Consider the following 57,500-nt stretch of genomic DNA (forward strand, 5'->3'; position numbering starts at 1 on the left):
GGCGCTCCCCGCTGCAGACGGCGAGCAGGGGCCGAACACTTTCTGCCCTGTTAGAGCTCTGAGAGTCTATGTGGAATGATCTAAACTGTTTGGGCAGTCTGAACAACTGCCAGAAGGGTCTGCGGGTCACTAAGCAAAGACTGTCTCGCTGGATTGTTGATGCAATAGCTCTGGCTTATGCATCAGAAGGACTGGAATGCCCTATTGGTGTGAGAGCCCACTCCACAAGGGGAATGACCTCCTCATGGGCGTGGTCCAGCAGCATATCTATCAGTGAGATCTCTGCGGCCGTCGGCTGGTCATCGCCATCCACTTTTGCCAGATTCTAGAACTTAGACATCACCGCTCTGCAGGCGTGGATTCTATCTAGGCTTCAGCAGAAAGGGAAGAATGATTTTTCCCAAACATAACACTTGTTTCCTTATCTCGGGGAACTGAGGTTAAATTTTTATGGAATAAAAAAAGAAAATTTCAACTATTAACTACACAATTCTGACTTTCCTTTTCAGAATTCTGACACATTTTCCAAATTGTGAGATGTAAAGCAGTTGGGGGTTCAGTGTCTTGCTCAAGGGCACCTCAGTCATGGTATTGCCGGCCCGAGACTCGAACCCACAACCCTAGTTAAACTGTCTAACCACTAGGCCACGACTTCCCCTAAGTACCATTGTCAGAAGTTGGATACATTAATAAATTTGATACTTGAAGCATACTGTTCCACTCAGATACTTCCTAAATGTATCCTTGTAACTTCCTGAATCAGTCTGCTGAACTGAACCCTAACTCTGTTGATTTAAACATGAATCTGCTGTAATGGGTTTGTGACCTGCTGCTCTGTGAAGGGTTTTCCTCTCTGCATCCTGATTCTCTTCATCAGATCACCGGAATCACAGTATTCCATTAGGATGTAGAAGTTATTCCTGTCTGGATATCACAAACAAACACAACATATCATTCACACGAATCTGCAGCTGACACAGTATGAAGACCGAAAACTGCTCAAATACATCAACTGACCGTAAAATGATTTATAAAACGCCACAATATTTGGATGTTTCATTTTGGACAGCAGAGTCACTTCCTTTCTGGAGGCGTCCTTATCCCGAGAAGACAACTGTGGGACATGTGACAGAGAGAGAGAGAGAGAGAGAGAGAGAGAGAGAGAGAGAGAGAGAGAGAGAGAGCGCAACATAAAGCTCTTGGTGTTCATAGATGATGGTTCTGCTGTCTCCCTCAGAAGACTCTACAGCAGCACCTAGTTCTGTCAGACCTGGGCTCTGACCATTAATCCTAATGAAACTACAGTACTAACATTCCAGAAAAGACCCAGAGCTCAGAGAAAGAGACTTCACCCTTGGTATGACCAAAAATTTTAAATGCCACAAACTACACATACCTCAGGCTGAAGATAAGTGCAACTACTAAACTAAATTTGTCTGTGAATGAACCGAAAGAGAAAGCGAGAAGGGCCTTTTATGCCATCAAGAAATCTATTCAAATTGAAATACCAATGAGAATCTGGCTCAAAATATTCCAATCAGTCACTGAACCTATTGCATTATACGGCAGTGAAGTGTGGGGTCCTGAACTGAATCACCAATTTGAAAAGAGGGACAAAAATCCGTTGAAGCCCTGCAGGCTGAGTTCTGTAAGAGCATCCTCAGAGTTCAGAGGAACACTACGAGCAATGCATGCAGGGCAGAATTAGGCCAATATCCTCTACTAATGCACATTCAGAAACGAGCCATCACATTCTGGAAACACCTAAAAATTAGTGACCCCAGCTATAATCATTTTAAAGCCCTTAAAAACCATGAAGTGGACCCTGGAAAAAGTCCCGATTCAGATGATCCTGAAGATGCAGAAGCAAACTAACATGACTAATAACATCCAGCATCAGGACTCTGAAATATCCATCCACACAATTCAGCCCAAACTAATTATAAAAGCACAGAAAGAAAATGATCTAACTTACTGGACTATAGAGACGGACAAATACCCGCAGCACTGAGCGCATCTGTCCTTACTGTGATCACAGACACACTTCCTCACCAGCTGAGAAGAACACATCAGAGAGACAGTCTATCCCAGATTTGAAACACTTTACCCTCACTTCAAAACGTTAAACAAGAAAACAAAACTTCAATATTTATAAGGTGAAACAACATTGTATCTTACTAGCGACACGATACATTGATGCCTGTCACAAAAAGAGGGAGGAGCCAACAATTCAGTGACGTGCCTACACACACTACAACAGACACACACCATGCACACAATCTCTCTCTCTCACACACACACCACACTGAATTCTAAATTGTTCGTAAATGTTATTTGTTCTAGTTTTTAAATGTATATACATGCATGTTTCTGCTGCATACACATCTGTTCTAGATTCAGTGTAAACACTATGCTTTGGCAGTACATTGTAACAACTCATGCCAACTTCTACTGAAATGTTGTTCAATCATCAAACTACATCTGAACAACTGAAGCATAAACTAATTAAGATTATTATTAAAATACAAAACAAATATCAACAAAACGGAGTTATGGGAAATAACTAAAACTCATTTAAATCTCAAATATAACGGATTTAAAAAAGGGTTTTCTCTAATTTAAATTTAACCTCCTGATCTACAACACAAAGAACAAGGTGAGAAACTATTAGGCCTATTATTTATGTAATAATTTCAGTTTAAATGACACACAATATTAAATTGATGTAATGATCGAGATTATTATGCCAACTGAACTTTTAATTAAATCAGTGAATTAGAATCTTGAATATTAATATCAACATTTTAATTCAGAATCAGTCTATTCTTCTGTTTGAATTGAAGGTTAGCTGTCAGCTGCCTCGTGCTGGAGCAGTCTCACCTGTGTCACTCACAGACTGCAGAAAACACGTCTCACCTGTCTCAGGTTGATCTCCTTGATGACGTAGAGCTGCGCGTGTCCGTGTCGCTGTTTGACCAGCAGCGCGCGCCCGAACGCGCCCTGACCGACCTGCCGAAGCACCTCAAACTGATCCATCACGATGAAGATGATGAATATGAAGACGGTAAGGAGGAGGATGAAGATGAGGATGATCTTCTGCGAGACGGTCAGGACGCGTGTGAACACGACCGGCGCGTCACTATAGCAACGCGTCAACAGCGTCATCTGACGCCGTCACGCAGAGGAATGCGCGTTCACGAACACGACTGAAAAAATTCAGAAGTTTGCTCTACTAGTGTGAGGAGGAACCGTGGATGAAATGGATTTCGGAAAGAAGAAGAAAACGTATACAGTATATGCACGAGGCACGGTGCACGGCCGCATATTTTAACCTTTGTGCAACGCTGTTTAAGACTTTCTTATTTAATAACAAATAAATAAAGATTTTATGATTTATGATTAAGATTCATGATTATTCATATAAAATTATTCGTTAAATTATTTAATTTTTATGGATTTAAATATGCGCGGCAAATGTCATTCAAACAGAAAAAACTAGAGCTGCGCGCGAACATGATCCTGGACACTTGACTCACGAAATTATATCAGCTGGTTAAAATTAAGAAAATAACACAAACATAAAAACATCTGGATATATATATATACACACACAAAACAAACTAAAATATTTGGTCAATAAAATAACATTTTTTTTTATTTTTTCGAAATAAAATAATGGCGTTTTTTAAGAATGAAAAGTAATCTGATTTTGGAGTTTGACAGTAAACACATTGTATTCATGCTTGGAGCGACCCATATAAACGAGCAAAAATACTTTACATGTCTTGAATTGAAATAATAATGTCTCAACATTAAACATCGACCGTCCCTCTTTATTCACTTGTTTCTGGAGGTTTATCATTCAAATGCAATAGGGTAGTGTAAAATACTTCGCTAATGTGATAAAATAGCAGTGTGAGAACGAGCCCCATCTGCGTGACTGGAATATAAACCCGATTACTGTCTTCTGATAGCTAGAGAAGCATTGATCATCAGAACCCAAACACTCGTAGTTTCTGAGCTCACTGAAGCCCTTCTCTTGGGCTCGCTGTAATGTCTGCGGTTCGTCTCAAGGTGGCGTGCTAACATCACATCTGCAAACATCTGTTCAAACTCAACATACATGTTACTAGGTAAACAACTTAAAATGAAGTTCTACGAGTTGATTGTGTTAACTCGAGTCTTGTCAATTTTAATTCCGTAACTCGTAACATGATGATGTGTGTCTGACTGGAGGAGTGTGTTCACTTCTGTCATTCCTGCTGAACACACTGGATGGCACTGCACACACACACACACACACACACACACACACACACACACACACACTAATGTGATCTACAGCAGCAGTGGGGCTGAATGAGGGCACTTGATGATGTCCATATGGTTCTGGAGGTCACTGTTGGCCGTCCCCTTATTAGTGCACTTATATAAAGATATAGGGGTGATTTCAGAGAGAGAAATCAAGACATACGTGTGGAGTGAAAACAGATAAGAGCAAAAGCGTTTAAACAAACACACGAGGACAGTTCAACCTCTTTAACTTGATGGAAAATTTATATTTTATTTATAAACCTCATACTTTCCCCCCTTATTTCAGTTAATGTCATAAAACTAGCGTGTTTAACCAGTTATAGTGTTGACAGTATCGTGTAAACATGGCTGATGACGAGAAAAGAGGAATAGGTGAACCGATTCAATTGAGTGAGTCATTTAGGCGCTCCGATTGATTGAGAACTCGTGACTGCGATCATTCAGTTCAAGCGATTCAATAGCAAAAACCAGATCAGAAGAGCCATTCGCTCTTGAGCGTACCGCCACCTCAATGTGCGCCCAGAACGTGCTTTTAGCGTACCGGTACGCTCATTTGGACATCTGTTTTAATAGAGGTTTTAATCCTTTGCCTGCTCAGAGCGCCCTTCACAATGCACGCTTCCTAATTCTTCCTAGTTCGGAGTATCATTTGAACCAGTTTGAGGATCGCGAATCATTTGAGTCAGAATTGGGGATCGGAGCGGGATCGCGGGTTCGCGAATCATTTGAGTCAGTTTGGGAGTTCGGGCGGGTTCGCGAATCATTTGAGTCAGTTCGGGAGTTCGGGCGGGTTCGCGAATCATTTGAGTCATTTTGGGGATCGCAAATCATTTGAATCAGTTCGGTAGTTCGGAGCGGCTTCGCGGATCATTTGAGTCAGTTCGGGAGTTCAAACGTGCTTTTATCTTACCGGTACGCTTTATCTTACCGGTGCGACCCAGCTAACAAAAAAAAGGTCCCCAGGACGCCCCCTAAATGGCCTCTGTGAATGTCCCCAACACCTCAGCGTGTAGGGTCCTCTTGACGTTGAGCGGACATTCACGGGGACGTTCACAGGACGTGCAGTGGACGTTCGGGACGTTTAGGGGACTTTTGCTGTGTGTGTGTGTGTGTGTTTTGGTGGATGGTGTGTCCGCGTGTCTCTGGTTGTCAGCTGTGGTTAGTCGATGGCATTTCTTCCCATTGTCTTCTAACCTAAAAAAAAAAAAAAACTATATTGTGTGGCTATATTACTTTTTTATTAGAGGTCCAGGTAGTATAGCAGTCTTAAATGCAATACCTAAAATAATTTATTTCCTAAATAACTTTTCTTGTTGGCTTACCAACAGTTTATACAATACAAGTTTATTTATATAGCACAAATAAACAGTTTAATACCTAAATGAAAATAATTAATTTATTTGTCTTACCTGTGTTATTTTTCACTTTCTTTTCTTCATGTTTTCCTTGGCATTCACTCTATAACATTCTAGTAGAGCTCCTGGGATGCAAACATATTTTCTTCATTCATGTATAAACCTAATTGTAGCTGTGTTCAATTATATTATTGAAAGGCATCATGATTTTGATGTTTAAATGCTGAAAACAGACTCCTGATTTAATGACATTTTATTTTTCCAGAAATGAAAATTATTAATTTAACATTAACTTTATTTTACAATGTATTCAAATCTATATAGTAAAACAATTATTATAATAATATCAATCTGCAAATCAACAGTTTTTTTTTTTTTTTTTTTTTTTTGCAATCTGTTATTATTACAGTTTTTTTTTTTCTTTTTTTAGGATTTTGTTTTAGGCAAAAATACCTTTAAAATACAATGTGAGTTTATATTAGTTTGATTTTGTCAACTATCTTCGTGTGAGTTGTAAGGTGTCAGGTCCAGTGTTGGGAAGGTTACTTTGGAAATGTTATAGGTTACAAATTACAAATTACCTTATTTAAAATGTAATATGTAGTGTCACTGTTTCAAATGACTTTGAGTAATGTAACTGATTACATTTGATTACTTTTTGATTACTTTTCTAATCAAATTGTGATTATTTTGAATCATTTAAAGCAGGCAGGGTTAATGATACAGTGGTACTCAACACTGATTACTCTCAGATTTCAGAATCCTTCTTCGAGATAGGACTTTAGCAGCACTTTCTACTTTGCAATCTTTTTTTAGGTTAAATACAGATTTAAAATCATAAGATAGAGTTTAATAGCTATGATACTATTTTTGAAATCAAATCTTTGCATAGCTATGACAGGAAACATTGGCATCTAACAATGCCTTGGAAAAAAGGCAATTAATCTAAAAATAAAAATAAATAAATAAATCAATCAATAAATCAATAATAATTTACATAAACCAAAATAGGAAATAAAACAGTTATGGAATAAGCTTGTGTAATATTCTGTGTCTTCAACTCCAGTTTGTCTCATATTTTAAATATATATGTGTGAAAATATTAAAATGTAACTCCCTTTGTAATCATTAACAATATCATAATTAGCTGTAATTTAATTACAGTTTACATTACATTAACAGATTACAGCTACATTTATTTTGCGATTAAATACGTAATTTAGTTACATGTAACTAGTTACTTCCCAACACTGGTCAGGTCTGATGATAAAAGATAAAGCACTGAATTTTTCAAGTGTTGGAATGGAAATGGCAGATGAGGGACGAAACAGGGATGTTCACAAACTGCCTCAGACAAATGTCCTCCGAACGTCCGCGAACATTATAAAGCGGAAGTACTGCGGACCTAAGCGGACGTCCAGGGGACGTCCCCTATTTGCCTATTTGTCAGTTTGGGGATCGCGAATCATTTGAATCAGTTCGTGAGTTCGGAGCGGGTTCGCGAATCATTTGAGTCATTTCGGGAGTTCTGAGCGGGTTCGCGAATCATTTGAATCAGTTCGGGAGTTCGGAGCGGGATCGCGAATCATTTGAATCAGTTCGGGAGTTTGAAGTAATGCAGTAGCTCTTTCTAATGGTTTTTTTTTTCAAAATCCTTTTGCATATTTTATTAACGTTCAGTAGTTCTTTCTGGCTCAAGCAAATCCACAAACTAATAAAAGGATTTATTATTATGGTTGCCTGTTGACTGCTGTATATAAAACCTCTTCAGTATAGTTGTTGTTACCTCAGGGGATGAGGAGTCATCAAAAAAAAACAAAAAAAAAAAAACGAAAAAACAAAATTGGCTATAATAGAGTAGCAGCACCTCTTTTGGGCCACTTAAAGCACTGGTTGAACCATTGCGTCGCAAAATGATTCGCCAGAATCGGACAGTGAATCGCGAATCACTCGACTCAGATCGGGGCTTCGAGATGCAGTTTTGACTGCTCTAGTGTGAACCGTACTTTATATAGTTTCCATATACTTGACTACATCAACTCTCAATAAAGAAAAGAGAGATTTAGAGCCAAATTTTTGTTCATGTGATATTTAGCTAGCAGGAAACACTACTAAAGTTTTTTTTACTTTTAATTTAAATCAAGTCAGTTATTTTCCTATATTCTCTTTTGAGTAACATTAGTAAAACAATCCAAAGAAAACCTCTTTAAAACAAAGTCAAAATTAGATCAGATCATGAAATAAATCCGACCAAAGGTTATCTGTGTGCTTCATAGCAAACAAGTGAAACTCATTTCATTGTTTTATATTATAATTATGTGTAAGCTTTGAGTGAAATCTGGATGAACTCCTGAATCATATTTAAGGAGAAATTGTGTGATTTATACCTCAATGACTTGACGTCAGATATTAGATCCTCAGTAATTCATCATTCACATCCAGACTCATCTCTTCTTATTACTAATTATTAATTAGTTGTATAAACGTCTATAATAGTAAACAGAAGACAGCAGATTATTTTAGGTTTTTAATTTACTCTAATATCAAAAGAAGAAGAAGAAAAATCTACGATGATGTTTTCAAGACTTTACCAAAGAGGAGAAGATATTGAGGATATAGTTATGTTGATTAGAAGAAAATCTCCCATCAGTAATGCAAGATAAATTATATTAGATGATCCATGGTTATCAGTGACTAAAACCTTTAAACATTTAATTACTTTAAAAATAAAATACTTTTAGTAATTTTGTCAGCTAGTTGCCACGGCAACATTTCTAATTTTCATTCACTACAATACTTAAAATTAAACAAACAAAAAAATTAAAACTATATAGACAAAAACACATCTATATCTATACAGTATATATAAATTATAAAATTCTATTCAAATATTAAAATAAACTATAATGGTATATAAATAATACTGAAACACTAAAATTAGCAAAATAAATATTTTAATAATGAGAAAATGAGAAGCTTTGCTATATTTACAATGAAAGCATCATGTTCTGGTGCTGAGCATGTGTTTATATGATGAGATCGGTCCGAGCTGTAACATCAGTGTTTTCATACAGAACAGAACACAACACACACACACACACACACACACACACCGTGAGGAAGAGAACATCAGTGCTGCTGAATAAACAGAAGCTCGACTGCGAGAGAGATTTCTTGAGGCGACCTCGTCCTCGCCGTCTCTCTCCAGATGATGATTTAATTAGACGTTAATAATCTGGCTGGCACAGGGCCGACTCACACCCTTACATATGAAGATAAAGCCATCCGTTATAGATCCCCGCAGCTCAATACGAGCTCCAGCGGCTGAGGGATCGCTCTTCTGCTGAATTACTGTGATCTTACTGGTGGAGGAAACACCCAGAAGAATGGAGATGAACCGTGGGGCGTTTGGACGGATGAGGGGAACGGCAGGTTAATGCAGCAGACAAACGAGCCAATAAGAGCAGAATTGAGACGAACGACACGTCCATCGCCGGAGATCAGAGGAAGCTCCTCGCTGAAAAATAAAGCGTGATGGATGACAGAGACCGGACGCATTCACACATGAGGAAGCTGAAGGACGTCACTGCTTCATAAAGCAGATCATTTGGTGTAAACATTTATTGGTTCTCAAACTGAAATAAAAATGGATTTGCACCAGTAAACACTGAACAGCCTTTCAGACCTGCACACACATCTCTAAAAGAAAAAATAGATTTATATTATATATATATGAGTTTGTATAAATGTGCAAACTGTTCTTTTTATCGTTTTTTCTCTTTTTATTTTTCCCAGTAGGAATATAATATTAGAAGACCCCCAAAAAACAAGAACTGACTTGATGTGAGTGAACGTATTAAAAACATGAGACAAAGACATTAACAAAAACAACCAAATGCTGTCGCTATTCCCACAGTTCACTGAGGAAACAGAATCCACTGAATTATAAATTATTCACAAAAAGCAGGTTGTGTTTGTCGTGAGACAGAGAAGCGTGTTTGTGTGTGTTGCTTCGACCGTCACACGGAGGAGAACGAGACCCAATACACACGTGAGACCCACCGGAGAAAGTGTTGAACACCAGATCATTCAAATAAAAAACTAACGAACCAATAAACAGAGATTCAGAAATCAAGAAGAGCACAGTTCTGGCTGTATGTTGAGATGATCCAGTCATCGGTCAGTGGTTCTGCCGCGGGTCAGGAGAGTGTGTGACTGGACGGGTGTCACTGCAGGAGACACACACACACACACACACACACACCATCACTGATCATATGGGACACTTCAAGATGCAGGAACAGTGGATCTGGAGGAGCAGAGATAGCTGTATGGAAACCTACACTGAGATCTGAAGACAGCGCTCTCCTCGGAGTCCTCCTGCCTCGACCCACGGGCCGGACCCCCGTCGGAGCCTACACACACACACACACACACACACACGCAGACACACACACACAGAGACACACACACACACAGACACACACACACACACACACACACACACACACATTAATGGCTAATAATGGCATTATGAATTAGCATGTTAATGTGATCTGGAATGTGATTGGTGGGCTCACCTGACTGGACACCATGGGCGGGGCTTGAAGTAAGGGGGGGTGGATCTGAAGCGTGTGTCCCAGCAGAGGGCAGCGCAGGTCACCTGACACAACAACACATCCTCAAGATGACCTCAACACCCTAATCAACACCAGACAGGACCAGAGCACTCACCTTGTGCTGACACCAAGGATCTGGAGAAGTGAGGCATGATGGGAACAGTGTTGAGACTGGGACGGATGTTCATTACGTTGCTGAGGTGTGTCTGTGTGTGAGACTGAGTCGGTGAGGACGAGCTTCCCAGCTGAGGACTGCTCTGTGAACAAACCGTCAAACACCTCGATGAAGCTTCAGGTCATCACAGATCAGGAGGAGTGTTTCTTCATCAGGTTTGTAGAAATGCAGCACTGCATCAGTGTCTCATCAATGGATGCTCTGCAGTGAATGGGTGCCGTCAGAATGAGAGTGTATAATCATAATAACACTTCCTCCAGTGAAGACGTGCATCTGCTGTTGTCTCTCACAGATTAGTTTAGATCTGTTTAAACGCTGCTTGATCTGTGCAGATTTCTCTCCTGATTCAGACCAGAACACGTCTTCACTGGAGGAAGTGTTATTCTGGATTATAGACTCTATGTGTTTGAGTTAAAATCATCTTAATGCTGGATGTGTTTCAGGTTTTGTCTTCTCCAGATGTTCACTGATGGACTGGAGTGCTGTGGATTATTGTGATGTTTTTATCAGACTCTCATTCTGACGGCACCCATTCACTGCAGAGCATCCATTGATGACACACTGATGCAGTGCTACATTTCTACAAACCTGATGAAGAAACAAACACAAAACACATTTTCAGCTAATGTTAATTTTATGTGAACTATTCCTCTAACATTAAAGTATTCGTCCGACTCTATTCGTCAGAAAGAATAATGTCAGACACATCTAGGATTCCCTGAGGCTGAGTACATCATGGGCTAATTTGTATTTTTGGGTGAACTATCTCTAAGTGAGCACACTGAAACTGTTTTACACTGAAATGGAGAAATGAAGGTGGTCTGGAGAGTTCTCACTGGTGACGGCTCCAGACCGCAGACATCGCTGGGCTTCTGTGAGCGAGAGTGACTGGAGCTGTAGCATCTGTTGTGTTTCCACTGCAGCGCTGGATGAGACGGAGGTAACGCCAGGTGCATCATCACCATGGAGCCTGCGGCCGGGGGCGGAGCTCCTGCACACGCACACACACACGCACGCATGCACGCACACACACACACACACACACACACACACACACAAAAACAAGAGAGAATATAAAGACTGATGTGTGTAGACACAGATATGATTTAACTGAATCCAGCACTGAATCAAGGACGTTCTTTCTCTCGCAGCTTAATCCTCCGATCAAATTAAACCACAAGACGCTGGAGAAGGGGAACAGAATCTAATTTGAGTATTTGAGGAGCCCTTCTAGCCTCCTCTTTTAATTAGTTATGAAAGACGAGCGATCAGTGAGAAGCCATTCACATTAATGGAGGACACATCAGCTGCAGATGAGAAGGACAGGAGCCGTGAAGGCCTTCTTTAAGAGAAGAACAAAGCAGCCAGGAATCACTTTTTAATTACCAGCCGTGTCTGTTCAGTAATGAGATCGCTGGGAGCAGAGAGTGTCATTTCAATTAGCACCGATCTGCCTCGCAGGAAACCACACCAGCCTGAAGGTCACTACATCCCGACACACACACGGAGCGGAGATCAGAACGAGGAACATGTGTGTGTGTGTGTCAGGAAGGCTTCGATCACACACACCGATCCTCAGCGAGCTCTGATGACAGACACTAGAAGACTGACCGTGCTGCCGAAACTACCATTACACACCAGCACTGAACTACTATACACAACTAAAACTACAAATAAATCCATACAAAAAACATCTTCGTTACTTTAATTTCAGATAGTTTCTCATTTTAATTTAGCTTGACAATGTAATAAAACGAACACTGAAATATAAATTAATCAAAACAATAGACAGAAGTACTAAAACAAACATGCTAATGAAAACGTTAAAATATGAATAAACACTATAAAATAACCCTGGATTGATCTGAATAATGTTGTCTTCTGCAGAGCTGCTTTAGAGGAGTGTTTGAGTGATATTTCCCATCATGCATCTGTCAGAAGAGCGTCTGGTCTGTACCTGAGCAGTGTTGCGAGCCGGAGGGGGGCGAGGTGCGGTGGTAGGACATCTGCTGCGCTCCTGGAGGAGACAGGAGCCCCACGGAGGAGCTGAACACACACACACACACACACACACACCAGATCTTCAGGATTCACTCTGCTTTATGATGAACAATTTGGCCAAACTTTTGTGATTATATATCAATATGGCTAAAAAAATAATACTTATTAATATTATTAGTAATGATAAAAATCAATACTACTACTACTAAAAAATTATAATGAAAGCTTGCAAATCAAATCAGTGCTGGGGTTTGCTCTTCTGTGTGTGTGTGTGTGTGTGTGTGTGTGTGTATATAGCTGAGTGTTTTTTATGTATAGGTGTGTCTGTGTGTATGCGCGTGTGTGTGTGTGTGTATGAGTGTTTGTGTGTGTGTGCGTGTGTGTGTGTGTGTGTGTGTGTGTGTGTGTGTGTGTGTACCTGCCGGTGTTCTGCTGGTTGGGAGGAAGGATGCTGTAATACACCTGGACGGGCTGCTGATACGTCTGCTGAGGCACAGACGCCTGACACACACACACACACACACACATCACACAGAGGTTAAACTGCTGTAGATCCCTCACACCTTCCTCTGCTGGATGCGGCGCTCACCTGATAAGCTGGCGCTGGAGGATACTGGACCATCATGCCTTGCAGCTGATGCCCCACACTGCTGTGCTGGGTCTGGGTCTGGATCATGTTCTGGTGGCTCTGCTGCTGGCTTGGCATCACAGTCTGGTACCCTGAGGAACACACACACAGATACACACAGAGACATGAAAACAACACGTCAAACTAAACCCAATGAAGCCTTTACTGTCAATCAACAAGAAGCCGTTTACCCTCATTACACATTACACACAGTTTTCACTGAGAGTTTAACTGGGTGGATGCTCTAAGACCCTCACTTACATTTTTTTATTACATCTTACATTTTTATATTTTATTCCAATAGGGTCAATATTCTGTTAATTCTCACATTATATGTTCCTATAAGTTTCATACAATGATATATTCCAACAAAATTTCCAATCAACACTGAAAAAAATATAAATATATTTTGCAAAATAGTTTTTAGGGTTTTTTTTTTGGTTCATGTATAATTTCAAAAATTTTAAGACCTACATTTATTCACATTGTTTCTACAAAAAAGGGTGTAAATGCAGTTATAACATGGTAACATTCAAAACTTTGACAATGTCTACACATTAACTCACAGAGAACTTGCTGATCAGATACAATGTGGTTTTATTTGAAAAATATACCGATCTGAGGCACATTTGCAGATTCATCTGATCACTTAGAGCGAATTAAACCCTTCCTGAACGCTTTAGATCACTGCTGATCTGAGTAAAGCAGCGGTGTTAAACCTGCCTCTCGTCATCTGAACACACACGCTTCTGGAAGGACAGCAGCTCATGTGATGGGTGCGATGTCTGCGTGTCAGTGTAAGAACAGCTGCTCATCTCCACACAGGTGCAGGCAGGCCGTTATGAGCAGAGGGATCTACATCGGGGTCAAGGTTATAGAGACGCTCTCCACGGAGGAGCTGCTCTGTGGGAGGTCTCCATCTCTGCTGGCTTCGGGCCAAAGGGACAGCAATCAATTTAACCCAGATGAGCACAGAAGTGGGACAAAGGAAGCGGACGGCCCGCGGCGAAGAGACGGGGAAGGCACGCTATTTTTAACTCCGTTCTCTCACCTCCACTGAGGAGCAGAGCATGATGGGAATGTCATATTATCAGTCCAGCTGAGCGAGCAGAGAACAGGAGAAAGTGCTTTACACCGGAGTCAGGATCATCTGAAGGGTTTCACTGTTGGGCAAATATCTACACACCGCTTTATTCCAACATGTTCCTTTAAGATGAAAATAAAATGTAGAAATACACGTTTTTCACATAGGTTTTTACATATTTTAATTAGAAATGAGCTCTCATTACATTAAACCCAGCAGAGATGGGATCTCATCTGAAGTGTGTAAATCTCTAACTGCTAATATCAAATGGTTGTGAGACTTCGTTTTCATGAAGCTGTTTCACACAGATTTGTTGGAGATGAATGATGTGATTGTGATTTTTGAGTGAAAGACAAGCAGCTTTTATTTACCATATTATACAAACAGACATTACCACATGATTATTTAATAAATGAAACATTTTTAGATAAGTCTCTGTTTACTGATATTTATTTGATCAAAAATACAGTAAAAAATAATATTCGAAAAATTTTTTACTGTGATACTCTACAATTCAAAAGTTTGGCAGTATATATAAATAAAAAATTATATATAAACTTTTATTCATAAAGGACGCATTAAATTGATCAAAAGTGACAGTAAAGACGATTATAATGTAACAAAAGATTTATATTTCAGATAAATGTTGTTATTTTGAACTTTCTGTTCATCTGTGAATCCTGAAAAATAAAATGCATCACAGTCTCCACAGAAATATTGAGCAGCACAACTGTGTTCATCATTGATAATAATCAGAAATGTTTCTTGAGCAGTAAATCATCATATTATTCTGATTTCTGAAGATCATGAGACACTGAAGACTGGAGGAATGATGCTGAAAATACAGCGGAGCATCACAGAAATACATTACACTTTAACACAGATTCACACAGACAACAGCTAATTTACTTAAGAATAATATTTCACTGTTTTTAAAATGATTTTGATCAAATAAATGCAGCTTTGCTGAGCAGAAGAGACTTTTTTAAAAACAAGTACTTAAGACAGCACAATCTGGCAGTAACTGACCCAGAAAGAGAAAAGAGTTCAACATATAATTCAAATGGCAGTCATTGAAGGCTTAATGTCGTGTGACTCACAGCCGGACTGGAGCGCAGCGTGATCCTGCAGACGAGTGTTGAGGGAGGAGTGAGGGGCTGGAAAAGAGACCGGTTCACTGTGAGAATCGTAGGGTGTCTCAGACAGTGCCTCGGCCCCGCATCCAGCCGCTCTGAGCACAAACACCAGCGTCTGCCCTCAGCATCGTCTTCACTTGGAGATATTCACTGCTTCATGAAAAGCTTCTTCAATTCAATGCAGTCAAACATCTGTCACTGCGCGCAGGTCGCAGAAGGGAACAATACGGCCAAAACAAAACCTGCATTGTGTGTTAAAGAGCCAAACGCCTGCGTCGCTGTAATGAGCTCCGAGCTGGGATCTCCTGTCCCTGCGGTGCTGCCTCATTTCCTGAACAATCACTCGTGTGTGTGTGTGTGTGTGTGTGAGTGTGCAGCACAGGAGAAAACAACCAAACGACAAATGCACAGGACTGTGGAAACTTTTTTTAAATTTAATGAATCTGCTATATTTTATTTTTAGTAAATTTTATGGTACTGAATTATATTTATGTAATAGCTATGATCCATTTATTACCCTTTACGTTTTTCTGTACAAATTGTACATATTACATTTCTAACTTAAACTTTGGTAAATCTTGAATGCTTTGGAGCGCAGACTTGAGTTCGGTCTCTTTCTAAAGAAGACACTTGACAGATTATTGCTGAAGTGAAAAAGGTTTATAATGAAAATGCACAAAAATTCAATTACATTTTTTATATGATTATATTATTTTCCAAAACATGCTTTACTCAAACTCAAAGAAAATCAAAACCGTGTTCCGAATTTGAAAATGATTTCATAAAAATAAAAATAACGGGCTTTCAGTGAGACTTGATTTGGCTTCAGTACCAAACGTTTACACTCGGTGAAATTAATTTTTTTTTCAGGACCATTTAACCTTTTTTGAGTCAGGTCCATAACTTTGTGTGTGTGTGTGTTTGTGTTCAAAACCTTACAATAATTGAAGTACATTTTTAAGCCAAAACCAAAACCTTTTCGGTCAGTGTAATGTATAACATTACACTGACTGATTATCATTTCTCTGGTGTGTGTGGTGTTTTCTCTGGTGTGTGTGTGTGGTTTCTCTAGTGTGTGTGTGTGTGGTTTCTCTGGTGTGTGTGTGTGTGTGTGTGGTTTCTCTGGTGTGTGTGGTGTTTTCGCTGGTGTGTGTGGTGTTTTCTCTGGTGTGTGTGTGTGTGATTTCTCTGGTGTGTGTGTGTGGTTTCTCTGGTGTGTGTGGTGTTTTCTCCGAAGTGTGTGGCGTTTTCTCTGAAGTGTGTGGTGTTTTCTGTGGTGTTTTCTCTGGTGTTTTCTCTGGTGTGTGTGGTGTTCTCTCTGGTGTGTGGTGTTTCCTCTGGTTTTTCTCTGGTGTTTGTGTCGTTTTCTGTGTTGTTTTCCCTGGTGTGTGTGGTGTTTTCTCTGGTGTGTGGTGTTTCTCTGGTGTGTGGTGTTTCTCTGAAGTGTGTGGTGTTTTCAGTGGTTTTCTCTGGTGTGTGGTGTTTTCTGTGGTGTTTCTCTTGTGTGTGTGGTGTTCTCTCTGGTGTGTGGTGTTTCCTCTGGTTTTTCTCTGGTGTGTGGTGTTTTCTGTGGTGTTTCTCTTGTGTGTGTGGTGTTCTCTCTGGTGTGTGGTGTTTCCTCTGGTGTTTCTCTGGTGTGTGGTGTTTCTCTGAAGTGTGTGGTGTTTTCAGTGGTGTTTCTCTTGTGTGTGTGGTGTTCTCTCTGGTGTGTGGTGTTTTCTCTGGAGTTTCTTCTGGCGTGTGTGTGGTGTTTTCTGTGGTGTTTTCTCTGGTGTGTGTGTGTGGTGTTTTCTGTGGTTTTTTTCTCTGGTGTGTGTGGTGTTTTCTGTGGTGTTTTCTCTGGTGTGTGTGGTTTTCTTTGGTGTGTGTGGTGTTTTCTGTGGTGTTTTCTCTGGTGTGTGTGGTGTTGTCTCTGGTGTGTGGTGTTTTCTCTGGTGTGTGTGGTGTTTTCTCTGAAGTTTGTGGTGTTTTCTCTGAAGTTTGTGGTGTTTTTTGTGGTGTTTTCTCTGAAGTGTGTGGTGTTTTCTGTGCTGTTTTCTCTGGTGTGTGTGGTGTTTTCTCTGGTGTGTGTGTGGTGTTCTCTGGTGTGTGGTGTTTTCTCTGGTGTTTTCTCTGATGTGTGTTGTGTTTTCTCTGAAGTTTGTGGTGTTTTCTCTGAAGTGTGTGGTGTTTTCTCTGGAGTGTGTGGTGTTTTCTGTGCCGTTTTCTCTGGTGTGTGTGTGGTGTTTTCTCTGGTGTTTTCTCTGGTGTGTGTGGTGTTTTCTGTGGTGTTTTCTCTGGTGTGTGTGTGGTGTTTTCTGTGGTGTTTTCTCTGGTGTGTGTGTGGTGTTTTCTCTGGAGTTTTCTCTGGTGTGTGTGTGGTGTTCTCTGGTGTGTGTGGTGTTTTCTCTGGTGTTTTCTCTGGTGTGTGTGGTGTTTTCTGTGGTGTTTTCTCTGGTGTGTGTGGTGTTTTCTCTGGAGTTTTCTCTGGTGTGTGTGTGTGGTGTTCTCTGGTGTGTGTGGTGTTTTCTCTGGTGTTTTCTCTGGTGTGTGTGGTGTTTTCTCTGGTGTGTGTGGTGTTTCTCTGGTGTGTGTGGTGTTTCTCTGGTGTGTGGTGTTTTCTGTGGTGTTGTCTCTGGTGTGTGGTGTTTTCTGTGGTGTTTTCTCTGGTGTGTGTGTGTGGTGTTTTCTGTGGTACTTTCTCTGGTGTGTGTGGTGTTTTCTCTGGTGTGTGTGGTGTTTTCTGTGGTGTTTTCTCTGGTGTGTGTGGTGTTTTCTCTGGTGTTTCTCTGGTGTGTGTGGTTTTTTCTGTGGTACTTTCTCTGGTGTGTGTGGTGTTTTCTCTGGTGTGTGTGTGTGGTGTTTTCTGTGGTACTTTCTCTGGTGTGTGTGGTGTTTTCTCTGGTGTGTGTGGTGTTTTCTGTGCTGTTTTCTCTGGTGTGTGTGGTGTTTTCTCTGGTGTGTGTGTGGTGTTCTCTGGTGTGTGGTGTTTTCTCTGGTGTTTTCTCTGATGTGTGTTGTGTTTTCTCTGAAGTTTGTGGTGTTTTCTCTGAAGTGTGTGGTGTTTTCTCTGGAGTGTGTGGTGTTTTCTGTGCCGTTTTCTCTGGTGTGTGTGTGGTGTTTTCTCTGGTGTTTTCTCTGGTGTGTGTGGTGTTTTCTCTGGTGTGTGTGGTGTTTTTTGTGGTGTTTTCTCTGAAGTGTGTGGTGTTTTCTGTGCTGTTTTCTCTGGTGTTTTCTCTGGTGTGTGTGGTGTTTTCTGTGGTGTTTTCTCTGGTGTGTGTGGCGTTTTCTCTGGTGTGTGGCGTTTTCTGTGGCGTTTTCTCTGGTGAGTGTGGTGTTTTCTGTGGTGCTTTCTCTGGTGTTTCTCTGGTGAATGTGCAGGTGATGTACCTGGCGGCTGCGTGGCTGCAGGAGGCATCTGACTCTGACCGCTGTACACCACTGAACCCACGGGCCGATACTGCTGTCCAGACACCGGGAACTGTCCGGGTGAACAGTAACACGCCGGCATCTGTGAGGAGAACAACACATAGTGAACTCCAGTGAAGCACCTCCATGTGATGGGCTACAGTCACGGAACTCAACACAGCTGAGAGCCAGGGCACATAGCAAGAGTTGACTGCTTTCAGTCTGAATAACGGCACAGCTCAGAGCCCTGAACACACACCATCACTAACAGTACTCAGTCATCACATTCAGGAACACACGTGCCAGACACATTGAGGAAAACCTTACAATTAGATTGATGTTTGTTACTTAGGAACTACTTTGCCGCCGTGGAATAAAAAACAACAACTTTTGATCAATTCTGACTTTTTTGCCTTAGAACTGCTAGTAGTACACTCACAATTTTGAGAAGATGAGTCAAATTTACCTGTTTTATATTTTTATTCGGTGGCTGAAATAAACCGCCATCAATTTCTGAACAGACATTTACAAGATTTTAAGGTGCAGTGTAATGAAATTGTATAAATAAAGATCTGTAAAAATGTTACTTGCATTTTTACATTTTTAAGTGTGTATAAAATGACACTTAGGGCTGCACAATTAATCAAATTTCTAATTGCATTTACAATTAGGGATTCCACAATTACGTTATCGTTCAAAGCGGCAATTAATCGTTCCAAGTCCATTCATGTTTATATCTGCACGCTTAAGATGCGTTTTTTTCTTTCTACATGTTATCTTAAGGGTTTTTCCCATTATTTTAATTTTAGTTTTAGTATAACATTATAATACCATTAATATTTTTATATATTTATAATTTAAAGAAACAAATCCGATGTATATTTGAGGCTTGTACTATAGAAGAGCACTAAAGTTTTTTCAGTTCGAGTGTTTTCAGCTTGTTTATTTTCATATAAAAATATGCATCAAACAATGGTATAAACATCATTCAATGTAAATTGTGATAATCGTAATTAATACTCGCAATTACAATTTCAAGGTAATAATTCATAATTTTTGTCATAATTGTGCAGTTCTAATAACACTATATATCAGATAATAAACAACTCAATATGAATTGATCTGTTGCTTTACTGCTGATATGGAGTTTGTTTCATAATTCATGAAATTTTTTACATTAACTCTGTTATAGTTCTGTTAAATAGTGTGAAGCTGCTTTGAATCAGTCTGTTCTACACACACTCGTGCTCTTCGTGCCCTCTTGAACACTTAGATCAAGCATGTCGTGTAAACAGACAAGTGTTCGAATGCAAGTGTTTTGGGACAGACCCCTGTGTGTGAACACTGTGGTGATGTGATTATGGAGCTGTGATGAGTGCTGTGTCTCACACCTGCTGCTGCTGCTGCTGGCTGACGGTGGACACGGCTGGCGAGGACATCACGTATCCCGTCTGATGCGGAGGTGGATAAACGACAGCATGAGCGTCACGGCCGTCACCCGAGGCCTGCTGGACCAGCATCATGTGACCGAACTGAGCGCTCAGACTGTCCTGCTGAGAGAAGAGTCACACTGAAGCGCTCCGAATACTCAAACAGAGAGGACTACAGTCTGTGTGGATTACAGTAGGAATGGGAAGAGACGAGGCTCTTTTTTATTCATTGAATATTAATTCCAGCATCTGCTCCTGCATTAATTATTCAAAGCATCTCCCACTCCTTTAATTAGTCATTAAGAGCTGTTTACTGGCTGAGGGAGGTCAAGAAAAAGAGGTTATCAGAGCACAAGATGTGCATCCTAGTGAGTCCTGACGGGTTTGAACAAGCTTCCTAAAATACTCAACCTACAGTGTCCCTGCAGTGTACTTATTTATTCCAATTTCCATGCCAGAATCTATGGGTATTTTCATGGTAAGGTCAAACAGTAGTAATGAAAAAAAAAAAAAAAAAAAAAAACTGACAACCAACTCACATTAATATAAAAAAAAAATAATAAAAAAAAATTCAAAAGGTTATCAATTAGTAAATTATAAAAATGTAAAAAAATATTACACACACACACACACACATACATACATACATATATATATATATATATATATATATTTAATTTGTTTAGCTGTATGTCATGTGACCAGCAGTGTTTGGAATAACGGCGTTTAAAAGAACGGCGTTTGGGTAACGACGTAATTTTTTCAGTAACGCGGTAATCTAACTAATTACTTTTCCCGTCGTTACAACTCCTTTAACGTTACTGAACGTTAAATGCGGTGCGTTACTATGCATTGATTTAATAAACTATGCAATCCTAACGCAACGCACCCCAGGCTCACACAGCGAGTGAGCAGGTGGGTTAATGACGAGATAAGCGGTTGTGATTGGCTAAGGCAGAGTCATGTGTTTCATGGTAGCCAATCAGAGCCAGTGTTTTTACACACATGCTGGCGCACGCGGCAGCGCCAGCGGCGCCAAACACACACACACACACACACACACACACACGCAACAGCTACAGAGAGATTCGCAGCAGAGATGGTGAGTCAGGAGCAATCCGATGAAAAGTTGGCATTTTCAAGGTGAAGATATAAGCACTACTTCAAATTCATTGTGGTCAAAGGCAAGAACGTGCATGTGTACATGTAATGTGTGACGCGCATCTACAAAGCTAGTGGCCAAAACACTTTTCTTACAAAGATAATACTTGAAGTGCAGGATAAAACTCTTGATGTCTGCTGACGTGCAATAAATATTGAAAGTTATGTACCTGTCTGTTCTACTCATTTCAACTGACTTGTGAAAACTGCAAAAAAAAAGAAAGAAAAAAAGTACACATTCTCTGACATGTAGCAACTTTTTTTTTTTTTTTTACAGTAACACAAATAGTTACTTTGCCTGGTAACGAGTTACTTTTATTATGGAGTAATTCAGTTACTAACTCAGTTAGTAACCAAATGTGTTATTGGAAAAATGACGAAACTACTTTAGCTGAAAGAGGTTCGGCTGACAATAAAGGAACCTCTGCTGTATGAGACACGGGCGGCAGGATTGAGCAGGGGATTGTGGGATTGACCACGCTGAAGAGTGAACCATGAGCGAGTCCAGACGATGAGAAACTCTCGACTACTCAAATGAGATGAACACGGTAAAGCACACAGATCCTCAGCAGAAACACAACAGAGCAAGGAGACAGGAAGTGAACAGAGAGAAACAGGAAGTAGCAGAGAGAGCGGTAGGTACCAGAGTGAAGGGCTGGACCGGTGGGTAAGACTGTGGCGGTGGCTGGACAGACCAGAGAGGCTGAAGACACACCGCAGGAAGGACATGTATTAGTTCCAGATGTACAGGATGGAAAAAGGTGGAGTTAGTTTACAGCACAATATCAACTCAAATAATTTCCCATCATCCTCTACTGTCGTCAGAAGAACATGTCTAATTAATTCAGAATAACACGAGTGATTCATCAGGACATGCATCAAACACTCCCATAATGCATCAGACCAGTGACATCAGAGCCACTAAACTCACCTGAGCCATGACGTGATTGGTGTGCTGAGCGGCTGGAGGCGGAGCTACAGATGATTGACACCTGGAGGCCTGTGAGGTCACGCTGGGACTGTAGACGACAGCACTGCCGTCAGGGTTCAGGAACGGCTGACCTGAGATCAGATTTTAATTTAATTTAACGTCTATTTTAATACATGGAACCTGACAAAACCACTAACAATTTACTGAATCGAGAAACACTTAAAGTCTAATAGTTATCGCCCAGTTCTTTATATAAAGTTGAGTAATGACTATAATGTTATTCACATACAGTACACTAATGTTAAGTCATATATTCTGTATATTAGGATTGTAACAGCACATGAATTCAAAGCAAACATTTCAACAACAAACGATTTTATAATTACATTTAGAAGTTAATGAAAAAACTGCCTTAGGTGCATTATATTTTATTATTTATTTGAGTCTTGATTACTATATATAAAATTAAACTTAACAGCTTGGCGTCTGTTGTTAATTGTAATCTTTATTATTATAGTAATGTGCAAGTAATTATAATTATATCGTTTACAGCATTAGCGGAGACATATGTTTTTATCCTTAAAAAAATGTTAATGATAATTAAATTTTATTAAAATACAAAGCCACAATCTGTTCAGGAAACCTTTGTTTAATAAAAAAAAGCAATTTTATTTATAATCGTCTGAGGTATATTATCTATATTACAGCTATAAGATATATTATCCCAGCTCTAATCCACTAAATGCTCCCAGAAAGCATGAATATATTAGAGTAATATAAACATGAACATTATGATTTTCTCTAACAGTGGTCTAACTGAGGTCAAATCTGAGAGGAAGTCTAAATATAAACCTGTAAATGATGACAAATGGAGCACATTTGGTCTTACACACTCCCTCATTGAGCTCTAAGGCCTCGATAGAAGACAGAAATGTCCCATTTGCAAACTCCTCAAAAGAGGTCAATAAGCAATTACAGAGCCGTGCTGTCTGCAGTAAACGCATTAGGAGCCGTCCTCGCAGCCGCATGCATATGTACACACAGCTCTCCAATGAGACGCAGTACTTCACACGTCTGTCTAACTGCAGACACATCACCAGAGGCTTCATCATGAGTTTCCCAGCAGCACACTGGGGACGCAGTCAAATCAACACAGCACACGGTCACCACTAAACCGTTAAACACGATTACTAATCAAATATATAATCATGACTACTGTTATTTTACATTCATCAGAATTACTGCACTCTCAGACAAAGCACAAATCAAGAGAAGCAGTTAAAATGAAAGACAAATCAATATGCCCTTGATCTTTTAACATTTAAGAGGCAATTTTACTATTAAAACAGCCTATATGTTTTAGAACTCAAAACTTTCTTGTTAGTCTAAAAACTGCTTACCTTGAAGCCAAACTGCTAAAACGACAGCTTGTATAATGTGATGCTCTATGACTAATAGTGTGGCTAAACTCCGCCTCTGCAGAAGATGATCAATGGCTGTTTACATCACTGTACGTTTAGCCCCGCCCACCGCTTCTACAGCGCTGCGCGTTTAGCCCCGCCCCTACAGCGCTGCACGTTTAGCCCCACCCACCGATTCTACAGCGCTGCCGGATTTGCCCCGCCCCCGATTCTACAGCGCTGCCAGATTAGCCCCGCCCCCGATTCTACAGAGCTGCGCGTTAAGCCCCGCCCCCGATTCTACAGCGCTGCGCGTTTAGCCCCGCCTACCGATTCTACAGCACTGCCCGTTTAGCCCCGCCCCCGATTCTACAGTAGTGTAAATAACGAGAGGCAAACCCTGAAACCGAACAATAAAGCTGCTCCTAAGACAACAAAACGCTATTTAGTGCTGATGATGGGGTCAAATAGGACAGAAAATAGCCTATTACTTCTAAATTATGTTTTTTTAATGTAAAAATACTGATAACATAAAAAGTGTACATCAGCGAACAGTACAAAATAAGTAAAAGCTGTGGTGAAATAAAGTACTGTAACACCCCATCATACAGCTTGAGTGATCATGAAGTGTCTGTTAAGATCAGGGTTAGTGGAGGACATGAAGTCATGCATGTGAGAGCCTTTCCCAACCTGTGTGTGTGTTGACCAGGAGACTTCCGGCCGGTATCCCTGCAGCTTCCAGCGGAAGCAGATAGTAGCTAGCGCTAGCCGTGGATGCTGGCGGCTCATAGGAGACACGGCTGCTAGCGCTGACAGAGGAGAAGGCCGGAGGCTGCCTTAGAGCCGCGGCAGCTGGAGGAGGCTGGGGTCGAGAGAGCGACCCTGTGGACGATCCTACACTACTACAAGAGTCCGAACCTAGAGAGGAACAAGCACATTAACACACAGACCGAGCGCATAATGGAGATTCACTGGGGTTATTAAAACACTCCAGAATGTGGAAGGTCAGACCAATTTCAACAAGATGCTCAATTCAATTTCATTTCTAATTACCTCCGGGACCAAAGCAGTGGAAGAACAGAATAACTGTATGAGCTGAGAATGACATGGTAATAAAATTTTTATAAGTCTCTCGCTTCATTTCGCAATTTATGTGTTTCTCTCAAATATGGAATGTTTCTTCTCTCTTTGAAATGAAAAACACTAAATGAGTTTACGTGAAAATTTATGTGATCATATCAAAGAAGTCTCTTCTGCTCACACGAGCTGAATTTGATCAAAAATACAGTAAAAAGATACAAAATTGTATCTGTTAAAGTGTAATTTTTGAATTCAAGTATTTTTTTGTTACTGATCCTAAAATGGTCAAAAAAAATAATTAATGATTTTTCAGAATATTATAGTTGTTACTGTATTTTGATGTTTTTAATGCACCCCAGCTGAATAAAATCTAAACTTTGAGGGGTAGTGTATAAACGATCTCCAATGAATTCAGAGGACTGAACAAATAGCGTTCACAAAAGAGTGTGGATTCAGAGCGTGCAGTGAGACACAGATGGTCAGAACGGAAGAGCAGAGGAAGAGCCAGCATCATCAGATGATCCTCACCGGTGTTGGAGAGGCGTCCCGTGCTCTTGCTGCTGCTGGAGCTGTCTCCACGGCTCAGGACCGGGACGCCGCTGAAGCTGCTGAAGCTGCTGGCTTTGGTCACGCTGGGCTTCAGGCTGAGGTTAGAGCTGTCTGAATCAGTGCTGCTCCACGGCCGCGGCTCTGAACACTGACCATCGTTCTCCGAGCTGCTCTGGAGGCTGTTCCCTGACCGACTGTCCTTCAGCCTGCACGAGGAACATCCGACAGCTTTAGAGGAACAGATTCATTCACCTGCAACTCATCAGACACCAGGGACGCTCACAATCACCTGAAGATCTGCCGTCTCTGCTGGATGCTGTTACACACCTCGTCCTCCTGAATCCTGGAACACATGTCATTTATTACATTTATGTATCTGGCAGATGCTTTCATCCACTTTATCAAATTCAAGGTGCAAATTTAATTAGTTCATGAGTTCCCTAGGAATCAAACCCATGACCTGTTGGAGCTACAGGAATTGTTGTTGGTCACCTTTTTACTCCCATAATATTCCCTGTAAACTTAAACTTGACTGGATTTCCTCTGTGTTTTATTTTTTGTGCATTTGGCAGAAGCTTCTATCCAAAGCAACTTTCATTGCATTCAAGTTGGACATATTATCAGTTCATGCATTCACTGGGAATTGAACCCACAACCTTGGTGTTACTAACATGAGGATCTGCACCAGTTCAGTTCATGAAAACAACCCTCACTAAATATTTATGCATTTAGCAGAAACTTTTATACAAAGCGACTTTTTCAGTTCATGCATTCCCTGAGATTCGAACCTATGACCTTGGCGTTGCTGACACCATGCTTTGCTGTTTGAACTGAACTGATTGGAGCTGAATAGTAACATTATTGTCTTTTTAGAGCTAGAATCTGATTCTGTTATTTTCCTGTTTATATCTGTGAAGCTGCTTTGAAACGATCAGCATTGTATAAAGTGCAATAAAAAAATATATGACTTGACTTCTCACACTCACCTTTTATCCAGCGGGAAGGTGTCTAAACCCTGTAAAGAGACGCAGTGTTATTAATGTTCATGTCAGAAGCCTCAAGCACATGATCATGTCTCTGTGCCGTATCTCACATCAGAGAAGATCCTCTCTCTGGCTCTCTGATACTCCTCCTCTCGCTCCTCGATGGACTTGCTCCTCCTGTCCTCCTTCAGCTTCATGCGCATCTGAAACAGCAGGATCACATCACATCATTGGTTCCTCTGTGAGCTAATGGCTGGTTTGATCTCGCTTCATTAGCAGATCTCCTCCTACCACACTGTCGTCTCTGTCTGTGCTGGAGTTGTCCCTTTTTAAGATGAAGCGCTTCTGGAGTTCATCCATCTTGACGTCTTTGATGTGTTCTGAAAACTTCTGATCTGGTCTGCACAGGAACGGAGAGAGAAATGAAAGTGAGAGACGCTGCAGGAGAAGTTCAGAGCCATCACACAAACACCATCCCTTGAGCCGACCCAGATCCCTCATAATTACACTTCTCCTGCAGAACTCATTTCAGACGGATCAGATGCCAAACGTTTAGTTCCCTGTGGTCTCACGCTAACGCTAATACAGAGGACACTCACATCCGTGTACTGCTGGTTCTGTTGATGATCACACATTTGCCGGTCTGGTCCACGTTGTGTTCTAAGCCGAAGTAAGCAGCGACTCGGTGCAGGAGCATCCGGTGATAGGAGGTCATGGGCGGAAACTTCCTCCTCTGACTCCTGAACAAACCAAAAACACATCAGTGGCACACCGTTTAAATGTGTTAATAATCATTAAACTCTTAGATTTATGCATTCAGTTGATTAGACATGCCTTTGAGGATTGAAATTTAAACAAACCATTAAAACTGAATACAGAAATATCAACATGGGGGGGGGGGGGTGAAGTTTGGAAAAATAAAATGGAATTCAGGAAAAAAAATCTTTAATATGGCCTTAATATGTCATTTTTGTTTATCTTTTAATAAATTGTATTAGTTTCATTATTTAAATTACTTAGACATATCTTTTAAAAGCGATGACAGTTAAAATTTTAACCAATCATTAAAACCAAATCTGGAAATATTAACATCGAATTTGGGGGAGGGGGGGGTATTTTGTTTTTGTTAAACCTTTAATAAATTGCTAAGTTTAATTATTTCAATTACTTTCATGTATTTTTGATTGCTAGAATAAAATTTTAGTTAAATTAAATTGTAATCCAGAAAAAATAAAACAGACAAAAATAAAATTTGGAAAAAAGTAAAATGTATTTGATGAGGATGAGACAGAGCTGCGCTGAAGGACGTACTCATTATTACTGATGAAGTCGAGGATGTCCTGCTCCAGCTGCAGCAGCATCACTCTGTCCCTGAAGATGAACGTTAGCAGTTAGCATCGCTTCACAGAATCATAATAATTCTAAACAGTAATCATTACAGACTAACAGTACTACTGTAATCAGGAATGTCCACACGGGATACATGTCCACCTCTGGAGGTCAAGTGAGATGAGGGTTTGGATGTGGTCAAGCATGTGTTACCTGGGAATGTTCTTCAGCGTGTTCACCAGGAACCCGTGCAGGTCGATCCCCGTGGAGTCCTTGTATTCCTGACTGGAATCTGCACAGACAGGACGACACACGTGTGCTTTCTTCCCTCTCGAGCATTCACATACAACTCGGCTCAGCTCAACCAGAACTAACTCAAACCAAACCCAACCCAACTCAAACCAGCTCAACCCAACTAAACCCAACCAAACCCAACCCAAGCCAACCCAATTCAACTTGTCTCAACCCAATTAAAACCAACTCAACTCATCCCAACCAAACCTAACTCAACTCCACTTAAACCAGTCCACACCTAAACTCAACTTAAACCAATTTACCTAAACTCAACCCAGCCCAGCAGATCTTCTCACCTCTGGACAGCATCTTGCGTGGTGTTTTCTCCATCTTGTTGGCACTTCTGTCTGCATCATCCTCGTCTGCAGCAAGAGGCAATTCTTCTTTGTCAAACGTCTGCGAGACTTTAATATGATCTCCATCCTGTGGTTACAAACAAACACAACACTAATGGAGCTTGACAGCAACAGCACACTTCAACTATAGTATTTTTTAAAGTTAGAAACAGAGAAAAATTACGCTTTCATTTTAAATATGGATCACGATTTGCTTGAATGAACCTTCAATCTTCCTGAGACAAAATAATCTGTCTTTATTCTGTGATTAACTGTGACTGTGTCCAAAAACTCTTCCACACTCGAAGCTAAAACACTGTGTAATATGGCATAAACAACAAAACTCAGAAGACAACTTCTGTGTACTTTCACATCACTGGATTCATCATGCCGTTCAACTGACCTTAAATAACTATATAATATTACGATCTTACTGTGAGGTGAAATAAATATTAGTCAGAGCAGTAGACTGAGACGACATCATCTGCTGACTGTACTCATGATATTCCTCTGAACACGTCACGGAGATCTAGAGCACGTTTACCTGCTGATCCTGAGGCAGTTGTGTGGTAATCGTGGAAGGACAGGGATCTTCACAAATGGCCAGGCTCCGAACTAACTTTACCTTTGTGTTCGACTGGAGAAGAGCATGAGGGAAGTTACACAGAGTCTCTGACTGTCACAAGCACAGGTTTATGAGCGCATGGCAAACACAGGGATGAAAGAACAAAAACCCCATGCAGACGTAACAAACACGGGTCCTGGATCACAAAACGGACAGATCGAACAGATGCCGGCAGATCGAACAAGTGTGTGTTATCCTAAACTAAAAAAAGAGCAGCATGCAGAACTGAAGTACATCATGATGACGCAGAAGTGCTGATAACACGAGCCTCCCGCTGCAAAGAACTCTGGGAGGAGACGGAGCAAACACTGAACAGCTCATGCCATGTACCTTGGGTCTTTTAGCACCTGGTCCAGGTGTCTGCCGCTGCACGGAGAGCAATGAGACAAAAGAAAGCATGTCAGTCTCACAGAAGACCATGTTTCTGAAGCACAAACTGCAGAGAGCTCAGCTCTACATGAGAGAGAAGACCAGGATACTGTACATCTGAACAGATCATTAAACCTCACGAGTGAACCGGCTGATCCTCTCCTCCACGGACTGGGTTTACATGAAGAGAAAACCGAGTTTTGCTGCTAAATTCAAGGGAAGGAATATAAAAAAAATTCATTTGACACTAACCCAGCCCTGTGATTTATGAAAACCTTTCAGTCAAGTATCCTTGACACCGATTAGATTAATAAAGCAGGAGTGTCAATCAGAGCATTATTAGATTTACATCTTCCTTCATTAGACGAGAGAACAGAGCGTCACGATCTTCAGATGTTTCTGCAGCATACACAAGATGTTTCTGCTCATATAATAGAAGTATGATCCCTGAGGATGAAAACCCAGCACAGAATCACTCGGAATGATCCTGAAAATCTATTACAAATCATACTTCAAAAACTGAGAAAGCTATTTATAACTAAATGATTCTTAAATTGAAAAAAAAAAACTACTTAAAATACACACACACACACACACACACACACACACACACACACACACACACACACAGGATTCAGTGCATCATTTGTTGGCGTGTCTTCGGTCTCAGTCTCAACAGGCAGAAGTGACCGACTGATAATAAGCACAGGGGATCTTTCACTGAATAACGGCGGATGGTTATTCAGCTTTAATTGTCTATTGAACATCCTGTATTCCCCGAGAGGCTGAATCTGGCACAAGGCCACGATGCTGGAGGAGTGTGTAACACACAGACAGATGGCTGTGAAGCTCCTCGCCACACACACACACACACACACACACACACACACACCCGCGACGGAGGAAACATCTCCGTATCAGACAGAAGCAGAGGAACGGGTCAAATCGAGACGCAGCAGTGTAACCTCCAGCATCTGAGCGTCACGTCCGTGTCCACCACACCACACAACACACACACACACACACACACACGATTGATTGGCTGTGTTAAAGCAGAACGATCACGGAGGATTTGCTCTGCTGACCCTTGCTCTCTGGACACACAAAGGCTCAATCGCTTCTGAAGGACCGAAAGAAGTACAGCGATCAATCCCTGCACTGCAGCGCTCCGAGTGGCCTGTAGGGGGTTCACGATCAATTAAACACAGATCAATAATCACACAGCTCAACTGCTGCTGTTAGATATTTTCATAAATATTTATGTGTGTTTATTTATTAAAGATGGCCACCGAACAGCAGTATGTGCTCCATGGGAAATAATATTATTAGTAGAGCGGTCACACTATTAATATTTTAATCAAATTAAATACATTGGCTGAGAAATTGCCCTTCAAAAGATCCTTTAAAGTCATTACTGTGTTATATTTTTTTTTGTGATTAACTAAAGTCATTACTGTGTTATATGAGAATTTATGTTTTTTGTTTCTTAAATTTGATTTTTTTTAATGCAATAAATATGCAACTAAAAGCGCCAGTAGGTGGCAGCGAGTCACTGTCTTAAAGAGCCAGTCGTTGAATCATTCATTCAACCAATTAGTTCAAACTGATGATTCATTCAGAAACAAAGCTGTAATGGATCTTCATGAATGAGTCACTGATTCACTCAATTAGTTCAAAACTGGGGATTCATTCAGTAACCAATGACTCAAAACCATTTTTGTATGTGAAAATGATCAAAATTGACGATATCGTGTGACACAACATGAGCTTCTGGTTTATTGAACTGTTGTATAGCAGAATCTCATTTGCAGTCGTGCAGATCTCGGGGAAAAACAGCTCTCTTGCTGGTGTGATGTCACTAAACTATTTTTTGACAGCTTTGAGCTGTTGTTCTGTAGGCTTCGATCTGAAATGGAGAAAGAAGGATCATTACCTGCGCCTCAGTCCGGTCAGCGCTGCAGTTCTCCTCGTGCGGCTGGCTCTGTGACGTGTGGAGCTGGCCTTCATCTGCGCTCGAGCCGTTCATAGTCTCAGAATCAGACATCCTCATCAGACACAGCTACCTGGAGCGTCGACCCGGAGCCTGGAAGCTGCGACACATCACCATTATTAGTGACTGAGACATCAAAACATTCAGCCACTAATAGTGACAATAAACACCTGATTCAGCTGCATCATTGAACATGTAAATCTCTCTCACACTTCAAACACACAGCTATTAGAGCTGCTGCACATCCTCCTCTGTCAAAACGCTCGAAAATAGCAGAAACTTATATAAAACTGCATGACGTCTTGCGTGACGCGGTCGAGTTCTCTCGGGATACGCTATACATGACACCGCTGCCCAAAACAATTAACCTCCAACAATTATGAGTCAAGAGTCTCACGCAAGAATCTGAAGAGGAGCCGAATGAGCTAATGAGAATTACACCGATCTCAGACTTTCATTAACACGTCAGAGCAGAGAGAGATTCGCACCTTCCTCTCGTCACCAGCCTCTCACTGCAGACACATCTCTGACATCTGTTAGCCAGGACACTTCTTAAATATTATTTAGTTGTATGTTCTGAGGATTTGCGTTGAAGCAACACTGTGCACCTGTGCAATAATAATATTTATTTTCATTCGAGACAAGACACAAGTGAAAAATAAATGAATAATTACTAAATTTCTCAGAACATTCCCAGTTGATTACATAAAAAAAAATTGCAATGTTTTTTCAAATAGTTTTTTTTTTTTTTTTGAAAGGTTACATCTAAACATAAATCAGAAAATCAGAAAATACTGGTCAACAGACTGAAAAATATATATTTCAGGCTGTTTTTAGGAGTAACGTTGTATAAATCCGTGTGAATGAAATATGAACAAATCTTAAAAATGTAAAGAGGAATAAAAACTGTGAGAAAAAACTCTAAAGATATAGATTGGAATATAAATCTGAAGATGCAAAGAAATACAGAGCAATAAGATAATACTTAAAAGTATTTTAGATGTTTTTTCTACATATACATATACATATACATATATATATGAAAAAATAAAAATAAAAAATAAAACACGCTGGTGTCTCGCCTCCGTCCAGTATTTTTAGTGATTTTCTCATGAAAGTAAAATTCTAAACACACATGAATGTTTCTTTACTCCGCCTGATAAGCAACAGCTCAAATATTAGCATCTAAATTAGTGTCATTTTGTGCAGGATGAGGATCAGCACTGTTTTCATGAAGAGGTGTTCATCAGTTCATCAGTTACCCGGTGTTCTGCTGAAGACCGAACCCTGGTCGCTTCAGTGGCTCTGTGCAGCGTGTGGTCGCATGAGCCCATGTCCCCTTCAGTGGCCCTGGAGCCCGATCAATGCAGCGCGGGCCGCCGACACACTCATGTCCCTCAGGAGCCTGTGGACACAGACACACACACACGTCACACACTCCTCAGGAGCCTGCGGACACAGAGACACACGTCACACACTCGTGTCCCTCAGGAGCCTGCGGACACAGAGACACACGTGGACACAGGGACACACACGTCACACAATCGTGTCCCTCAGGAGCCTGCGGACACAGAGACACACGTGGACACAGGGACACACACGTCACACAATCGTGTCCCTCAGGAGCCTGCGGACACAGGGACACACACACGTCACACACTCGTCTCCCTCAGGAGCCTGCGGACACAGAGACACACACGTCACACACTCGTGTCCCTCAGGAGCCTGCGGACACAGAGACACACGTGGACACAGGGACACACACGTCACACAATCGTGTCCCTCAGGAGCCTGCGGACACAGAGACACACGTCACACACTCGTGTCCCTCAGGAGCCTGTGGACACAGAGACACGCGTCACACACTCGTGTCCCTCAGGAGCCTGTGGACACAGAGACACGCGTCACACACTCGTGTCCCTCAGGAGCCTGCGGACACAGAGACACACGTCACACACTCGTGTCCCTCAGGAGCCTGCGGACACAGAGACACACGTGGACACAGGGACACACACGTCACACAATCGTGTCCCTCAGGAGCCTGCGGACACAGAGACACACGTCACACACTCGTGTCCCTCAGGAGCCTGTGGACACAGAGACACGCGTCACACACTCGTGTCCCTCAGGAGCCTGCGGACACAGAGACACACGTGGACACAGGGACACACACGTCACACAATCGTGTCCCTCAGGAGCCTGCGGACACAGAGACACGCGTCACACACTCGTGTCCCTCAGGAGCCTGTGGACACAGAGACACACACGTCACACACTCGTGTCCCTCAGGAGCCTGTGGACACAGAGACACGCGTCACACACTCGTGTCCCTCAGGAGCCTGTGGACACAGAGACACACACGTCACACACTCGTGTCCCTCAGGAGCCTGTGGACACAGAGACACGCGTCACACACGCGTGTCCCTCAGGAGCCTGCGGACACAGAGACACACGTCACACACTCGTGTCCCTCAGGAGCCTGCGGACACAGAGACACACGTGGACACAGGGACACACACGTCACACACTCGTCTCCCTCAGGAGCCTGCGGACACAGAGACACACGTCACACACTCGTGTCCCTCAGGAGCCTGCGGACACAGAGACACACACGTCACACACTCGTGTCCCTCAGGAGCCTGTGGACACAGACACACACGTCACACACTCGTGTCCCTCAGGAGCCTGCGGACACAGAGACACACGTCACACACTCGTGTCCCTCAGGAGCCTGCGGACACACAGACACACGTCACACACTCATGTCCCTCAGTAACCTGCGGACACAGAGACACACACGTCACACACTCGTGTCCCTCAGTAACCTGCGGACACAGAGACACACACGTCACACACTCGTGTCCCTCAGGAGCCTGTGGACACAGACACACACGTCACACACTCGTGTCCCTCAGGAGCCTGCGGACACAGAGACACACGTCACACACTCGTGTCCCTCAGGAGCCTGCGGACACACAGACACACGTCACACACTCATGTCCCTCAGTAACCTGCGGACACAGAGACACACACGTCACACACTCGTGTCCCTCAGTAACCTGCGGACACAGAGACACACACGTCACACACTCGTCTCCCTCAGGAGCCTGCGGACACACAGACACATGTCACACACTCATCTCCCTCAGGAGCCTGCGGACACACAGACACACGTCACACACTCGTGTCCCTCAGGAGCCTGCGGACACACAGACACATGTCACACACTCGTGTCCCTCAGGAGCCTGCGGACACCGAGACACACACTCGTCTCCCTCAGGAGCCTGCGGACACACAGACACACGTCACACACTCGTGTCCCTCAGGAGCCTGCGGACACACAGACACATGTCACACACTCGTGTCCCTCAGGAGCCTGCGGACACCAAGACACACACTCGTCTCCCTCAGGAGCCTGCGGACACAGGGACACACACGTCACACACTCGTCTCCCTCAGGAGCCTGCGGACACAGAGACACACGTCCACACTCGTGTCCCTCAGGAGCCTGCGGACACAGGGACACACACGTCACACACTCTTGTCCCTCAGGAGCCTGCGGACACAGAGACACACACGTCACACACTCGTGTCCCTCAGGAGCCTGTGGACACAGGGACACACACGTCACACACTCGTCTCCCTCAGGAGCCTGCGGACACCGAGACACACACTCGTCTCCCTCAGGAGCCTGCGGACACAGAGACACACGTCCACACTCGTGTCCCTCAGGAGCCTGCGGACACACAGACACATGTCACACACTCGTGTCCCTCAGGAGCCTGCGGACACCAAGACACACACTCGTCTCCCTCAGGAGCCTGCGGACACAGGGACACACACGTCACACACTCGTCTCCCTCAGGAGCCTGCGGACACAGAGACACACGTCCACACTCGTGTCCCTCAGGAGCCTGCGGACACAGGGACACACACGTCACACACTCTTGTCCCTCAGGAGCCTGCGGACACAGAGACACACACGTCACACACTCGTGTCCCTCAGGAGCCTGTGGACACAGGGACACACACGTCACACACTCGTCTCCCTCAGGAGCCTGCGGACACACAGACACATGTCACACACTCGTGTCCCTCAGGAGCCTGCGGACACCGAGACACACACTCGTCTCCCTCAGGAGCCTGCGGACACAGAGACACACGTCCACACTCGTGTCCCTCAGGAGCCTGCGGACACAGGGACACACACGTCACACACTCGTGTCCCCCAGGAGCCTGCGGACACAGGGACAAACACACATCACACAATCGTGTCCCCCAGGAGCCTGCGGACACAGAGACACACACGTCACACACTCTTGTCCCTCAGGAGCCTGCGGACACAGAGACACACACGTCACACACTCGTGTCCCTCAGGAGCCTGCGGACACAGGGACACACACGTCACACACTCGTGTCCCCCAGGAGCCTGCGGACACAGGGACACACACACGTCACACACTCGTGTCCCCCAGGAGCCTGCGGACACAGAGACACACACGTCACACACTCTTGTCCCTCAGGAGCCTGCGGACACAGGGACAGACACGACACACACTCGTGTCCCTCAGGAGCCTGCGGACACAGGGACACACACGTCACACACTCGTGTCCCCCAGGAGCCTGCGGACACAGGGACACACACACGTCACACACTCGTGTCCCCCAGGAGCCTGCGGACACAGAGACACACACGTCACACACTCATGTCCCTCAGGAGCCTGCGGACACAGAGACACACACGTCACACACTCATGTCCCTCAGGAGCCTGCGGACACAGAGACACACGTCACACACTCTTGTCCCTCAGGAGCCTGCGGACACAGAGACACACACGTCACACACTCATGTCCCTCAGGAGCCTGCGGACACAGAGACACACACGTCACACACTCGTGTCCCTCAGGAGCCTGCGGACACAGAGACACACGTCACACACTCATGTCCCTCAGGAGCCTGCGGACACAGGGACACACACGTCACACACTCTTGTCCCTCAGGAGCCTGCGGACACAGGGACACACACGTCACACACTCGTGTCCCCCAGGAGCCTGCGGACACAGGGACACACACACGTCACACACTCGTGTCCCCCAGGAGCCTGCGGACACAGAGACACACACGTCACACACTCTTGTCCCTCAGGAGCCTGCGGACACAGAGACACACACGTCACACACTCATGTCCCTCAGGAGCCTGCGGACACAGAGACACACGTCACACACTCATGTCCCTCAGGAGCCTGCGGACACAGAGACACACACGTCACACACTCGTGTCCCTCAGGAGCCTGCGGACACACAGACACATGTCACACACTCGTGTCCCTCAGGAGCCTGCGGACACAGAGACACACACTCGTCTCCCTCAGGAGCCTGCGGACACACAGACACACGTCACACACTCGTGTCCCTTAGGAGCCTGCGGACACACAGACACACGTCACACACTCGTGTCCCTCAGGAGCCTGCGGACACAGGGACACACACACGTCACACACTCGTGTCCCTCAGGAGCCTGCGGACACAGAGACACACACACATCACACACTCGTGTCCCTCAAGGTCACGGTCATCAGGGGCTTGTTACGGAGAACGAGAGCTGAAATTATAGATCAGCTTTGAGACAAAAGAGTTTTATTCTTGACCTGTTGAGAAGCCACGCGGCGTGTGATGAAAGTTTGTGTGAACGGAGCGCAGCGAAGCACATTCATCAGAGAACGCTCGCTGCATTATTAAGAGACTGATGGCCGCGGCTGATTGATATTCATGAGATCTGTAGCCCCGGGGTGTGTGTGTGGTCATCGGTCTCACACACACACACACACACGCTGCACAAGGTAGCTGTTGAATCTTGGCGTGTGGGATTGATGCTGCGCTCACAAACATCCTCCGAATCAATCCTGCAAACCCTTTTCTCTCTCCAGCAGCATTCAGAGAGAAACAGCTTGCTCTGATGTGAGCCGGACGTCCAGTCCTGCAGAGATGGAGTCTCGACGGGGGACAGAGAGGATCTGGAGACACCATACGCTCACAGAGACAGCCCCTTCAGACCAGCACAGATAATACAACACACATCAGAACTGTTCATCTGATGTCAATATCATCTCTTAGAGCGGAGTCAATTTGATTTGTCTCATACACAATCTGTGTTCTATAAAGGACCACAGAAATCAATCCTGCCAGCATCTGAAAACCTCAGTGTGTGTTTGTTTTCCTGTAAAGCGTCTGTTTGGTGTTTGAGATCCACATTCAGCGCTAATAGACCGAAGCGAGACCAAAGCGCGGTCTGAATGAGACGTCGAGAGCTTCATGGTCGAGCGCGCAGGGAACTGCTGACTGCAGGACTGAGAGAATGAAAACACAGTTTGATGGCACTATCAGTCTGAACTTACAGCCCTCACATCTGAATGAGACGGAGGTATTGATCGAGTCAGACTCAGCGCAGACAAATAAGACGTTTGTGAATCAGGACAAGAAGCTGCCAACTTTGTTTAAACAGCAGCACTGCAATCATTTATGCATTTATCTAAAGAGGAACAATCACATTTGATATCAGAAGAGTAATCGGTGTTCTTTGATTGCATGTAACATCAGCATTTATTCCTTCATAACCGTCTAGATTAACACAAGCCTCATCTGTGCCACAACAGAGTCATTATTTCTGTCAATTATGCTCAGATGATTGACAGATGCCTAAAATAAAATACAGTACAAAAATGTTTTTATTATTATATACATAAATTTAGCAGCGAGTCTTGTTTTTAAATTTTATTCTTATTTTATTGTGTCAAAAACAGACATTTAACTGAAAGTAACAATCGTGCAAAACGAAAACATTTCTGAATCTGATTTCTCCAGCGATTACACGGACACTTCATAAGACACTCGAGTGATCAGACGCCACGCAAAACACGCCGAACAGACCTCCACACACACACACACACACACACACACACACACACACACACACACACACACTCACACTCGACACACTTCAGTGAAACACAACAACACAGCAATCATCAGCAGATCGAGTGCATCTCAAACAGTACTCGTCTCCTAAAGTACATGATGAATCACAGCAGAAGTGACCCACGATGACCCACACACACACACACACACACACACTCATCTCTCCGTTCACCCAGAACACACTGCGTCCAGCGAGGCTCGAGTGTCAGAGCGCTGCCGGTGCTCGGTGTTACCTGTCCACACTCACCTGACGCATGACAGCGGTCATTATTTCCATCGGTCAGAGGGTTAGTTCCCATAGTACCAGAGGCTCTCTCTCCCTAAAGCACCCCTCCACTCCTCTCTTCTCCTCTCTTCTCTTCTCCTCTCTTCTCTTCTCCTCTCTTCTCTTCTGTGTCTCGGTCTGCAGCGAGCGCTCCTCGTCTGCTCCTAAACACCGGAGCCCATGTCTGAGCCTCAGAGACCGCAGCGAATCAGCATCTGGCTGGCGTGATGTCAGCGGCGCTCAGCCAATCAGAACACAGCTCTCTCTTCATCAGCCACACAGCCCAGCCGAGGACTGGAGGAGATGTGTGTGTTACCTTCACCCCAAACACACACCGCAGCGCAGAGACGGCACACACCAGAGACACTGTAGAGCGCTTTTCACTCAATTCTTCTAATAGCTACGACGTTTAAGACTCGCTTCCATTTCCATGAAATTCAATCATTTCCAAACGGACAGTCCTTGACAAATAAACATGAAACTAAACGGGGCACATGGAGGTGAATATGGAGCTGTTTTAAAACACTCCTAACACAATGTTGATTCAATTCAGTTCAATAATATTAATGTTCATTAATTATGAAACAAACTCAATTTCAAGCTGAAGACATTATTCAGCTCAGTTCAGTGCAGATTTGATCATCCTCCGAAATGCAGTTAAATTGAGATTACTGAATATTGATTGTCGAACAAACAGAATAAACCAGTGACAGCAGACGGTTCTGTATAACAGAAGCACATTTATACTGCAGAATAAAACTGATTATAGCCTTAATAACTGGTAGTGAGGTGATTTAAATAATTGATGCACATGCGATGTAAAAAACAGTCCCTGAAACAGTCCATCATCATCTGAATAACTGTAATTTACATATGAATAAAGAAAGATTCTCATTTAGTTGTGTTCTCCTCTTTACACCTCCACCGCTCTGGAATAACTGCACCGCAGGAAATCCACACCCCATGAACCATTTATTTTAACCGTGTGTGTGTGTGTGTGTGTGTGAACTATTGCTCAGAGAGATGATGAAGGTTTGGTCCCCGACAGACGGACACCACACTAATATCTGTTAATCTCTGAAGCTCCGTCCGAACACCATCACATCAGTAATGCAGGGACTGAGACGAGTAATAACACAGGAGCACATAATATCCTAATAATGAGAAGATGATGAGAAACATCACGAGAGCGGCTTTATTGAGGAGCGTGAGCAAACAGCCAAGAGTCTCATATTAAAACGGCCTGTATAAAGGAAATAAAGGAGACTTGGACTTGAAAATAGATTCTGGATCTGACAGGTGGAGGAACATCTTTGCTAATATAACGCCAAATGAGTCAAAGTCTGGCTGAAGTCCATGAATCATGGGAAAACTGAAGCACTCATCTCTCAAAGGAACCCAGACTTCACTATCTAATGATATTGTGCTCTCACACACTGTCTTCAACACTAAAGGATGAAGAGATGATGGTGATTGGCTGAAACTCAAGATTCAGGCCACACAAAAGTTTCCTGGAGAATAAATCAACTCCTCGTCCTCCTCAGTCACTGTCAATTTCCAACCCGTAATCCTTCCCAGATCTCCCTCATCCTCATCCCTCGCTCGTGAGGACGGCGGGAGCAGCTGGCCAAGATTATCACTCCACATTTCCTCTCATAAACCCTCCATCACCTGCCGCCGAGGGCCAGGACTTACAGGTTCTCAATATTAATCAAGCGCTAGCCCCTCGGGACACACACACACACACACACACACACACACATTACTCCAGCTCCTGGATCTCCAGAAGACGAGAGGATCCCGGAGAATCAAGACGCTGCTTGACAGACGCTGTGTTAAAGAGCTGGCAGACAAAACTAAAATCTGAATTTCTAATATTCGTCAAATTGAAAATGAAAATCCAAAAACCCAGCACCCTCAGCGGCGCACGAGAGATAACGGTCTACACGTCACAGCACTGCAGTGTTTCCACAGCGTCTCCAGCTGAAGATATTAGATGTGCTCTGTGGTTCACACAATATCAATGCAGAGATGACGGGGTTAACGTCAAAACCAATCTAAAATTAATGCAAGTTCAACTTTTATAAAACACATCTCAAGACTTTACAGCAGGTTTCCCATCCCACTGCATCTCATGTGTTTAAATGAAGAAAATACTCTTTCAGTCCTTAGTATTAAACTATACACACATTCAAACATGATGCGGTTTTGTTTCTAATAGTTTAACTTTATTAATTATATATAGTTTATAAACTTTTTTTTTCAAAGATAGGGGTGATATTTTATTGCTTTGAATAAACATGCATAAGTAATATTTCTCAGGAGAGCGGCCAAAAGCTTGAAATTAAATTACACCTTTTAAATAGTAATAAAATGTGAATATTGATCATATAGCGTTCTTCAGTTATTTTGACAGACGTACTGCGTCCAGAAAAGCTTCGCGCTCCACACAACAGAGAGAAACCAAAGCATCGGCCGGTCGCAGCGAGGAGAAATCATCTGTCACATAATTACAGCTCGTCCTATGATTGCACAGCACAGTTCTCTTTCTCTTTAGCTGCTTTCAGAGAGAAAACACCTGCACAAAGCTGGAGAAACAACAGCTCACATCATAAAGAACACATAATAGCACATAATAGCAGCGCTTACTAATTAAGCCTCGCAATGCACTTTTTCTTCCTGGAAAAAGCAAAATGGGATGGTGCTAAGTGACAAATGCGTTATGTACATTTTTCCCTGAGGACGATGTGATTCCTGCACGGAGAGTAATGAGGTCCCTGGAGGCGAGCGGAGAGGAGCGGAGGACACGCTTCAGTCCTCATTACAGATCTGCACTGGTTTAGGATGTGTTCCTCTCCACCCTGACACACTGCTGGTGCAGGACAGCTGGGACCAGAAACGGCTGCCGAACACACACTTAACACACGCTTACTGACACACGGATCCTGTGCTCGGGTCACACGCCAATCACACACCCGGAGAGGTTCAAGCGCCGCTCGATGCGGGAGAACTCTGCTTCGCTTGATCTGATCCACTCATCGTGTCGCTCTCAGGACGAACTGAACCAATGTCTCGGGACTCAAGCTATGCCTCTCCTGCACCAGCTGAGAGCGGACTGGATTTACATGAATCTTCTGTCATCATATAATCCCTCAAACCCTACCTTTCTGTCCCTACACTGGATCCACCATCCACAAAGGCCATAAAGGCATCCTAAACCAATCCATATGAATCAAGAGGTTTAATCCAAGTCATGTGACTTCAGGTGATGAACAGATCGTCAGACACGAAATATAACTTAGTTTAGCACTGTTTGACAGCTTTTTTGGGGCATCTATTATACCAGTGACACGCAGAAAGATCTAACCTCAAATAAAATCAGTTTAGCTTCGTGAAAACACAGAATATCAGAGACATCACAACCAGACAGCTCATAGTTAGAGAGAACTTTTGGCTGTTGGAGGAACCAGTGACGCTTGTGTTATGGAGTGACGACAGCAGACCGAACAGTGTTCAGTGTGACAGTCATGTTGAAGACTAACAGATGAGCGTCACAGCTGCGATGTGTCAAACTAACATCAGACTGCAGACGCTCCGGAGAACACTCTGTTACACAGAAGAAGAAGACCGCACGACCTCTGACCCCACAGCACCATATCATTAATGTTCTGGTACAAATGAAAGAAGTTGAACAATAATGTGGTTATGCACACTTCTGTTCTCAGAAATGAAAAGCACTTCATCTCACTGGATCACTTCCTCTTTTATTAAAGTGGAGCTTGATGGACGTAAAGCAGATGATATGGGCCTGGTCTGAATCTGTATTAGAGCGGTCAGTCTCTTCTTCACTTGTCTGGGACTCATCACACACTGCTGCACACGACCACATCCAGCGCAGGAGAAAAATCTAATGCCAAATTAAAATGGCATGTTTGCGAGCAAATATCACAGACGATAATGCTTCATAAATCAAGAGGAGGAGAAATTATGATCACAATTAAAATATGATTTATCATGAACTGAAATGATCTGAATGATGACACTTCTGCTGTACTTTGTTATTCAGTTTCTATAAACTATAATCTACAATCTAGAGCCATTCCATCCATTAACTTCATGAATCTGAAAACAGCAGCTTTCTCTGCAGAATATCACAGACTCCCAACTTTGTTGGAGAACTGAGCCGGACACAACTTTGTTCTTTATAAAGCGCAGAGAAACTGTAATGTTGTGGAAACTTAATTGACTGTGTGACCCGCTGCATTGATGGATGGCTCCAGACACCTCCAGCACTCAGAAGACAAGAAAGAGTGATGGGTGAAGCGCTAATGGTGTTAAACCTGCACTCCAGGTGATGGATACGGCCTCCCGCCGCGCCAGAGGAACAGCTCTACAGAGATACGCTTCATACAGAGAATGTCTCTAATGGATGATGGAGGAAAAGCACAGATCTGGTTCCTTTAACACCGAGATCACAGGGAAAGGCCAGGAGAGAGCGGCTAAGAGGTGTTCAGAGCGAGCGCAACGTCGGGGCGATGTGTGCAGAGATCACCTAACGATGGATCGAACCGTGACGCCTCGATTACGCTGCGAGGTGTCGTTCACGGCCCTCGGCTCGATTCGGGTCACACCATTAATGTCTCAGACGGCTCTGAACACACACACCGATGAAAGACGGCGCTCTCGATCAGAGCGGACGAGATCAAAGCCACCGTACACTTCCATCGACTGAAGAACACGCTAAACGCTCTTTAACATCTCCAGATCCTGTCCGATATACATCACAGACCGAGATCAAACCAGCGCTTCCTGAAAAACCTTTAAACTACAACTAATGATTATTCTGATAATAGAGTAATCTGTCCATGGTGACTTTGCCTAATCGGATTACAAAACTATTTTAAGTAGGCCTATTTTATTTTTAAAAATTCAATTAAATCTAGTACATCCTCCACGTTGTTGTCTTCCAAACATCGTGCAAACACAAAAATGAGTCTATGTAGACTTTATGCTATGTGTTGCATATATAGACCATTACAACAGTCTCTTTACATTGACTGCTCTCATCAGAATAAAGGAGTCAGGTTTACACCCAATAAAACACAGATTTAACCAAGCAGAGTCAGATTTATGGTTTGGTAACCGTACAGATGTCCAGCTTCAGCTCGACTCAGATCTCTCCTGACTGTGATCAAGTAAAGGTCAGAATAAGGTCAGTAATATCTCCAGATGAACTCTTCCTGGACTGAAGCAGCTCAGCTTTACTTGATTCTCCATCAATCATGTTTTAGAGTCTCAAATCTGATCCTCAGGATCTTTTGAGGAGCGTTTGTTTCCAGAAGCTTTACTTTCACTGTTCCTCAGCGGAGGAATGATCTTCACAAGCCTCCAGAACATCTCACATCTTCTGAGGAGCCTTGATTTCTTCAGCTCTCAGTCACTGTGTTACATCTCATCTCATTACTGGAGATATAGAGTGATATTTAGATCAGTTTATATCAGTATCTGCTCTACTGTTAGAAACATCTCCCTGATTTACATCACAAGCAAAGAGGCTGAAACTTTACAAACTTGCCCCTGTGACAGCTCTCCATGACCATATAAACACACACTGTCAGCTGTCAGCGGTTTATAAACACACCTCATGTACACTTCTGAGTGTAGATGAGCAGTTAGCATGCTAGTTCTGCTGCTAACACCCGTCAGTAATCACACACATCTCTCACAGCGGCTGTGCTACACTTCTACCACTCCGACATGTAATCTCAAAGACAAGTCTATTCATCCAGATCAATAAATAACAACATCGCTGGTTTTCTGTGGCATGTCGATCGTTTAGGCCTCATCTGAGGAGCTCAGACGCCGGATTCAATGACAGAGTCACGGAGCATTTATTCAGAGCTGTAAACACTAACTAATCTTACTCTATTCTGCTCTAGTACAGTCCGATTATGCCTAACCAGCAGTCTGAGGACTAACCAGCTAATCCTGCTCCGCGTTAGCAGACGCGCTAACATACCGCTCGTGTCATAATCAAGTACAGCAAAATCAACAAGTTCAGACATATTCTTACCGGTTGCGTTACAGTGTGTCGTTCGTTGACGGTAACGCGTATATTCTGGAGTGTTTGTTGTCGTTTAATGAGGAGACATTTGGGTTCGCGCTGAAAGAGAGACCACTGAAGAGAACGGCGTGGACCGCTTTGATGGACAGCTCCGTTAGGCCAATCACAGCAGGCTATTTGCGATCGCGAGCCAATCGCTTCACAGCGTCGACCCGAGAGGCGGGTTCTAAAGACTAGAGCTCTATAAATACAGCAGGAGCTGCGACAGAGACGCACTGAGTCTGATGTGTTCATGTTCATGAGATGTGTTCGATCTATGCGATTATACATCACGGACAGTTCAGAACGTGTTTTACGAGTTTTTGTTTTGATGGGTTAACAACAAAAACTTGATAAAGGTGCCAAGAGTGTACATAAAAATATATAAATAGTAGATATTAACTATGAGCGTACTGTACATATAAAAAAAGAAAGAAAGAGAGAAAGAAAATAAAGAAATGCCTTGCTATTTCACAGTATATTAAATATACTAAACAAAAGCACCGTTTTGACAGCTTTTCTGTTTGTACTCTCCTTAATAGTGTTTCTATAATTATCTAATTCCTTAAGTACCACAGGGAAAAGAGGTTTCTGATTGCTGGAGTGAAAGTATAATACAAAGAGGTGGATTTTGTCTGATATCTGTGACAGTTCAGTTCAGGGGCGGGGTTAGATGTGATCCCTCGCACTGATTCCTGCGAATTGGCCACCTCCTAATAAAATACAGTATGTGCGATTTTTCACAATCGTATGAATTTGTACGAACTGGCACACCTTGTCAAATATGTATGAATTTAAATATTGAAAACGAGGCATTGTCAAATTAAATATGCATTCATTTACATAGTCCAGAATAGAAATCTGTTTGATTTTGTTGAAATATGTTCAGATTTTTTTTAACACATTTCACCACTGAAATATGAACTGTGAAGTTTGGTGTTTGAAAGAGAGAGAGAGAAAAAACTCTTTATGGGTTGAATTCAAATCTACAGATGCAAATAGATAAAGTGCAAATAAAATAAACACCTACTGTATATGTGTGTTATGTAACGAAACATATTGAACATGTTATGAGAACCCAAATCTCAAAATTGTCCTGTGCATGAAAAAAAAAAAAAGGCTATAATGTAACCTTCATAATTCAGATTTATATTTATGCATTTTATCCAAATGGATTTTAAAACACATAAAAGTTAACAATCTAAATTGATCCTTCGTTTACGGTTACAGAAAATAATGTCATGATTTCTTAAATACTAATTATGATATAGTGGGCTCTGGATAGCGCAGCTTCATTCAGAATAAAATGATTATTATTAACAGGATGCTTTGTCTTTGACAGGATACCAGTGCATTGATCCAGTAAATATGTTTATATCATTTATATCATCAAATATATCATATGTTTAAATATGATCAATCTGCATCTGAATTGAAAGCTTTTAAAACATTTAATTATCATCCTAATCATTAATAAGGCACATCAGCTAATTAGTGAACAGGGCCAGTGTTTTCTCTCACTGTTGTTGATTGTTTTGTCCTCCATCCTTTGCTCCATTGACAGTGTATCTTCAGATCAGAACTGCAGCGTTGAACAGTGGAGATGCTTTCAGAGTCTTCGGCTCGGCCCTGACCGCTCAGATGACCCCGTGACCTCTGCAGGCACAGAAGGAGCGCTGTGGTCCAGAACTGACTGATCCCTTGGAGAAGTCTCTCGCTGACGTTCATGTGTGTGTGAAGAGACGCTGGTAGTTTTATATAACGCTGTGTGGGCGGCCGCTGACGAGTCCATCCAGTGCATGTGTGGGCAGCGCTCTTAACAAATGATACTGGCTCACTCTCAGGTTATGGGGGAGTACAGGAATCAAATTATGTAAATACCCTCCGAAGTAGTGACACACACACACACACACACACGATGGATACGGATGTGTGTGCTCGAACGGAGCTCGAAATATCTATTGATTTGTGTATTTGCTGATTATTTGTGTGTGGGTCTGCTCTTAATTTGGAACGGCAAATTCATCAAATGTATCTGAATGTGAAACTGAGATCAGATGTGTTTCTTCCCCTTGAACGCTCAGTTCAGACAGCACTTCTGATTCACAGAGTTCAGTTTCTGTGCATTGGTTTCCATGCAATTCGGCACAAATGAAAACACTAGATACATGTTTAAACAGAAGACCTTGCCAGAGACTACAAATATACAATATGAGAGGGATGTAATGATTTCATCTATTTTTAGTGTTAGGTTTCAATTTGACCCACATATTTTATTTTCTAAAATCTGCTGCACAGACACAAAATAAAAGAAATATGATGACCCCAAAAACTAATTGTGACAGATTTGTGTGACTGTGGTGAAGAAACTGTGAATGTTCTTTGGAAGATTTAGAGTAAACTTTGAGCCTTAAATTATAAGGTATTGTGTATTTCATATTTTAGTGTTTGACAAGCTAAAGATCTTTTTTGTCTTTTATTAAAATCTGATATTTAAGTATTTTTTAAAGAGTTGACTTTTGGAAATTGCACAGAAACCTGTAGGGGTCCAACACAAATGTTTTTGTACAGTTAAAGTTAAAACTTTGCATGCACGCTCATGACCCAAAATGAGAAATATTCACCAAATTTCAAGAAGAAGTAAACCGTTCAACCAGTATTTGGAGCAGTTTGAAAATCGAGTGTTTGTCTGCATTTAATCCACTGTGGCTGTGTTTCAACATGAATTTAAGATGAGAAAATGTATTCAGAGGTGCTGAGATCACCTACTCGTGGTGTTTCTTTAGTCGAACAGTCTGTGAATGTAAAAGCTGTGAATGATTCAGTGTGAGGATGTTTTCCTCGTGTCACGGCCACCGCCTCAGCTCCAGAATGATAATTCAGGCATTGTCTTGCTCTCAGCCGCTGAAGAAAGCAGAACAATACAGCCTTCAGCAGGACGTGACAGCGCTGGGCTTATCTGGCGGACACACACCGGTCAGCCAGGCTTTACCAGCCGGTCCAGACGGACACGGGAGCACCGTTACTCCCTGATCCTCCGAAGACAGAGACAGCTCCCACGCCGAGATGATCCCACCACTTTCTCTTCTGATATATGATCAGCTCTGAGGCTCGACTGTGTGTGTGGAGATGCAGACGGACAGCTTATTTATCTGTAAATTGATCGGCAGGACTTTGAGGGACGCTTATGTCCTGCTGAAATTGTGAGGTCAGCTTGAGCTCACTCACATTCAGCACAGCTTCAGAGCTTCATAATGGAGCAATCTAGGTCCCATCGCTTTGCCCCAGATGGCTTTACCCTGTATTATTCTGGTTTATTGCTCCCCTGCAGCCTTATTTTACTGGGCAGTTGACCTGAGCCATTCATATTCATTTGGCCGTGCCTCGGGGGTTTGTCTTCACACTGACCCGAGCGCTCATGTCAGATTTCTGAGCCGTTTCATTCAGGACTGAGCGGTGGAAATGAGAGGATTCCTGCTCCTCTTTACACAGGTGATCACTGCAGGATATATCTGCTCACACACACTCCATAGATCTGGACGAGCGCTGGAGATGTGCAGAAAACACTCACATCTACAGACAAGTAAAGGTTCTTCACCGTCCTTGAAAGACTTTAACATCCACAGAACCTTTCCACTGCATTAAAGGTTCTTTAACATGGAAAAAGATCCTTTAGGTGTTCTTCACACTAATTAAAAGTGGTTTCTATTAAGAACTGTTCACTGAAAGGTTCTTTGGGAACCAAGTCTGTTCAAAATATAATAAAATCTTTGGAACCCTTTTTTTTGGCACTTTAGAAACTATTCTAAAGCCGTACAAGGAGGCAACAGTTTTTATATAAGACAATTGTCAGATAATACACCATTATTAAAAAGAGAAGTATTCATAATTACACTAACAGAAGTAATGACACGTCATTAAAAATGAATTAAAAACTAGAAGAAGAAAAAAAATGAATTAAAATTATTAAAAATAGGCTCAAAATGTATTTAGCTCCAATTATTATTTTTTCTTTAAAAGAAAAAAAAAAAAGATTTCTTGGGAGAAAAGAAAAGTTGTGTGAGAGAACGCACAAGCACTGAAATCTACATACTCACTGATTTAATCAGTCGTCAAGCACTGAAGCTCAGGTTTAACACAGCAAGTCATGATCAATCAGATGTTTTTCTGTAAATTGATACAATGTTTTTGAACTGGTTCATTTAAATGGACAATAGAAACGAACGGTTCACCCCGATGGGGACACACACTTATTCCTGCTTCACTGCAAGCTTGTGTGTGACATAATGAGACATAAAACCAGCCGTGTGATGTGACTAGAGAAACCACTGGAAACAATACTGTTCACAAACAGCTGCTGGAATAGAGTTAAATCAGCAGTATTTCTGTGTTTAGTGAGTTACTCTCCAACACATTACTGTATTACTATCTGCCTTCAAGCTTCTTTAGAGACCACCAGAGAGAGACTGACCCCATCCACAACTATTGACTCGTCTGGGTCTGATTCAGGAGAAACATATGAGGAAGTCGAGACAATACATGAACTGAATCAGAGAAACCAAGAAGAGCCTCATCTATACTCTCACAACAGCCTCATCATATCTTTACATATAAAATATTATATAAATATATGTCTTTATATGTTTTAGATGTGTTCTAGATTAGATTAGTGGTTAAGATACTTCACTGAGGAAGAGCAAGAACTGAGCGACAGCTAACGAGGAACATTCCCAGAACGATCTTTCAGAAACATTCATAGAACATTTATTCAGAGTTATCTGATCTTTCATAACATTCTCAAAACATTAACACAATATAAGTTATACATCCTTCATGGAACGCTCAATTTCAGAAACGTTTGACTGGGAAGCTCATCTAACTTTTTTATTAATGTTATTACTTGTTTCAGAAAGATCCAGAGAACATTTCTATATAACATTCCCATATTGTTTCCATGTTCCCGTAACATTCATACAACCAAGAAAAATCATTATGAAAACATAGAAAAAGAGAACTTAATGGGAACGTTACCAAAATGTTCTTAGAATACCGAAATCTTTAGACATCATTCATGAAATGTTTCATTTCTTAAATATTTTAATGGAACATCTAACAGCTATTTATTTTTTTTTTAATGTAACGACTTGTATCAAAGTAAGAGGTAAGTAACATCAAAAGTAACCAAAAAAAAAAAACATTTTTAACATTTTAAATCTTCAGAGAAAATTCAGAAGTAACTTTCTTGATACAAGTAACGTATTGGGAACGTTAACAAAAAATTCTTATAATGATTTATGTTTTTGTTAGCAGTAAATGTCTAATAATCTGTTCAGAAGCGAGCGACCACCTCACAGTACTGAACTGATAATAAAGTAGAATAAAGAGGACGGGAGCGCGCACAGCTGTGTTGTGAGGGAGACGCGCAGATAAGAATAAAGCTAGTGTGTGTGTGTGTGTGTGTGTGTGTGACGGCCAATCACAGCACAAACACCCACAGAGCCATAATTATGAATCAAGCACACACTCAAACGCATCAGCAGGTGAATATCAATAGACTCTTCACAAACACACACCGCTGCAGGTCACCAGCAATTAAAGCAGATAATTAGCCTGAGTCGCTAGCTGGATGTTAGCGCTGAATGGATGGCCATCTTTGTTACAGGGCTAATGAATTGTCACAGCTCACGTTAAGATGTCAGAATGAGTTCATAATGCTATCCGACAGAAATCATCCCATGTCAAATCGTGTGTTTATCAGACGTGTCAAACGATTCGACACCTGATGTGTGACACCTGATGTGTGCTGAAGCAGCGGCCTTCTGCGTTCTGATGCACTACACTTACAACCTCGATCTGGACACAAGCTGCGGTCAATCTGAGTTTTTCAGCTCCATCCGAATCCAACATTTATGTTACCAGAGTAAAAATAACTCTGCACACACTACTAGTGGATAATCTTGCCCACAATCTTTGGCAAAGGATTTGGTTCAGAACAACAAACACGAACAAAAATCCTTAAAAATCTTTTTTTTTCACCAGAAGATTACATACTTTATATACATGGACATTTGTAGATCTGATGGGTATTTTGTGAATGTTGTCACACTTCACTTAAATTATTGTAGATTAGATAAGAGCACATATTTGTACACATGTGATATTAATGTGGAGAAAATACATACTCTGAAGCCTAAGTGCATTTACACAAACTGAGAAAGCCAAATATAGTCAGTTTAAAATATTGCTGAATGTTTTTGTAGAAAAGTTAAATTGCATCCATAGCCTTTCTGTAGCTCAGTCAGTGGTTCATGATGCTTGCAACATAAGGCCATGGGTTCGATTCTCAGGGAATGCATCAACTGATCAAATGTGTACATTGAATGCAATGAAATAAAAGCTCCTGCCAAATGCATGAATATTAAAATCTTGCTTCAACCACATGACTTGACTTACGACTTCACAACTCCCACACCACATGATGGTGAATACTGCATTTGCCCTCATTTGTTGAGAATAAGCTTCTGTAACTCAAGTACACTTTCTAATAGTGCTGCTGAATTCACCTTCATTATGGATTTCTGCCAACTTTCTGAGTAAATAAGCAGTTGGTGTAGAGCCACCTCTCATCCTCCCCTTAATTAATGCACAAATAATAAATGAGCAGCTACACAGATTCACATCACTGATGATTACTCGTATCTTCATCTAGATACGCTTCTCCATCCAGAGATCACCTCTGCTCCAGTGTTTCATCAGCTCCAGCGTCCCACTGTTGGATCAGCCCTGATGAAGAACCAGACTGAACGATAGGTTATAATCCGTCGGAGCCTGAGCTGGAGAGGTGTCAGAGACGGGGTCGTCCGTGTGTTGGTGTGATAACATTAGGAAGTCCTGTGCTCTGTTGTCAAGCAGCACGACCCCAGATGCGCTGGTCTGCACAGATCCCGCAGACAGACATGATTAATGCGCTGAGAGACTCTATTGTGTTCACCGGGTCTGACTGAGAGAAGGAATCAGAGCAATTAAAAAGGGAACGCCGCTGGTGAGCATGGCATTACTCAAACGCCTGGAGCACAGAGCCAGAGAGACCTGTTTTATCACAATACTGCTGTTGTTGTGGAGCTGAAGGAAAGACTCAAATACAGCCTGTCTCTATCATTACAGTGATTTCACGTCTGAGACAATAAGAGCTTGAGCTCTGATTCACACCTGAAACAGGCTGATGTATGTTCACATCCACATCTGATCAAAAACACTGCTCAATATGAGCCAATGACTGTCCAGTGCACAGAACAGAATTACTAGAACACTTCTTTAATAACATTCTGAAAACATTAGCACAAAAACATTATTTCTACATTGTTCATCGAATGTTTTTTTAAACATTTCAAGTTGGACATTTTTTTTAAATGTTACAACTCGTTTCAGAACTTTCAAAATAACATTCAAAAATAACATTTTTGAAAAATTTTAATGATTCCTTAACATTTACATAACAAAGACAATAACTGGATGTTTGAGTGTTCAGGGAACATTTAGAAATACATACTTAATGAAATGTGAACCTATTTTTCCATAGCCTGGTATATGCTGATCCCCACCATCAGACGAGGATGTATCAGTACTAGCCATTATCTTTAATCACAGGAGATGTAAGGGTGTATCTTTAGCGAAGCAGCGTCGAGAGTCGCTTCTGCTATAAACACAAGTTTCTGTGTTCAGCTGGTGTTTGTAATGAGCTGCAGACGTGTGCAGTGTCCATGAGGGCTGAGCCATGGCCGTGTATGAAGTGTTTCATGGAGGTTATAGTACATTAAAGAATGATCATGTGACTTATGTATGCCAGGTGACTTGTAAATGCGGAAAAAAAAAACATTTTCATTGTAGTTTTATTTATTTTCAAATTGCATGAAAAACCACCTCATGCATTTTTGCAAAACTGATGTGTTTCCATTGAGAGTATTTTCAATTCGCAATTTAAATCTGAAGGGTAATGGAAACGCAAACAGGTTTCTATCCAGAGTTGTGAATTTAACCTTCAGTATGCACAAAATTTGAATATCGCATAAAACTTTGCAAATAAACACTGTTTTCATCAAAAAGTCGAAGAGAGCAAAATTGACAGTTCCTGATCCTAAGACAAGCAGGAGAAGCCACTGAATATATGAAATAATAAACTTGCACCTCAGAGCGAGCAGATGAAACTTTTGGAGACACAGTCATGTCAGAGGTGACTCTACAGAAATACTTTGATAACAGACTTTGTTCAGGCATTTCAGAATGACCACAAACACATTTCAGATGCTGTGTAACGAGATTGGACTTTTCTTATTACGCATGGAGGAATTCATTCACTTCTAAATGCATTTCTATCTCCAATTATTCACATTAACCCTTTTTTCACACAACCAAAAGCCACCTCAAGCGAGCAATAAAACTAAGGGATAAATATGGCCATTTCCATCGCTCATTTCTCAGAAGTGTCTACATAATGAAGCACTAGCTAGTGTTGTCTGTCAGTGTCTGGTGCTGCTGTGGTGTGTGTTGAGATCTCCTGAGGTCTGAGTTAAACAGCGCTCGCTTGTGAAGTCTGTTCGCCGCCCAAACCCATTAATGGAAGCGTGCTGGATGCCTCTTCCCTCCTGCGATGATGTTCAATCATTCATAACACTCATCATTCATTCGCCATTCAGAACCTTCTACTGTGATTAATGTACACGATCACGGTTTAATAACGCAAGCAATAAAGTCCTGCGTGTGGCGTCCTGTTGAGCAGCTTCTGAAGTGCCCAGAGAACAAAAGGATCACTCTGTTCTGTTCTCCAAGAGTATAACTTTCATTTCGAGAGGCTAAAGCATCTGGATTTAACAGCTAAAGTGTGTTGACCTCCATCGAGGAAGCTAAATATACAGCTCGAGCTGCCAGTATTTGCTCTTTAATCACACACACAACATCATATTCCTGAGCTGCTGTGATTAAACACACTTTCACATAGATCGGGCTCGTGTGGTGTGTTTGCTCGGAGCAGAGCTGGAGGAGCCAGTGATTTTCATTAATGAGTGTGTGAAGCTGACATTTATTCTGTGAGCGTGATTCTTGACACAGACTTTTCTCTCGCTGTCATTTAATTAACCCCGCCGCCGATTAAAATGCTATCTGCCATTATCTCAGAAAGCTTTTTGATTGTTGAGATATATGGAAGTAAACTATCCAGCTCTTGCGCATCACATTAAGACAATGTGATATTCTGTCTGAGGAGTTATTAAAGCATGAAGATCAGTGCTGTAAACAGATTCAAGACACAAACTAAAACAACTAAAACCCTTCAAGTAATCTTAATAGAACACAGGTTACCTGAAATTACTTTTGTGCCAATAAAAATTAAAAATTCATTTTGGTGATACAAAGTTTTTATTTATTAGCAATGTTGTAAACAGTTGTGTTACTTCATATTTTTTTATAACCTGTGATAAAAAGTTAAACAGAAAATTAGACTGATCTCTTTAGACTGGAGTAATGATGCTGAAAAGTAAATATTTTATAATATTAGTTTTTTTTTTCTGTAGTTTTGATCAAATAAATGCAGGCTTGATGAGCATAAGAGACTTCCATAATGCTGCATAATTATCAAAAGTGGTAATACAGTAAAGTCCATTTCACCAGCACTTAATTAATCGGCCTGTAGTTGGCATTTGAGCCTCATGAACTATTATAGTTTCATGAAATAGTAAACGGTGTATCAATATAAAATAATACAAGTCAATTGGACACTACTTACCATTAATGGGACTTTTGGGGCTTTTTTGTTTTATGCAGTGTTTTGTAGTCAATTAGCATTCATTTTTTTTGTCTCTTCACATCCCGATTATAATCACTAAGTGAAATGCTCTAAATGAGTTTATATGTATTTATATCATCTGTGGAAGGAGTAGGAGTATAACGTGTTCTTCCAATCATATTCCTCGGTCCGAGGGCTACGATTGGCTGTCCTGCTGCCTGTCAACGTATGTATTTGCACTTATGTAATTACAACATATGTTTGTTAGTTGCAAAACCTGCATTCTTAGAAAAAAGGTTTCATTGGGGTTCTATATAGAACCATAGGGTTCTTTACTCAACTCCATGCTTTTTATGCTAAAAAGGTTCTATAATGACAAGAAAGAACCCTTTTGGCGCAAAGGTTCTTTAGGCTATTATTCATTCATATATTGAATCAAGAGATCAAGAGATCTTTAACAGACATCTTGCAGATGTACGTGTGCTATCTGAAACTGACTCAAATGATTCGCGAACCTGCTTTGAACTCCCGAACTGATTCAAATGATTCGCCATCCACAAACTGACTAAAATGATTCGCGATCCCGCTACGAACTCTCGAACTAAATCAAATGATTCGTGATCCCCAAACTTACTCAAATGATTCGCGAACCCGATTTGAACTCCAGAACTGACTCAAATGATTCGCGAACGCGCTACGAGCTCCCGAGCTGATTAAAATGATTCGCGATCCACAAAATTACTCAAATGATTCGCGAACCCGCTTTGAACTCCTGAACTGACTCAAATGATTCGCGAACCCGCTACGAACTCCCGAACTGATTCAAATGATTTGTGATCCCCAAACTGACTCAAATGATTCGCGAACCCGATTTGAACTCCCGAACTGATTCAATTGATTTGCGATCCCCAAACTGACTGAAAATGATTCGCGAACCCGCTTTGAACTCCCAAACTGATTCAAATGATCCGCGATCCCGCTCCGAACTCTCGAACTGGTTCAAATGATTCACGCACCATACTCCAGTCCGAACTCCCAAAATGACTCAAATGATTTGGAAACCCACTTTGAACTCCCAAACTGACTCAAAAGAATCACGCTCTGAACTCCGGAACTGACTCAAATGATTCACAATCTGAAGTTCCCATCCAAATCAAATGACACCGCCAGCGCTACTATTGGCTTAATTCTCTAATTTCATAAAATTTACTGCTTTTAAGGTACGAAAAGTATGTTGTTAACAAATAAAATATCAATATTTCCATTCCGAACTGCTTTCTACATCAAAACATTAACCAGGTGAGCAGATCACTCTCTCACTATTTGATTGCTCTAGTCTTGATCCACTCATCATCATCATCAACCACCAATGAGAACACAGGAGAACTCTTTGACCACAGCTGCTGTACTTGTGAAGCTCTTGCAGCAGCTCAACACTGGTTTTCTCTGAGGTGGTCGGATCGCATCAGATTGTGGTTAATCTTGCAGATCATGACTTATATCTACTCTTCCTCTCCCTGCAGTTTGTTAATATAAAGATTCCTCCTTTGAACTCCCACCTCTTCTGTGGGTTTTATTGTTCTGGGTCTGAATTTGGGCTCCTGGGGTCTCAAAAAAGAAACACTTTCAATCTCCAAGGTGAACATTATGATCTCTTGTGTACATAAAGATTTTGTAGAATGCTGGAAACCAAACAATATTGGACTGCATTGACTTTAATTAAATGGATTTTCTAAATGTATTATTGTATGTTCACAGGTGAAATAAATAAATGTACACGTTTGGAGGGAGATTTTTAATAGAAGTTTAAACAGTGATGAAAATACACAATTTACAGCACCTTTTCATAAGCGTAAATAATTCATTTGTATTGTAAGTTCATTGAATATGTTCATCTGAATTATACATTTTGAATTAATATTTACTGTCTCTGGATTTGTTATTTTCTAAGACTCAAAATGAATTATGTTTATTATTCAAATAGAATGAAGTGAAATGTAGCTTTGAGTATTTCATGTCCACATTATAATCTCTGATTCAGTGAGGAGCGTCTGTATGATGAACTCATTCAGCTTCAGCTTGTTCACAGTGTCTTACACTAAAGAGTCATGTGGTTTATAAATAAACTACTGTTAGGTTTAAAGTCATGTTGACTGATATTAATATATAGAGGCTCACAGAGTTTTTTTTATTTTGTCACACAGTTTCTGAATTTTCTTTAAAAGATGCATAAATGCCTCTGCTCATCTTTTTACCTGCTGTTCAGTGAAGGGATGGTTCATGCTGATGTTAAATAAAGAGGATGGCGTCTGGATGGATGGTTGGATATCGGTGTTCAGACAGACATCCTTGCTGTGGTTTTGTTCTCTGTGAGACGCTTTTCAGTCTTCAAGTTCACAGCCGTCCTTCAGACGCACATCAGGAATGATGCTCTAATGTGTGGAGCGCTTCACAGGTGAAGACCTGCCTAACATGTGAATGTCTGCAAAACAACAGAAAATATTTTTTAAAATTTTCAAAATTCAGACATACAGACTTTCCCAAACTCATGAGTGGATGAAAATCTAATAATTTAATCAAAAAAGTGAAACATTTTGAAATAAAACAATAAAAATTAAATTAAATATTTTATTAGTTAATCTACATTAGAGAACTGCGAACATAATAATAATATTAAATATTTGATGTCAAATGGGTTTGGATGGCAAAAAAACAAACAAACAAAAAAACAATTGGGAATCCCTGATTAAAACTCAAATTATACCATTTCATCACAAGCTGAATCATTTAAAAGTACATAAATGAGCAATCTGTGCTGACCTCTCATATATAATCATGGTTCAGTCTATAATGGCAGTAACTTACTCACAGTGACGAAACACAGAAAAATGCTGAATTCCTTTTTACAGCAACTTCATAAGCCCATAGCACAACTTTTGTTATTTCTCAGGTGGTTTTTCTTTTCCTTTGCCGTTTTTCTGCTTATGCCTGACATTCTCTATTATTAAGCAGAAGCCTTGTGTGGATTGTCTTCAGCAGTATCTGCTGACCGTGGTCTCACCTGGAGCTGCTGCATACAGATGGAAGGATGCTGTGTCAGCGGGAACCGAGCATCTCTCATCTGTGCTTTCAGAGGAGCGCCGGGCGTCTGGAGCCAGATAGCAACAGCAGTGCATTCAACACAGATCTCACGCCAATAGA

The 57,500-nt window shown here is 42.0% G+C and overlaps 2 protein-coding genes across 14 annotated transcripts in view; both read right to left on the minus strand.

The window, feature by feature from the left end:
- The window catches only part of nek5 (NIMA related kinase 5), a 12,454-nt gene extending 9,122 nt beyond the window's left edge, over positions 1 to 3,332 (minus strand). Inside the window, exons 1-3 of one of the 3 annotated variants that reach the window (XM_026217558.1) lie at positions 2,917 to 3,332; positions 1,018 to 1,114; positions 827 to 924 (exon numbers count right to left, since the gene is read on the minus strand). In XM_026217558.1, the coding sequence (XP_026073343.1) occupies positions 827 to 924; positions 1,018 to 1,114; positions 2,917 to 3,165 (444 nt within the window). In that variant the 5' untranslated portion in view covers positions 3,166 to 3,332. Of the gene's footprint in view, positions 1 to 826; positions 925 to 1,017; positions 1,115 to 1,975; positions 2,280 to 2,916 lie in introns of those variants that run through there. The other 2 variants (XM_026217560.1, XM_026217559.1) reach the window with 2 other exon arrangements.
- A 5,865-nt stretch (positions 3,333 to 9,197) lies between these two features.
- LOC113052992 (R3H domain-containing protein 1-like) lies at positions 9,198 to 44,638 on the minus strand. 11 transcript variants are annotated; one of them, XM_026217562.1, is made up of 27 exons: positions 44,492 to 44,638; positions 32,438 to 32,580; positions 31,119 to 31,275; positions 29,147 to 29,182; positions 28,736 to 28,828; positions 28,153 to 28,279; positions 27,776 to 27,854; positions 27,545 to 27,604; positions 26,833 to 26,973; positions 26,525 to 26,633; positions 26,344 to 26,436; positions 26,237 to 26,265; positions 25,540 to 25,593; positions 25,230 to 25,456; positions 24,312 to 24,539; positions 22,222 to 22,352; positions 21,934 to 21,993; positions 20,091 to 20,252; positions 18,682 to 18,805; positions 13,054 to 13,184; positions 12,883 to 12,965; positions 12,421 to 12,509; positions 11,300 to 11,454; positions 10,404 to 10,545; positions 10,250 to 10,332; positions 10,013 to 10,084; positions 9,198 to 9,898 (listed from the first exon to the last, which is right to left on the minus strand). In XM_026217562.1, exons 3-27 carry the CDS (start codon positions 31,233 to 31,235, stop codon positions 9,896 to 9,898), a joined length of 2,628 nt encoding a protein of 875 aa, XP_026073347.1. In that variant the 5' UTR covers positions 31,236 to 31,275; positions 32,438 to 32,580; positions 44,492 to 44,638; the 3' UTR covers positions 9,198 to 9,895. The 11 variants fall into 11 exon arrangements, with proteins under 11 accessions (XP_026073347.1, XP_026073350.1, XP_026073352.1 ...); XM_026217565.1 differs by lacking the exon at positions 44,492 to 44,638 and adding an exon at positions 38,401 to 38,833 and having other exon boundaries at positions 20,091 to 20,249; XM_026217567.1 differs by lacking the exon at positions 44,492 to 44,638 and adding an exon at positions 38,401 to 38,833 and having other exon boundaries at positions 20,097 to 20,252.
- Between the last annotated feature and the right edge of the window lie 12,862 nt (positions 44,639 to 57,500).

Source organism: Carassius auratus, chromosome 34, assembly GCF_003368295.1.
Source record: "Carassius auratus strain Wakin chromosome 34, ASM336829v1, whole genome shotgun sequence".
Lineage (NCBI taxonomy): Eukaryota > Metazoa > Chordata > Actinopteri > Cypriniformes > Cyprinidae > Carassius > Carassius auratus.

Bases quoted from the DNA above. Each gene is read 5' to 3' on its own strand.
- LOC113052992 (XM_026217562.1), bottom strand. From the start codon at position 31,235: ATGAGGATGTCTGATTCTGAGACTATGAACGGCTCGAGCGCAGATGAA. The intron at 25,457-25,539 runs GTGATTGTGAGC...TTCCTCGTGCAG, and splicing joins CAGAGACGGCAGATCTTCAG to GCTGAAGGACAGTCGGTCAG. The intron at 10,085-10,249 runs GTGAGCCCACCA...GTGTGTGTGTAG, and splicing joins CGCCCATGGTGTCCAGTCAG to GCTCCGACGGGGGTCCGGCC.